This window comes from Lytechinus variegatus, chromosome 6 (assembly GCF_018143015.1).
Source record: "Lytechinus variegatus isolate NC3 chromosome 6, Lvar_3.0, whole genome shotgun sequence".
NCBI lineage: Eukaryota > Metazoa > Echinodermata > Echinoidea > Temnopleuroida > Toxopneustidae > Lytechinus > Lytechinus variegatus.
Genome location: NC_054745.1, coordinates 4895289 through 4967377, shown reverse-complemented (window position 1 = coordinate 4967377; position 72089 = coordinate 4895289). Strand labels below are relative to the sequence as shown.

The 72089-nt window shown below is 35.6% G+C and overlaps 2 protein-coding genes and 2 long non-coding RNA genes across 5 annotated transcripts; 1 reads left to right on the top strand and 3 right to left on the bottom strand.

Annotated features, from left to right (window-relative positions):
• Positions 1-25295: 25295 nt before the first annotated feature.
• LOC121416895 (zinc finger protein 501-like) lies at positions 25296-27669 on the bottom strand. Its single transcript, XM_041610423.1, has one exon. It carries the CDS (start codon positions 27222-27224, stop codon positions 26058-26060), a length of 1167 nt encoding a protein of 388 aa, XP_041466357.1. The 5' UTR covers positions 27225-27669; the 3' UTR covers positions 25296-26057.
• A 6-nt stretch (positions 27670-27675) lies between these two features.
• LOC121416896 lies at positions 27676-29534 on the bottom strand. Its single transcript, XR_005970266.1, has 2 exons — positions 29383-29534; positions 27676-27792 (listed from the first exon to the last, which is right to left on the bottom strand). It is a non-coding gene; the product is annotated as an uncharacterized LOC121416896 (long non-coding RNA).
• Positions 29535-43928: 14394 nt separating this feature from the next.
• On the top strand, positions 43929-66475 carry LOC121416893 (uncharacterized protein PB18E9.04c-like). 2 transcript variants are annotated; one of them, XM_041610421.1, is made up of 6 exons: positions 43929-44171; positions 54727-54967; positions 56453-56512; positions 57980-58129; positions 58181-58672; positions 65382-66475. In XM_041610421.1, exons 2-6 carry the CDS (start codon positions 54746-54748, stop codon positions 65412-65414), a joined length of 957 nt encoding a protein of 318 aa, XP_041466355.1. In that variant the 5' UTR covers positions 43929-44171; positions 54727-54745; the 3' UTR covers positions 65415-66475. The 2 variants fall into 2 exon arrangements, with proteins under 2 accessions (XP_041466355.1, XP_041466354.1); XM_041610420.1 differs by having other exon boundaries at positions 43930-44171; positions 57980-58672.
• On the bottom strand, positions 52325-53261 carry LOC121416894. The gene is made up of 2 exons (XR_005970265.1): positions 53125-53261; positions 52325-52699 (listed from the first exon to the last, which is right to left on the bottom strand). It is a non-coding gene; the product is annotated as an uncharacterized LOC121416894 (long non-coding RNA).
• Positions 66476-72089: the final 5614 nt, after the last annotated feature.

Below are 72089 nucleotides of genomic sequence, written 5' to 3'. Positions count from 1 at the left end.
GTAAAAAGGAAGATTCATTCTGTCATTGAATTTGTAAATTTTAAAAATGCGACGTAGGTGAAACTCTTGATCTAAAACATGCCACAAAATAATCATTTTCACTTGACAAAAGCTGTTATTTTTTATTTCTGTTCGAGCAAATATGATTCATGAATCACGATAAAAGGCTGAAGATCTAAGCTTTAATTGAATATAATATTGGATATAAGAAGGGGTGTTAGGGTACGGTCAGCATCCTATTGGAGAGTCAAGTCTATTTTGCAGCTTACAAGCAAGAATGCTGCACTCTGATTGGTCAAAGAGACAACACACAACCCAAAATTCAAAATGTTTCCACTCCGGGGCTATTGTGCTATGCAGACCCGTTGAATCAGCTATGTACACACACTGCAAATTTTCAGCTCGCGCTTCGCGCTCGCGTGATCAGTGAGATGCATATCCATTTAATTACACTGTGCTTAAAATGTCTCTATTAGGTCAGTATATATGGCAGCTTCGCGCGCTCATTAAGTGACGAAAAAAGTTTGCCGGTGCCCCCCTGAAGTCGTGACACATAGTACGCCACTGGATCGAAGGCCGTATATATTTGATTTATATCCGTCATCGGAATTAAATGCATCAGAAAGGAATCTAATTATCACTGAATGAATAGCAATCTTTGAGGGAGAATTCATCAGTTCTTTTTATTAGCTTTGGTGATGTCCTTGGCTTGATCACATACGTGCATTGTATAAGTGCACATGGGACATGAGCTTGGGTTTGACGTCACGGCTCGGGGTACTATTCCCAGGTTGTGACGTCAGACGTCGGGATTCATGGCAACTTCGTGACATTGGTTGGAACGCTCTTTGGTCACATTCATGACGAGATTTAGAACAATCATCTGTCTAGATTATTATTATGACGGATAATGAAGTTGCTACGTTTAATTGTTGTTTTATCGTAATTTTCGGATTTCCCTAAATTTCCATGAACGTTTTAATTTCCCGAAAACTATCTGAAAATGATCCGGAAATGTGTTTTAAGGTAGAATTACGGAGGGAGAGGGGGAGGGGTCTACGAATAATGATCCATATTTGCTCTCTCTCTCTCTCTCTCAATTTAGTTAAAATCATCATTATCACCATTGCTATTATAAGATATCATTATTATCTAACAGAAATACATTGCAATAAAAAATATGTGCATGCCATTCATTTTGTTCGAGGTAAAAAAACTTATTTTTCATGTAATACAAAAGCAGGTTAGTTCCTATTGGTCATGGAGAACCGAAGCGATGACGTCAGTAGCCATGGTGTCATGGTTCTAGTCTGCAGGCACAGACCCTGATTGAAACTTTGATCAACATGTGTGTCTCCACGCAAAGACTAGCACATACAAATCTTGCCCGAGCGAGAGGGCCTTCAGTACACAAGACGTGAGTAGGCTGCAATTCAGACCTTTTACTCGAGCGAAGGGTTTGCACAGCAGACGAGCCTGGTTCTAAACAAAATGAACCCGTTGGCCGTTTCATAAAGCTATTTATCAGTTAGTAGCTACTTTAAGAGCGACTGGCAATTCTCTTTTATGTGCTAGCTAAGCCATCGCCAATTATATCATTTACCAAAAGAAAGGATCACAAGTCATTCTTGAAGTCGCTCTTAAAGAAGAATGAAACCATTGGAACAAGTCTTAGATAGCTTGTGTTAGAACAGAAAAATCAAAGAATCAGATCAACAAAAGTTTTTATAATAATGAGAAAGTTATGAGCATTTGAATATTGCGATCACTAATGCTATGGAGATAGAAAATTGGTAATGCGACAAAGATGTGTGATGTCACTTGTGAACAACAGTCTCCCCATTATTTTAGTATATATTTCACTTGAATTGCCTCTTTTATCACATCTATCCATAGATCTTGTGTTCTTTCTACATGAGGGCATGTAATACATATTTTTTTAAGAATACATCATGGATCATAATGGATAAAGAGTTTGTATCATCATAAGAAAAAGCAAAAAGAGACATAAAATTTTGAGGGTATTTTATAGTCCACCAAAGGGAAAGTTGTTCATCAGTGACATCACACATCCTTGTCATGCTTGTCGCATTGCCAATGTGAGGATTTCCATAGCATTAGTGATTGCAATATTCAAATGCTCATAACTTTCTCATTATTTGTCCGATTTTTCTCAAACTTTCTTTCTTCTTATTCTTTGATTTTTCTGTTTTTACACAAGCCTATTTGTTCCAAAGGTTTCATTCCCCTTTAACTTACGAACAGCTTAATGAACCGGCGCCTGTTAGGACTCCCAGAACGATGGTAACAGTCGGGCACAAATAAGCATCAGCATTTTTGCAAAAACAAATGTGTATAGACGATCGTGAAGCTGAGACTAAGTTTAGACCCAGCCGGTTCGTTGTCATGACATCATGACGTCACACTTCGGTATGACAGTACACGAACAACGCGAAGTAAGTACAGACAGAAAAATATGTAATCGATTATATAGCAGACTTAAAGCTTTTCAACTTTTTTTTATTTTATCCACACACCAATTTTTGGAAAGTAGTTATATAGGCATTTATTGATTTTACTATCTAATTTTATTTAAATAAAATATATATGAAACTTTGCACTAAACACATATAAAAAAAACATTTTACAAACTAGAATAAGTTTTACTTAATGTTTTATATGGATAGTCACGGCCTTGACTGGTTGAATTTGATCAAAACATATGTTCAAATTTTGGAGGACCAGAGACTAAGATATCAATGGTCTGTTGTACTAATAATTGACTTGCTCTTCATAACTTTGATGTGACTTTTATTTCTTAAAGAAAAGAAGGATTTTTTTTTACAATTCCAGGAAACCTGAAAATTATTTAGATCACCCACCTTGTTGCAACGTCACCCAAACAAACTCTGTTTACGAGTAATCCATATTTGTACCCCCCCCCCCTTTATTCTTCTAGATGTTATAGTTTCCATAGCATTTACAGTTATTTACACCTTTATTCATTTCCTTTCAAATTCTGTGGGACAATGTCATTTATTAAGTTGTTTGTTGTGTTTGTCAATTATTTTGCTGGGGGCCATAATCATTATTATCAATATTATTACATTATTATTATTATTATTATCATTGATTATTACATTTTATATTAAAGTATTATCTCTGGGTTATTTCTGCAAACACACAACAGAAAATAAAGATAGCAAATATTATGTGATCGATTATGTGATTTAGCGATCGTTTCCATATAAAAAATATCCAAACACCAACTTAAAAAAAGTTAATTAAATGTTATGGATTTTTTTACAAAACTGACATGTAAAAAAATTCTTTAAGAAAAATTGCCCTGTTAGATATAGATAAATATAAATACATAGACTTACAATCCTTAAACTAAAAAATAATTTACAAATAAAAGTTACTAATAAGCGATTGCCATTAATTCAGTTATAACAATGAAGAATTTAATTTAAATTTCAACTTTTGGCAGACCAAAGATTTACATCTTTCTTGGTCTAATAAGTTAACCCATGCTTGTAATCTTTCAACTGGCGAATTCCCGCAGTATGTTCTATCAAGGAAGCCCCTTGGTTCTATTTTCACTGACATATACGTACTATCCCGTGTGTACATGCCCAGCCAAGTGTCCGCTCAAAACCGAGAACCTGTACTCCGAGGAATTCCTATTGATATAAAAACGACATTTGAAGGTTGTCCAACTCAGAAATAGGTAGTTATTATAATCACTAGCATGAAAAAGATGGAAAGGGTCTCATATTTTCTCAACTATATGAAAATATTCATTTAAGGCATTATTCAAACTACTGTACATTCATGTAACTTGGTTACTTTGTGTAAAATGAGGTTCGTAAGTCCGAAAACGAAATGATTAACGAACCTTATTTTGTTTTCGGATTAACGAACCATCGGAACATCGAACCTTATTTCGTTTTCGCAGAATAAAACAACAAAACATATGTTCAAATTTTGGAGGACCAGAGACTAAGGTATCAATGGTCTGTTGTACGAATAATTGACTTGCTCTTCATAACTTTCATGTGACTTTTATTTCTTAAAGAAAAGAAGGAATTTTTTTTACAATTCCAGGAAACCTGAAAATTATTTAGATCACCCACCTTGTTGCAACGTCACCCAAACAAACTCTGTTTACGAGTAATCCATATTTGTACCCCCCCCCCCCTCTTTATTCTTCTAGATGTTATAGTTTCCATAGCATTTACAGTTATTTACACCTTTATTCATTTCCTTTCAAATTCTGTGGGACAATGTCATTTATTAAGTTGTTTGTTGTGTTTGTCAATTATTTTGCTGGGGGCCATAATCATTATTATCAATATTATTACATTATTATTATTATTGTTGTTGTTGTTATTATTATTATTATCATTGATTATTACATTTTATATTAAAGTATTATCTCTGGGTTATTACTGCAAACACACAACAGAAAATAAAGATAGCAAATATTATGTGATCGATTATGTGATTTAGCGATCGTTTCCATATAAAAATATCCAAACACCAACTTAAAAAAAGTTAATTAAATGTTATGGATTTTTTTTACAAAACTGACATGTAAAAAAATTTTTTAAGAAAAATTGCCCTGTTAGATATAGATAAATATAAATACATAGACTTACAATCCTTAAACTAAAAAATAATTTACAAATAAATATTACTAATAGGCGATTGCCCTTTGTGCAGTTATAACAATCAAGATTTTAATTTAAATTTCAACTTTTGGCAGACCAAAGATTTACATCTTTCTTGGTCTAATAAATTAACCCATGCTTGTAATCTTTCAACTGGCGAATTCCCGCAGTATGTTCTATCAAGGAAGCCCCTTGGTTCTATTTTCACTGACATATACGTACTTTCCCGTGTGTACATTCCCAGCCAAGTGTCCGCTCAAAACCGAGAACCTGTACTCCGAGGAATTCCTATTGATATAAAAACGACATTTGAAGGTTGTCCAACTCAGAAATAGGTAGTTATTATAATCACTAGCATGAAAAAGATGGAAAGGGTCTCATATTTTCTCAACTATATGAAAATATTCATTTAAGGCATTATTCAAACTACTGTACATTCATGTAACTTGGTTACTTTGTGTAAAATGAGGTTCGTAAGTCCGAAAACGAAATGATTAACGAACCTTATTTTGTTTTCGGATTAACGAACCATCAGAACATCGAACCTTATTTCGTTTTCGCAGAATAAAACAACAAAACATATGTTCAAATTTTGGAGGACCAGAGACTAAGGTATCAATGGTCTGTTGTACGAATAATTGACTTGCTCTTCATAACTTTCATGTGACTTTTATTTCTTAAAGAAAAGAAGGATTTTTTTTACAATTCCAGGAAACCTGAAAATTATCTAGATCACCCACCTTGTTGCAACGTCACCCAAACAAACTCTGTTTACGAGTAATCCATATTTGTACCCCGCCCCCCCCCCCCCCTCTTTATTCTTCTAGATGTTATAGTTTCCATAGCATTTACAGTTATTTACACCTTTATTCATTTCCTTTCAAATTCTGTGGGACAATGGGTGCGTTTATTCGACACTTTTTTACCCTAGAATCATGATCAGAATCATGATTCAAATCACGATTCTGCAGAATCACGATTGCGTTTAGTCGAAATTGAATATAATCATGATTAGAATCACAAACATGAAACACGAAAAAAGGGGCGTTTGGAAAGACGTTTCTGTAGAATCACGAACGAAAAAGGTCGTATAAGGCTGCGTTTATGCGACCTCGACCCAGAATCATGATTTGAATCATGATTTGAATCATGATTCAAAACAGCAGCATGAATCACGATCCGACAGAATCAGCGTTTATACGACCATCTTTCTAAAGCTGTTTCTCCCTGAATTCGGGCCGATCCAGTGCGCATCACAGTGCGCAGTTTGACCCAGGAAGTATAGGTCAACATTTTCGCACGTGTTTCTAACTTCACGTCGGCTGCTAGATTTTTGCTGCCGCCGGAGCTAACGCGCGATCGTTTGTGCAAGTGCAACTCGGCTTACTCGGCTTCCGAAAAATAAATCTTTTACTTCCAGAATTCCGTGTATTGTACCTCGTATTGTTTTTGATCGGGAACCAGAAGGGGTCATCATCCTCCCTCCCACCTTCCGATCGATTTTTCTTGTCTATGATGGTCCTGTACTGGGCACGAATTCTGTTAATTTTGTCTCGACAGGCGGTGCCACATCTCCGTTGAAATCCCTCCCTCGCAAGCGCCGCTAAAAGGGATCGTCTTATTTCTGTGAAACCCGGTAAGGGATGCTTGTGCTTCAGGCTGAGCCCAAAGCACAATCAGAGCCTAGTCTACAAATGTAGACCCACATCTGCAGTGTGTGTGTACCTCAGCTGATTCAACGAGTCTGCATAGCAGACTAGGTCTACTGAAAATGGCTCGCTTCGCTCACCCTTTCAGGCTGGTTTGCTTCGCAAACCAGTAGCAGATCCCACCTCACGAGCCATTCAGAGTCTGCATAGCAGACTAAGCAGAGCCCTGAGTTCATCGTCAGTCCAGTTTGTGCCTTTGGAACTTGACGAAATGATTGATGAAAACAATGAAATATAGAAATGACGCTACAGTACAACCCCGGGGGTACAATACACAGATGATAATCCTAAATGCTGGCAATACTGCTACACGAAAATTAACCTGCACGAAACACAGCGCGCGCCTTTGAGTCGAACCCGGAAGAAGCACGACACAATGACGTCATAGAATCATGATTCAAATCACGATATCGTTTATACGACCATTTTCGTTCGTGATTCTACAGAAACGTCTTTCCAAACGCCCCTTTTTTCGTGTTTCATGTTTGTGATTCTAATCATGATTATATTCAATTTCGACTAAACGCAATCGTGATTCTGCAGAATCGTGATTTGAATCATGATTCTGATCATGATTCTAGGGTAAAAAAGTGTCGAATAAACGCACCCTATACGATATCGTGATTTGAATCATGATTCTATGACGTCATTGTGTCGTGCTTCTTCCGGGTTCGACTCAAAGGCGCGCGCTGTGTTTCGTGCAGGTTAATTTTCGTGTAGCAGTTTTGCCAGCATTTAGGAATTATCATTCTGTGTATTGTACCCCCGGGGTGTCCTGTAGCGTCATTTGTATATTTCATTGTTTTCATCAATCATTTCTTCAAGTTTCAAAGGCACAAATCGGACTGACGATGAACTCAGGGCTCACTGCTTGTGCTTTGGGCTCAGCCTGAAGCACAAGCTTCCCTTACCGGGATGCGCGGTTCCGTTTTACACCCTGGCGAAGGCATTCTCCGCAAAAATAGCTAAAAAGCGACTAGGGAAGAGTCTACGTTTGTTTACATTATCAGCTGGGCGCGCGATGCAAAAGCCCGCACCGAAGATAACAACAGAACATGTTCCAATCATAGAGCTCTATGTTCAAATGCAGCTGTATTCAGGTTCAACACGAATGTTTGTCTTGATCATTTGCCTTTGCTGAATTGCAGGTAATTTGCACCCGATGGACCTATTTTTTGCCCCCTCACTATCATGGAAGAACATGATATTCACCGTTGTATGACACTGCATTCTATGAGTAGGATGTAAAATAGACCTATTCAAGTTTTTTTTTTTTTTGAAAAACAATCATTATAGCCTATAGGGTATGCGTATGACAATGTTTGTTGATCACTGCATTATTAATGTAAGATTAAGATTCATACAAGCTTGATGAATACAATATGTTCAAACAATTTATTCATATATTATCTATTCACTTGTTGGCAAGAAATTTTTATGTTATTTGTTTTTTTAAACTTTATTGTAAAGTATTGTATACTTTGTACCTTAATTTGACGATGGTATTTGGGGCCATGTATTAGTGATAAAAGACATATAAAAGCTAAATAAATAGAGTAAAATTCGCAGAGCAAAACAGTGCTGGAAAAATTGATCAACATCGGATAACATTAAATAACGAAGTTATTGAATTCTAAAGATTTGCATCATTCCTGTGAAACAATTCTAGGCATGTCTTCATGAATATTCATTAGATTGGCTGATGATGTCATATTTTGTATTTTATTTCATGAAATTAGGTTTATTCAATTGTTTTTTCTACCAAGAACTAAAACAATTGAATTGATCAAGTGCATTATTTATTTATTGCCGCAACTTATTTCATCATAATGGAGACAAATCATTTACAGATTTATGAAAAAATGAAGAAAAAAAAATTAATTTCATGTATAATAACATAAGTAAAAGGAAAGTGGGGATGTGACATCATCAGCCCACCTTGATGATGTGCATATAACTGTTTTCACAAAAAAATAATACACTTTAAAAACTTGTCCGATTCTGATAAAATTGTCAGCATTTTGCTCTGTGAATTTTACTCTACTTATTAAGATTTTCAGCCTGGACGATTCCTTTAAGGGGAAACTAACTGGACAAATTATACTTTGTTGATTATAAATTGCTACAAGTAGTTTTTACTTTGTTTTCCAAATTATAACTATAATTAGTTGTAGTAGTAATATTAGTAGTTGCCGCATCCGAGTCGTCGTAGTAGTATTAATAGTGGTACATTTAGTAGTTAATGTAGTTATACATTTATTATTGCTAAATGATAAATTATTATTATCATATTTTTATCATGGTTAGTAGTAGTAGTAGAAGTATAGCATACTTTATTTTCATTAGCATCATTTTGAAACTGTTATTATAAATTGTATAGTCTGTTGTCAATATTATCATCATTATCATCACTATTATTATTATTATCATTATTATTATATTGTTTGCGTCATTGTTATGAACAGTATTAGTAGTTATACTGTTATTAATTATTTAATTATTACCGTTCGTCTTGTTCTAGCTTCTTCTCCTACGGCCTTCTTCTCAGTCTTCTTCTCAGTTTTTTTCCCTTCTTCTTCCTCTTACTTCTCAGTCTTCTTCTTCATCTTGTTTTCTTCTTTTTCTTATCATCATCACTATTGTATCATTATGTATTATTATTATTATAATTATTATTATCATAATTATTATTATTAGTAGTAGTAGTACGTAGTAGTAGTAGTACGTAGGCCTATATAGTAGTAGTTGTAGTAGTAGTAGTAGTAGTACGTATAGTAGTAGTAGTAGTAGTAGTAGTAGTAGTAGTAGTAGTAGTAGTAGTAGTAGTACGTAGTAGTAGTAGTAGTAGTAGAGTTGTAGTAGTACGTAGTAGAAGTAGTAGTAGTAGACTAGTAGTGTAGTAGCAGCAGCAGTAGTAGTAGCTCAGTAGTAGTAGTAGTATCGGTGGTAATATTTTAATTCATCGTAACTTATAGAATCATTTTCAAACAATTATAGTTCGAAACAACTGGACTTCTTTCTACATGCTGTAGATTCTCTTTCGTTTGGTACTCTTGTTGCTACTCTTGTCTTATCATTATTCTGCTTACTAAATTAATTTTGGCTATCGCCCGAATTCTAAGTTTCTCACCTCCCTGAGTACACAAACGGCACTGCAAGCTGCTCAGATTTAATTCATATGAAAGCTCTGTGTACATATGAAGTTATGTGGCCGTGTAGCCACTGAGATTGCATGCGGTTGTGTGTGGGGAAACTCGCCAGTGTCGGACTGACTCTCAATAACCAGCGACGGGTATAGACTCTTTACTAGTCGCTTTTTAGCTATATTTGCGGAAAATACCTTCGCCAGGGTGTAAAACGGAAACGCGCATGCGGGACGTACTAAGTATGAGCAATACGCTGGCATACGTCGAAAAATTTTGTGCTTGCAAAAAAATTTTCGACGACCTCGCCGTATGACGACGTACGCCAGCGTGTTTTAGCGTATTCTTAACGTATGCAAAACTTACCCGTAACGTATGCAAAACTTGCCCGTAACGTATTCGACGTACGCCAGCGTATTCGCCAAATTCCTCATACGTCCGGCATACGCTGTCTAAAACGCCAAGGTGTGACAGCGCCATAGTGTGTTTAAATCTGCATTGTTATTGATTATGTATAATCTGTAAGTTTTGTTAGTATTTTCATTCCCAGGGCAATCTTCCAAATCAGTTTACGAAACTGAAAGGACTGCCCTGAGAACACAAAACTGACATGAATAAATGTATCAAATACATAGAATGCGTATTCAACGATAACATTGAAAGGCCGTTCCATTGAGTGATTACCCCGCTAACCTTTGAAGCTACGGAACCAACGTGTGATTGTCTTCGAACGATGGTTAAACTGTTTCCATATCTCTCTCTCTCTCCCCAAGTTTGGGAAATCCCCGGATTTTTTTTTTAACTTTCAGCTTTGAGAATTAAGAAAACGTGCCGGAAACAAGGGGGAATCCGAAAATAAAAAATTTCAACAAGGATATTTCACACTTCAGTTTTAATTACGTTCTTGCTCTCAGAAAATGCATGCCGTGGAGTAATCAGGCATGCAGTCAAAATTAATATTTCCAATTCATTTTTAAAATAAACTAAATCACTCCTCAACGGGAGAAAATTGATTTATCAACCCATTTTGTTTAATATAGTCTCGTTAGTGAGACGTCGATTTCTATTACGCATCAAACACAACCCATGTGAATATTTGATAATCATGTTTTTGGAATATTAAGTTAAACATAATATTGTTAATGATAAAAAAGACGGTCAAGTACTACGGAGAATAATAAATAAAAAAAAAATCTGCACATTTTTAAGCCATTTAAACCAATTATGATCAACCTATAATCGATTGTAAGAGACTAATGTATTCCAAATTTTTAACAGTAAATTATCGGATTTAACGAGGTGTTTATTTTTCTTCTTTAAATCTATGCCCTCAGTACAATGAAACACGAATTAGAAATTGCTCTCAAAATACATTTTTACTGCAGGTTAAATATTATCGTTGAAAACGATGTGAAGATTACATACTTACTATTGTATATATTTTATTTGGTGTTGCTCTGACAACGGTTCCGTTTCATAAATGCAGAATTTCTATAGAAAATATTACCACAAGCCAATTAGAAAGAAGGATTGCAATTCGTTACTTCAATAAGATTTAAGAAACAAATCCCGTGTTTTGGGTTTTTTTTTAGATAGAATGAAATGGACCCCTATTGACAACTAACGATCTTACACACGACTGATAGTGATCCTTTAATTGCGCTAAATGATACATTCCTAGCATGCCTACGTAATTGTCTTAGCACTAAAGAATGATTTGATTTGATTTGATTTGATTTTATTTGTCAGGTAACTGTGAACAAGTACATGAAAAATATGAACAGTAGTGTATACCTTGATAGGATTGCCCATGAAAGCCGAGATGGCTTATTTCCAATGGGGTCCTTACATCAGTAATTGACAACAATGTACATATATGAAAAACACCTATAGAAATCTACAAACTACATCAATTAAGTCTAGACCACTGAAATTACACGAAGAATTGTAAAACTTAATATATGAAAAGACAAAAACAAATAAGTTTGCCATGAAAACCATTTACGCAAAATATGATTAAAATAATTGTAAAACAGGTTGAGTAAACGATCATTACTTCTAGGTTACATATGAAAATTATACTATAATCAGTTTTTAAATAGCGCTAAATGCATCGTAACTAATACAAAATTCATAAATCGTAAAACCTAAGATATGAAAAATTACAAATAAGTTTGGCATCAAACTTTCACGCAAACAACAAAAGATGATGATAAACTGTAAAAAAGTTGATTATTAAAATAAATCATAACTAAATAGTTATATATAAGACTACATGATACACATGAAATTAGAAAGAATATTTAACATTACAGAGTGGGGACATTTTTGAAGTGTTGTTTCAATACTCTTTTAAATTGTGTAAAAGTCTTAACCGATTTAACATGATTAGGGAGGGAATTTCGGATTCCCCCTTGTTTCCGGCACGTTTTCTTAAAGGGGAATCCAACCCAAATAAAAACTTGTTTTTATAAGGAAAAGAAAAATCAGACAAGTTGATAGGTGAAAGTTTGAACAATATTGGACAAACAACAAGAAAGTTATGAATTTTTAAAAGTTGTAAATATTGGTAACCACTATACCCATGGCGACTTCAAATTGACCGCATATGTGATGTCATAGTGATGTAAGGCAAGGACTACTCTTCCATGTACTCCAATACATATTATGGCTAAACTGTCATTTTTCCCAAAAGTTTTATTTCAAATTATATTTTTCTTTCATGAGGACATACTACAATATACTACCTGGGCTATATTTAGATTACTGCCCCAGGGTAATGGGTACTTAGGAGAAAACCACAAATCCCTGATAATAAAGTACATGGCCTATGGGAAAGTTGTCCTTGCCCCTTGTCATAATTTACTGACACAGTTGCCAATTTGAAATCTACATAGTTTTAGTGATCTCAACTTTAAAGCAGCTATATTAACTTTCTCATTGCTTGTCCGATTTCTTTCAAACTTTCACCATTCTGTTTAATTTATTTTTCTCCTTCCCAACATAACATTTTATGGCCAAGGCTGGATTCCCCTTTAACTCTAAAAGCTGAAATTTTAATAAAAAAAATCCGGGGAATTCCCAAATTTGGGGAGAGAGAGAGAGATATGGAAACAGTTTAACCATCGTTCGAAGACAATCACACGTTGGTTCCGTAGCTTCAAAGGTTAGCGGGGTAATCACTCAATGGATTTGTACATGCAGTATTTTATTTTTATTTGTATTTATTTAATAGTGGGTATGCAAATGAGGACACTGATGACATCACTAATTCACTATTTATTTTGTACTCTATTATATGGAATATTCAAATTTTCTCCATGTTGTCGTAAGAAACAACAATTAATTCCTCCCGGAACATGTGCAATTAGCATTGTTTAATACTATATGGTTCAATCAAGTTTGTCCTTATGGTCAAATCTGTAAAAAATGAAATATCGTATAATTGAAACAATAAAAAACAAAAGAAATAGTGAGTGGGGGACATCATCGACTGTCTTATTTGAATGTCAATGATTTGTGCATATCACTTTTTTTCAGCGAAACTTTAAAATGTCATAACGTTCTTATTTTACATCCGATTTTGATGAAATTGTCAGCATAATGCTTGTTTGATTTGTCTCTAATAGACCTTTAACGATTTACTTAACTAATGTGTTTAAATCTGCATTGTTATTGATTATATATAATCCGTAAGTTTTTGTTAGTATTTATCATTCCTAGGGCAATCTTCCAAATCAGTTTACGAAACTGAAAGGACTGCCCTGAGAACACAAAACTGAAATGAATAAATTCATCAAATATATAGAATACGTATTCAACGATAACATTGAAAGGCCGTTCCATTGAGTGATTACCCCGCTAACCTTTGAAGCTACGGAACCAACGTGTGATTGTCTTCGAACGATGGTTAAACTGTTTCCATATCTCTCTCTCTCTCCCCAAATTTGGGAATTCCCCGGATTTTTTTTATTAAAATTTCAGCTTTGAGAGTTTAAGAAAACGTGCCGGAAACAAGGGGGAATCCGAAAAACCCAAATCTCAACAAGATAATTTCACACTGTAGTACTATTCTTGCTCACAGAAAATGCATGCCGTGGAGTAATTCAGGCAAGCAGTCAAAAAATGTTTTTTTAAGTATTTTTTAAATTAAAGGTTGCTATGCATAGTATGGGAGAAAAATTTATTTATAAACCAATTTTGTTTAATATAGTCTCGTTGGTGGAACGTCGATTTCTATTACGCATCAAACACAATACGTGTAAAATATTTGATAATCATGTTTTTGGAATATTAAGTTAAACATAATATTGTTAATGATAAAAGAGATGGTCAAGTACTACGGAGAATGATAAATAAAAAAAAACAATCTGCACATTTTTTAAGCCATTGAAACCAATTATGATACATCTATAATCGATTGTAAGAGACTAACGTATTCCAAATCTTTAACAGTAAATTATCGGATTTAACGAGGTGTTTATTTTTCTTCTTTAAATCTATGCCCTCAGTACAATGAAACACGAATTAGAAATTGATCTCAAAATACATTTTTACTGCAGGTTAAATATTATCGTTGAAAACGATGTGAAGATTACATACTTACTATTGTATATATTTTATTTGGGGTTGCTCTGACAACGGTTCCGTTTCATAAATGCAGAATTTCTATAAAAAATATTACCACAAGCCAATTAGAAAGAAGGATTGCAATTTGTTACTACAATAAGATTTAAGAAACAAATCCCGTGTTTTGGTTTTTTTTAGATATAATGAAATGGACCCCTATTGACAACTAACGATCTTACACACGACTGATAGTGATCATTTAATTGCGCTAAATGATACATTCCTAGCATGCCTACGTAATTGACTTAGCACCAAAGAATATGTTCCAGTCTTGTGTAAATTGATGAGTACATTTATAAACGGTGTTATGAAACGACTTCATAGGGACCAGCACGTACCGTCTCTTTTCTATCAAACATGAAGAATTTAATTTTAATTTTTATTAATTTAAAAAGTATTTATTGAAAAACTAAAATTTCTCAGGCGGAGTTTTGTAGGTTCGGCTTGTTGGTTAGACTTTATGTTTGGCTTAAAGGGATGGTCCGGGCTGAAAATATTTAAATCTTAATACATAGAGCATGATTTACTGAGCAAAATGCCAAAAATTTCATCAAAATCGGATAAAAAATAATAAAGTTATTGAAGTTTAAAGTTTAGCAATATTTTGTGAAAACAGCCGTCATGGATATTCATTAGGTGGGCTGATGATGTCACATTTCCACTTACCGTTTTCTTTTGTTATTACATAAAATCATAATTTGTTCATTATTTCATTCTTGTGTGAATAATATGTCTCCCTTATATAGGTTGCAGCAATAAATATCCAATGCACTAAATCAGTTGACTGTCCATTTTTTGTAGTTCTTGGAGGAAAAAAATTGAATAAACCTAATGTCATATAATAAAATACAAAAGAACAAGTGGAGATGTGACATCATCAGCCCACCTAATTAATATTCATGACGACTGTTTTCACAAATATTGCTAAACTCTAAAATTCTATAACTGTGTTATTTATTATCAAATATTGATGAAATTTTCGGCATTATGCTCAGTGAATTCTACTCTATTTATTAAGCTATACATACCTTCAGCCCGGACCATCCCTTTATTAATTAGTTTTTTTGCGAATAGAAATATAACATTATGTTAAAAGAAAAATGCTCAATGAGTATGACCTGAAATATATACATTTTTTCACTGCAGGCGTCATCACATGTTATTTTTTAAAAGATTGTAAATTAATTTCTCACTTAGATATTGTCAATCAATATTTTGCTTATCATGCTCATGGTCGGAGAGCTAAAGTTGATACGCCTTTGAATGCCTTTTTATGATTATAATCAACTATTGTAAACGTACCTACCTAGTTACGAAGAATGTGTATAGCATTTTGACTTACTTGATAGCAAGATAAGAGCATTGCCAATGAAACACTTTGCTCATGGGGCTAGATGCACCGGCCGGGGATCGAACGCCGGACTAGCCTGGTACAGCCAGGCATCTTAGATATCTTCTTTCTTTTTTTTTACTTTTGTAATCGATTTCCATTGAACAAAAACGCAAATGTAAGAATGGCAAGATTACAGAGTGAATTAGTGTATTTTGACAACGTCTTTTTTCTGTTAATATTTTCATTTTGATGAGTTGCTAAAAATGAATACTTTAAAATACGTTAAATAGGATTGTTTTTATTTAGTAACTAACATTATTAACAGTAAATTATACATATAGGTATACATTTCATCTTTATTGACCAGTTTTACAAAACTCGTTGAAATTGTAATTTTGTCAGCGAGTAACTTTATGACGGACACTCGCTAATCTGCCGATTCATTATAAGACTGTGATGAGCCGTAGACAACTTGTACAGTGTGTCATACTATGCCGTGGCGATCGATGGAGAGAGGTTGTATAAACCTTCTTCGAGATCAATGTGCCAATATAAAGAAAGGTTTTTCGGAAACCTTTCCGTATCTGATGTAAATAAGGAGAAAGAAAAAACACTTTAATTTGGTCTTTACAAGGAAAATCTAACGGAATACCATTTGGTCAGATGGTGGATTTTGTTAAAGGACAAGTCCACCCCAACAAAAACTTGATTTGAATAAAAAGAGAAAAATTCAACAAGCATAACACTGAAAATTTCATCTAAATCGGATGTAAAATAAGAATGTTATGACATTTCAAAGTTTCGCTTCATTTCACAAAAACAGTTATATGAACGAGCCAGCTACATCCAAATGAGAGTCGATGATGTCATTCACTCAATTTTTCTTTTTTTTTATTACATGAAATATTTTTATTTTCTCGTCATTGTCATGTGAAATGAAGTTTCATTCCTCCCTGAACACGTGGAATTCCATTATTTTAACATTTTGTGCTTCAGGCAAGGTCCTAATCGTCAAATTCGTAAAAATTGAAAAATTGTATAATTCAAATAATAAAAAACAAAAGAAATAGTAAGCGACATCATCAACTCTTTCATTTTGGATGTAACTGGCTCGTTCATATATAACTATTTTGTTAAAAATAAGCGAAACTTTGAAATGTCATAACTTTCTTATTTTACATCCGATTTTGATGAAATCTTCAGCATTGTGCTTGTTTGATTTTTCTCTATTGATTCAAATCAACGTTTTTCTGAGGTGGAATTGACCTTTAAAGGAGAATGAAACCTTTGAAACAAGATAGCTTGTGTGAAAATAGAAAAATCAAAGAAACAGATCAACGAAAGTTTGAGAAAAATCAGACACATAATGAGAAAGTTGCCAGCATTTGAATATTGTGATCACTAATGCTATGGAGATCATCAAATTGGCAATGCGACAAAGATGTGTGATGTCAATCGTGAACAAGTCTCCCCATTACTTTAGTATATATTGCACTAGAATTGCCTCTTTTATCACATCTATCCATAAATCATGTGTTCTGTTTACATGAGGGCATGTAATACATATTTTTAAGAATACATAATGGATAACGAGTTTGTATCATCATAAGAAAAAGCAAAAAGAGACATTTTGAGGGTATTTTATAGTCCCCCACAGGGAACGTTGTTCACACGTGACATCACACATCCTTGTCGCATTGCCAATGGCAGGATCTCCATAGCATTAGTGATCGTAATATTCAAATGCTCATAACTTTCTCTCATTATCTGTCCGATTTTCTCAAACTGTCTTTGATATTATTCTTTGATTTTTCTCTTTCCACACAAACCATCTTGTTTCAAATATTTCATTCCCATTTAACACCAAACATGACGTCAACACTGAACTTGAAATCACTCGGCAATAAAAAAAAATTGCATCAAACTATCAAAATTCCTTCCAATTAACATTTATTTCAAATGATTCTGACAGTAATATACTGTACATAATAACAAAACAGCACCCATAAACAATAATTCTACCAAACAACAACAAACGATAAAACATCCAATATCTAAAATAATCTAAATATGATGGCACAACATTAGCTCAGGACATCTCAGATGGTGTCTGGTTAGAGTTAGAATTGTTATGGAGTTTTCGGTCCAAAATAATGTACAGCATCAAGGTTTATTTCGTTTTGTAGTTTCGGCTTGTAAGTTAGACTTTGTGTTTGGCTTAAAGGGATGGTCCGGGCTGAAAATATTTATATCTTAATACATAGAGTAGAATTCACTGAGCAAAATGCCAAAAATTTCATCAAAATCGGATAACAAATAATAAAGTTATTGAAGTTTAAAGTTTAGCAATATTTTGTGAAAACAGCCGTCATGGATATTCATTAGGTGGGGTGATGATGTCACATCTCCACTTTCCGTTTTCTTCTGTTATTACATTTTGCTATTATTTCATACTTGTATGAATAATATGTCTCCCTTATAATAAAATAAGTTGCAGCAATAGGTATCTAATGCACTAAATCAGTTGCCAATCAAATTTTTCTAGTTCTTGGAGGAAAAAAAATGAATAAACCTAATTTCATACAATGAAATACAAAAGAACAAGTGGGGATATATGGTAAAGCCTATAAGGTTGCATATGTTTAAGGCCTGGTCACACCACCTGAGTGTTGTTGGAGCGGTAGGGAGAGGGTCGAATTTCGCTCACAAAATTAGGAGAAAAATAAAAAAAAAAAAATCGAAATCGAAAATGGTGAACGGTAGCAAGCGATGATGATTTTTATTCTTTCCGCTCCACGACCGCTCCAACAACGCTCGGGCGGTGTGACCAGGCCTTTAAAGGCATGGTCACACCGGCCGAGCGTTGTTGGAGGGGAGAGAAAAAAATCATCACTGCTCGCTACCGTTTACCATTTTTTATTTCGATTGTTTTTTTTTCGATTTTTCCCCAAATTTTGTGAGCGAAATTCGACCCTCTTTCCCTACAGCTCCACGACCGCTCAAACAACGCTCGGCAGGTGTGACCATGCCTTAAACTTTACAGGAAGAAGACTATGCAATCGTTTGCTTATTGAATTCAAGCAAACTTTGAAGTAATTACAATAAAAACAACTCACAATAGGACTTATTTTCTCATCACAAATTGAACAGTCTAAAAGTTTTATCAAACAATACTTGGCAAAGATATTCAGGACATATTCAAAATAAGGCTTTGGTAATTTTGTCCTGTGCTTAATATTATCATTGCTTTGTTTTCAAATTGAATGGAAAATATTTCCCTTAGAAAAACAATCCGTTTTTTTCACACAACACCAGCAGCATCGCAGATCACCGTCAAAGGCTGAAGTTCACCCGTTGCATTTTGAACTTCTTTAGAAACGGTAAGTTGTCAATTCACCTTTCATGACTCCATTCTTTAAAGTACTTAAATTAATGACATCACAATAAGCCAGTGCGGTGTTTCCATTCTGCGCATGATCAGAAGAAGGTCATTGGTACCAAAGTGACATTAATATTCAATGAGATAAGCACCAACCGTGATGTCTTGATTATTCATACACAGCAAAAACTGTGGTGTTAACCGGTGTACATAGAGGACCACACCAGTTATTTTACACCGGTGTTAAATTGGTGGTGTTAGTTTTAGGTTAGTTATACATGTAGGTGTTATTACAACACCTATGGTTGTTTTTACACTCCTTGGTGTTATGTTCAATCTCTAGGGTGTTATTTTAACACCTCAGGGTGTGGTCCTCCATTAACAACAGTTGGTGTCAGTTTTAACATCACAGTTTTTTACAGTGTATATTCTTTTTAATTCTGTTTTTCATCACATCCACAAAAAGCAAAAATGCGTCTACACTAGCGACTGGTATTTCACAGTTGGCCAAGTACATCATTATAACAACATTCTAATGCATTCAAAGTAGGAATGCAACAAATACCTTCATGTAGTAGTCCAGTCAATATAGGGTTTGACCCACCACTAATTGCAACACTGGATATTCCACTGCAATGCTTTCCAGGAAGGTCCCCTGAACAACATACTAAAAGTCCCAAAAAATCCAAGCACTGGAAATTTATGAAATTTGCATATTATGCAAATTAGCCATAAAAAGTTAGAAAAATACGGAAAATAGTCCAAAAATTACAAATTAAGTGTCCAAAACAATTTTATTTGAGCGAAAATTCATGATGAATAACTTTAATCAATGTTTTTAATCAAAAGTGCAAAAAAATCTACCTCATTTGCATAATATGCAAATAAGCATCCTTATATGGAAAATTGTCAAGATATTGTGAGTTTTCTCTCATTGACTGCTTGAAAATTTCAATAATGTTGAAATTTACATGCTGCTATCACTAAGGACGTTGAATAGATTTATATTAAGCTTAGTTTCTGTAGTGTCATTTGCATATTATGCAAATAAGTATGTAATAAATATTCAAGAAAACACACTGGTGATACATTCCTAAAAAAATGCAAGTAGATTATCTATTGAAATTTGAATATGGCAATGCCTTAAGTTACAGGAAGTTAACACCATATTAAAAGCCATTAAATAGACAAGCATAGGAAAATCACAAAATTTGCATTTTATGCAAATTAGCCATAAAAATTTATAATTTATAAAATAATCCCAAATTTGGAAATCAAGTGCGGAAAACAATATAAATTGAATGGAAGTTCATGATAATCTTTACAAATTTAATAATTCTTCAAATAAAAAAAATGTAAATAAATCTACATCATTTGCATATATCATTATGAGCATCCTTGTATGAAAAAAACAACCCAGAAATTTGTATTTTTCTCATACAAACAGTTGAACCCTCATTCCAAAGAGACCAAGAGCTCTGAAAGACTGCTGTAAGACCATAAAACTTGCTTGATCTTTCAACGAACTTTTAAAGATCTCTGATGTCTTTCACGATTCCTGATAGATCTTTCAATGGTCTTTGTGGTCCTCGTGAGTCCAAAACTTTTTGAAACGGTTCAAAACAGTCTTTCAGCGGTCTTACAGGAAAATTGTTTTTGCTGGCCTTTCAGTGGTCTTTCAATGAACTTTCAAAGTTCTTATTAGTCTTTCTATGATCTTTCGGCAGTCTCTCGAGATTTTTTCAGAGATTACTGTAAGACTCATGAGAGATCATTGAAAAATCATCAAAAGATAATTGAAAGACCAGGCAAAGTCTATGGAAAGAATTCTGAAGGATCACTTGATGCATAGACATCTCTGAAAGACCATTGAAAGATCTCTATAGGACAGGTGTCTTTCAGAGTTCTTCGAGGGGTCTTTCTGAGCCATTCCACAGAGATGACAAAATTCAGTGATCTTGGAGACTGCTGTATAAGACCTTGCCAATTTTTGGTCTTTGAAAGGCCCTTCAAAGGTCTCCCCTCTGTGAATCTAGATCAATATATGACTACTAAGAATGCCTAGTACATTAATTATCAGCTTAATATCTGAAGTGGAATGTACATATTATGCAAATAAGCATCCGGCATGTTATAAATAATCAAGAAAACTTGTGATATTTTCCTCTAAAATTCCACGTAGATTATATATATGTAACCTTGATGACCTTGCTTGGTTGATATTGACTTTTTTTCATGAGCAGTTATCACCGGAGCAGATATCCCACTCATATTGTGCAATGATGAGTCAGTTCTACATGGGTCTTACTGTTTGAATGCTTCATATTTCTACCCAAGTCCTGCTCTCTCCTTGACTTGGTAGAGTCTTTGCGTTTCTTGCTAGTATAGTCCACGCTAGCATGCTCCTTGATTGTCAAGTGATCAGTACAAGATGTCACACCCAGTACAAATAAAAGCTCGTTAGCTTTGAATATTTGGTCCTTGTAGCACACCACTTGTCTTTGTGGTGAATATGAGTAACTTCCTTGGATCATGAGATCCCTGGGCATGGTTTATAAATACCAATGAGCTTTTGCCCATACGAGCGACATGAAAGCCATTCATAAAGTCATGATAAAGGCTTAAAGTGTATATAGACATCTTTTCAGATACAGGAATCATGATTAGACGTCCTTGCTGAATCCAGTTGCTGCTTCAGGATGAAGCATCCGTTTTTTGTTCTTTCCTCTTTGATGAATCTCCTAAGGATGGCAACTATCTCCATATATTGTAGCTATAGTTTCTAAGCAAATCGTATGCAAATAATATCAATTTCCTGATATTTATGGCAAATGGAAATTCCTCAGTGAGACAATGAACAACCGAGTAGACGTTAACAGATGAAGGACTAAGCCAGATTATTGCCTTTCCAACAAGAGGATACAACATAACGGAACACCTTTAACATCACTATCAAATACAATCCAACATTGATTAAACAGTGTGTACCCATTCCAGGATTCGTTTGCCACTTTGTGTTACTCATTGGTATACCGTGAGGGTATACAGAGGACTAAACCTTTCAGAAATTATGGTACGACTAAGGATGTCTTCTGGAGGAATGCTGAATTTCATAGTGTCATGCAGATGTACTTTGGACAATCATACAACTCTCTGTACTGAAATCCGACAAGTCGAGCATAGGAGATTGAATGTCAATCAAGAGGACTTTGACAAGAACCAAACCATTACCCTTGTCTTCTTCCGACACAAGTTGCCTCAATGAGACACTGGACATAAATCATGTAAATTGTGTCGGAAGAAAAGTTTTATAGGAAGGCTTGCGCATGTTGAGCATCAGTAAGGTGAAGCTCAGAATAGCTACAATGCATGAAGGAGGACCATAGAATGGTTTGTAGACAAGCCTATAGTACATAATTTGTTGACCGGATTGGCAATGATCCAGGCTGTAACAACTAGCATGTTGGAAGCCCTTAATATCATGCGCTATGACTACATTGGAAGACAACAGATTTTTTAGTCTTAGTATTTACCACTGATCATGATGATGATGACGCTGCTCTGCAAGTCCTGGAACCCTGTTGTGACCCAGACATGGCCAGAGTCAAGCGGGTGTAGCCAAACTACTGAAGAAATTGTTAAAGAAAACAATCTGCATGAAGCTACTAGGCCAGATGGAATCTCTGTTACACTAATGAGACTACTCATCAGATCTCACCTGCCATAAGTTTGCTTTTCTTGGCCTCCCTTCTGTCGTTCTCATCCATATAAGAAAGGGATGTCAGCTCTAACAAACTACTCACCAATTTCAAATAATGTGCTTTGTTCTTGCCAATCGCATCATCTTGTCAGACTAACAACATGGCTTTAGGACGTGAAGAGCACATTTCCAGTATTTCCCTTAAATACAAATTATATTAGGATAAATATGCATGCTTAGTGATAGCAGCATAATGATTTGAACAACAGTCAATGTGAGAAAATCAAAATATCTTGACATTTTCCATATATGGATACCTATTTGCATAATATGCAAATGAGGCAGATTTGCTAGCTTTTTAAAAGAAAAACATTGTACTTATTTATTCATCATTAAAATTTTGTTCAAATTAATTGCTTTTGACATTTGATAATATAATCTTTGGATTATTTTCCTTATTTCCTATTTTTAATGGCTAATTTGCATAATATGCAAATTAATTTTCAGGCATTGTGATGAATTCTCATGCTAAGTGATAGTAGCATATAAATGTCTACATAAATCAAATGTTTTCAAGCAGTCTATATGAGAACAATTACAATATCTTGAAATATTTCCATATAAGGATGCTTATTTGCATAATATGCAAATTAGGTAGATTTGTTTGCGCTTTTGAATAAAAACATTGAATACAGTTATTTATCATTACTTTTCGCTCAAATTAAATTGTTTTGGACGCTTAATTTGTAATCTTTGGACTATTTTCCTTATTTTTCTAACTTTTTATGGCTAATTTGCATAATATGCAAATTTCATAAATTTCCACTGCTTGGATTTTTTGGGACTTTTAGTATGTTGTTAAGGGGACCTTCCTGGAAAGCATTGCAGTTGAAAATCAAGTGTTGCAATTAGTGGCGGGTCACCCCCCTATTCTGGCTAGATTGACTGGACTATAGTGTTCATTGGTGTGCTTCGTGTATTGCAGTCACCTGGTCTATTCAATTTCTTCATCCAGCTATGTAAGGCAAGCTTACGTAATATCTTGCTTTGAAATCTGCCTATCATAATGAAAGAAATGAAAGGGAAATTGACCCAAAATGCTCATTAGGTAACTTCGAACTGTTCTATTGAAACCTTAAAACTGCAATTTTCATATTTAACAACTGAATTAAAATATCAATGCCCCTAATCAATAGTACTATATAATTTAAAGTACATGAAACAGAATAGTTGAGCAGTACTAGTAACATCACACAATCTGAAGTACTGACACACATACATGTATATGTAATAGTACTAAATAGTCAATTATTTTCTCTATGACATTGATAATAATGAATGGCAACCATGGTAATAATTAACAATAATAACAATAACAAAACATGATCATAATTACCTACCTACAGTCATTACAGTGATTGGTTAACATTGGTTTGACTTTTAAAACATCTGAGCTAGAAGGTCAAACTTGTCACCTGTGACTCCTGTCTCTGTGATATGTTACAAAAATGAAGCCCAGAAAAAATTGCGTTCGAAAATAATTATTCAGTGCTTCAAAAATTGAAATATAAAGTGACCGGAAACACCATCTTAATTTCATCCCATACACTTATGTGTACTATTTAGGTGTCTATAAGACGCCTATTTACAGAATCGGGGTTTGCCTTGTAGTTTTAGCTTTTCATTCTCAATAATGGTTGTTTTCAGGGTTTATGAGTTCTAATACATGCACTTGTACACATGTTTCATCTTGGTTTGAGAATTTTTTAAATCAGCTGCTCACAAATTTAAACAATACCTTTAATCACTTATTCCATGATGAGCTATGTAATCTGCACCAAAAAACAGGCTTTTCCCTTTTTTCATGATTTATTTTTTAATAATACTACAGGGTTTGCAAACAAGATTCATTTCATCCAAAAAATATGGCATTTCTGAGTTACAAAGCATATACGAACCAGAAGGCTCGAACAGCAGCACCTCCAGTTCTCAACTGCTTAAGTCTGGCCTGGTTTCCAACCCACAATGCTACATGCTCACTAGTGTGGTAAATTGCCAATTTGTCCACTCACCACATGGTCTACCTTCATTTACTCTAATACCATTCTGTCCATCTACATTTCGTCTAACAACTATTTGGTCTAATAACCATTTGGTCCAATCATCACTTGGTCTATTAAATCACCAATTCGTCTATGACCATTTCGTCTCATAACCAGTTGGTCTCGTATCTAATTTATTTTCAATCATTTTTACCGGAACTTAGTCCAATTAGACCACATAGTATAGGACTAACTGGTTATTGGACCAACTGGTTATTAGATGAAATGATGAGTGGACGAAATGGGACTTAGACCATGTGGATGGTAAATGAACTGATGGTAGACCAAATGATAGTAGTCGAGTTGGCAATTGGACCGAATGAAAATAAACCGTCTTGGTATGTATGTTTCTGTAAATGATAACACACTGATTTGGTACACAATGAATTCATATCGCAAAAATAAATTACTGACCTATCTTACCGGTTACACTTCATAATTCCGAAGATTCATAATTCCAAAGGTTCTTTATTCTGAAACACGTAAATTGCCTATACTCGATGTTCGTTAATCCGAAAACGTAAAAGGGTTCGTTACTCCGAACATTCGTGGCGTTATTCTGAAGGTTCGATAATCTGAAAATGAAATAAGGTTCGATGTTCCAAAGATTCGTTAATCCGAAAACGAAATAAGGTTCGTTAATCATTTTCATTTTCGGACTAACGAACCTTCGGAATTACAAACCTCATTTCGTTTCTGGACTAACAAACCCTCGGAAAAATGAACCTTCGGAATATCCAACCAAGCTTTGGAATTACGAATGTATGCGATGTTATCAAGCAGTTAAAAAGAAAGCATTATCCCTCTCAACATTTCTTAGTTGCTTTCAATGGGTAAAACTTCTTCCCTGTAGATGTATAGTACAGTTGTGCTCAAAAGTGAAGCCCACTAGATAACGCACTCCTTCATGATGAGAGTTGAGTGTAGGCAACAACACTACCATTTTCGGTGAGCCCACAGGAACAACTATATTGAATGTAACATTTTATCACCTGACTCCAAAATTAAATATCTAAAACGAGGCACAACTTGAACACAACTTGTGCTAATTTTCTGGTGGGAGGGGGTGGCTGGGGTGACTTTGTCTCAGTCACCATTTTTACATATACATGTATATAGATCTCAGTTGGTATTACTTTTATTTTTAAGGTTGACTAAAAAATCAACTATTTTCTGAACAGAGATTGTCATTGTTGAAAATGGATTGCACTCCACGGGACCCATTTCATAATACTTGTAAGAATAACAAATATGGGAGGATGTCCACTTTATTAGGGATGTCAACACTTAAATGTTCAAAACTTTATTATTTGTTTTTTTTTCCTCACACTTTTCAACTTGTTCCCAGGGTTTTATTCTCCTTTAGAACATACTATATAAACATTACCATCAAACTCCATCACATTGGAATTTCCTATGTTTTGTGAGCGCACTGGTTTTGATGAAGCCTTTTCCACATCCACTGCACAAGAATGGTCTCTCGCCACTGTGTATACGCTTGTGAACCACCCGATCGCTGCTAGTACGGAAAGCTTTCCCGCAGACGTCACAGGCATACGGTTTGCTGCCAGTATGCAGCCGGACGTGTTGCTTGAGGCGAGTGCTGGAGTTGAACGTCTTCATGCAGTAGTTACAGGCGAAGGGGCGCTCCCCAGTGTGCAGACGTCGGTGCTGGATGAGAGATGCGCGATGCTGGAGCTCCTTCCCGCATATGTCGCAGGTGAACTTTAACCCAAGGTGGAGGCGTTCGTGGGCACGGAGGTTGGACTTGACGTTGAAGCGCATCCCGCACTGCTCGCACTGGAAAGGTTTCTCTTTCGTGTGGATGATGGCGTGGCGTTTCAGGTGCGTATCTTGGAGGAACGTCTTCCCGCATTCCTTGCAGTGGTATGGACGGAGGCCTGTGTGGATTAGCTGGTGCCGAATCAGAATCGGTCGTCTCGTGAACGACTTGTTACAGACGGAGCACGTGAAAGGTCGTTCCCCGGTATGGACGCGCATGTGCGCCTTCAGATCTGCATTCTGCGTGAAGGACTTGCCGCACTGCTCGCACTTAAAAGGACGGTAACCCGTGTGAAAGCGCTCGTGGGCACACACGTGGGACCTATGCCGGAAAGTCCTCGGGCAATACTTGCATGCATAAGGTCGGGAATTGGAATGAATCCTCTCGTGGTTTGCCAGCCCTTCCTTGCGGGAAAATGTTTTCCCGCACTCGTCGCATTCAAACGGCTTCAGTCCCGCATGGCCGTTTTCGTGTCTTGTCCTGTTGGCCTCGTTGGCAAATTTCTTCTGGCATTGCTGACAAGGGAATGGCTTCTCGCCTGTATGGACTCTCTTATGCCTCTTCAGGTTAGTGTGAATAGAAAAATCCACCCCACAAACATTGCAATGAGAAGATTTCTTCTTAACTTTTCTAACAACCTTTGGCTTTTTTGGAGTGACCTTCACGTCAGGTTCGCGACAGCAAGGGCAAACGGACTTGTGGATGGACTTCCGCTTTACCCTAGAAGTTCCTGTGACTGTTAATTGGGTATTGCTACTACGCGTTATAATCATGATTGACCCGTAATGCAAAATGTATGTACTTCCTTCAAAATGGTAAACAGCTGTTGTCAAACAAAACAATGTCAAAATTTATAAAAGACACAATAAAATCAATATTCAATGGCAATTGATAGTACTATAACTAAATAAGCAGATTATTCTCAATAGTACGATATTACAAGTAAACAAGCAGTATAAATGCAAATTGACAATACCATAGTACTGAACGTTTCACTTTTCCTTGTGAATTGCTACATTCTTCAAATCAAAATGAATATTTCATACAGAATTGTAGTCTTAAATATGCAAGCTGTCGTTGGTTGATATTATTCAAAATTCTGCAGCAGCAGTGTCGCATGGATGCCCGGCTCACTCCCTAGATCAACACAATACCTTTTGCAGATTCGCATTTGGCAAAGGTGGAAATTCTTGTCTTGAGATTTCTGCGATCTGTTGGAGTGCATTGGCTGGAATGTTGCAGAGAGGTTACCATGGATAAGTTTGCTGATAGTAATGATCATCAAAAGCAGTCATAACAGGACAAGATGAACCTTTAGTTCAGCTGCAATCAGATTCCCATCTGCAGAAAAGACAAACAGAATACACAATGTGTGTCAATATCTTGACAGCTTCACCTACAACTGTTTATTTTAGTAATCTTATTTCATGTAATCTTTACTATTATAACGTTCATTTCCAGGACATAACTGTTTGTGTCGCATTGGGTGGTCAACACGGACATGGTGATCATGATGTTTTGTGTGCTACGGCTACACTTCATCAGGTGATACAGAAAACATTGCAAGTGGTGGTATACACCCTGCGGATGAGTCAACGTGCCAGGCAACCTCCACGAGCACTGTATCACCTGAATGAAATGTAGCAGTAGCACAGAAAAGGTTGTGATCACCATATCCATTCCAAGTATCATTATCCTCAATAAATATCTTTAGCCTGGTTAATAAAATCATAATAGCACAGATTAGTCCGACAGTAGATACAAAATGCAAAAAAATGAGATCTACAGGGAAAAAACGGTGCCCTGCAAAAAACATTGTCCGTAGACAAAATGCTTTATCAATATAATGCAACATTATAGGAATTTCTTTGGAAAACAAAATATATTCCTAATGTCTAAGCTTTTGGCATCATTTCGAATCCTGATATTAGGACAGAAAAGTTTTTAAATATCCCAAGGGAATAATATTTGAGTATTTGTGTCAATGATACTATCCATTCCAATATTTGGAACCAATTCACTTAGAATTTGGTAGAAATTGATGCAGCAGAGGAATTAACAGAACCTACCTTATATCAAGTTTACAAATTCATCTTTTCTATAAAGCAAAACAAGGGCATTAGCACAGCACACCAATAATAATAATAATAATAATAAAGGTATATTTACCCAGGGTAGCCACTTCAGTTCCGAAAACTGTTCTCCCAGCGTGCCCTGCTATTATTACCCGGCTAAGCTAGGCTACCTTCTCGGTGCACACAGCTTTTTGAGGAATTACTTCCTGCCGGTACCCATTTACCTCACCTGGGTCGAGTGCAGCACAATGTGGATAAATTTCTTGCTGAAGGAAATTACGCCATGGCTGGGATTCGAACCCACGACCCTCTGTTTCAAAGTCTGAAGACTAATCCACTGGGCCACAACGCTCCACCAATAATTAGAAATGCCCCGAATACTGACAAAATTATATTACCTACATCTCTAGATATGGGAGATTGTGAGATCTTATCCATTTTTTCCAAAGAGATAAAATTGATATCGAAAACCGCCCTGGTACAGCAAAGGTTAAAAAGTATGATAAAAAATCACCATAACCAGATGCGTGTTTCATGAAGCTATTCATTACAAATGACTTTAAGCTAAACTGGTGACCATTTCTTGAGCTATGTGATAGATGTAGTTGACTTCCTACCCAAGAACATGTTCCAGTCTTATGTCATGCATAACTTTAAGAACAGCTTATGAAACACCCACCAAGGCCCCAGAAGAAAAAGATCAGCGATTAATCGCTAAATGAAACGGCTTATCAAGAACATCCTTGCATGCACATTTTGCTCAGCTGAATGACTAGGAACCAATCAGAATTGTTATTACCGGTATTAATTGCTAACCTTTGTGTTTTGGGGCCAGGTCTATTGAAGAAGTACTTACCAAGGTCTAACAAACACTACTGGGTGGACAATGCACACATGTAGAACAGCAGGAAGGCCTCGGTGGAAGAACTGTAGTTCACTGCAAGCCAAGTTCATTCCACACATATTAGTCTCTAAACTGATGCATCTTACAAAATCTATTGTTCAAGAGATTTCAGCAAAAAGGTAAAGAAGAAATGAAAATTGATAAATGACTGGTCAAGTTGATCAGCTCTGAGATGTATTACAATGGGAAGATGAGGGGGGTACAAAGCTACTTTGAAACAATTTAAAAAAAAACAATAAAAAATATGACAGTTTGAATATTAGAACTTGTCTCATCGCCCTTTCACCTGGTAAAAAATCGCAATTCATGGTTAGAAAGTGGTAACATGGACGTGATTTACTGGTGCGTTCATACATTTTTGTCTCAATATTAGCCTAGGCCCTCCTACCCATTCTCACCAAACCCGTAGTCAATTTGATTTTAACATACATGTACATGTATGCCTTCCGTTAAAAAAAACACTATGTATTCAGGTCCCAAGTTATGGAAATCCCTTCCCTCTACACTTAAAACCAGTTTATCCCTTATGGTAATAGTTTTCAACTTTAGTACAAAGAAATTCTGTTCACCTTGTTCCCACTCAATATTCAATAACTAAGTAACTGCAACATGACTATAATGTCTATATTTGCCTTCCTCTTCATGTATTCTCACTAATTTCACCAGTCAATTTTCTGTAACTCTCCACACATGTTAGTCCTCAACCTTCTTTCAATCATTTTTTCTAGAAAGGTTCCCAAACACTTCATTTCCACTTATTTTTTCAAATGTAAGTTTGTTTGTTTTTTTTGTCTTTGTATGTTCTATTTTGCAGACCAGCCTTCTATTTCTTTCTTTACTGGGCTGGAACTTCTAAGATCCAAAAGGTCTTTAATGCCAGTTCACATTCGAAGCCTGTTTTGTACATTATTTTACGGTATTATCATTTTTGTTACTTTGTATTGTTCTTTCTTGCCATTATGTAATTTCTTATTTACCTGTATAGGCCTACAAGTCTTTATTTTCATTGAGTGTTATAAAATAGGTGTATTATTTCTAGCATAGCGATTGGCCAATACGCATCACATGACATCCAACTTTTTTGTGCATGCACGGCAGTGCAAAAGGTGCGCAACGAAAATTGACATTGCACGCTAAGGCAGACCAGTGCGGTAAAAGTCCTGGGAGAAGTCCAACAAAACTGTACTGTAACTTTTTAAGAATTTGTTTCTGTGCTGCTATTTTATAAACAAATAATGCACTTGCTCTGTCGTGCGTAAAGAAAAGTCAATGCAGAGAAAAATTGGTTTCTTCAGATGGTGCACACTGGGCACTCGCCGCCAGTGGCTTGTGCACAGCTTAACACCTATCTAAAGAAACCCTGCATGCTCTGCATTTCCACTAAAGCACTCGGCTGCATGAATTATTTGTATAAAAATAGATGAATTTAGAAAAAAGGTCCTCCAAGTCCACGCAGTCTCCCTTGTCTGCGCACATGCGTATCTGCGCCATTCTAGACAGAGATGCACAATGAACACAAATTTTACACTGCAATATATAGACTCACAACACAGTGGAAGGGGAGGCAGCATAGCTCAGTCGTTCAGAGTGCATGTTTCGGATAAGGTCGTAGATCTCAATGTGAGGGGTCGAGACATGCTCATTCCGAAATGCGTCTAACAAAAAAAATCTGACGCTCTGCGTTGTGTGTTTACGTGCCTTACCACTGTATCCAGTGCAGGTGTGAATGCAGTTGGAAAACACTCTGTCCATCGGAAAGGATGCAAATGTTGGTCCCGTGTATAGGAGAGTCACAACCTACGCACGTTAAAACCAATACACTATTCGTCAAAGAGTAGGGTGTTCACCTGGTGTATTGCACCTGCACTGCTGCAGGTCCTGGCAAAATTCAGGTCGAGTCAATTTTGACGTTCGTACGCCATAATCAACATAATGATTGTGGACATTAATGGAAAGACAAGACAAGACTGAATGGTGAAATTGAAAAAACAATGAATTTCACTTCAGGCAATTCGACGCCGGCCTAAACACAAATCCCAGAATCGTGTGTGAAGTTCACGGGTGCACAGACATGATGAGGCACCATTGTTTTTCAATCATCATGATCATGGCAATCTGAAAACATGACTGGCCGAGTTTTTCGAAGAAAATCAAAGGCCAGGGTCTTATTTGTAAAATGTTAATTATCTGACTATACTATACCATAATCTCAACATTAGATTTTCTGCCCTCAAACTATACTTATCAATATCATCAATTCATGTCAATTGTTATTGTCATCAAAACTATCTAACGTTAGGCATGTTAGGATTCCAGCCTACCTTCTGAAATAAAATCATGTTCAATCTTAACTTAGAAGGTTGGGTGCACAGACATGGGACCCCCTTTCAATGTAGCATATGTTGGGGAACAATTAACCCAGGCCAGGGAGCTCCGGCCCGCAAAGCGGACCGGAGCTCCCTGATCCCTGGCCTGGGTACTTAGAAATGTGTGGTTCCCATACATAGATTTTCGTGTTGGTACTTCAAACTACGATCATCATAACGTTAGGTTGTACGGTAGATTATCAGAGTACCGTTCGCATTTTCTTTTTTTTTTCAATATGGAATTTTTGCCTAGAGTTCGACTCACCTTAAGAATACAGCCATCCGATTAGAACCTTCTACATTTCTTCTCTTTCCTTATTATGTCGAGGCGTGTTTCGCATGACATTGTCGGCTCGCGTTTTCGTCCATACAATGCATGACAGCTGCGCTAGTGCTAGATAGCCAGCTGGGGCCAGGGCCAGGGGTGAAGGGGGGGGGGGTGCACATGGGGTGGGGTGATCCCCGGAGAGAGAGGCCTGGAGAGGTGTTAAAGCTTGGAGTAATGATAGTCTATCTCACCTTTCACAGAATCTTCAAGGATATGGATCAATCGAGGTGGATAAATTAAAGCTTTTATCATGGAAGCTAGCTCCTTGATTTTGTACCTCTGGGATCGATAGACCTATTGATTTCCCGGGGGGGGGGGGGTCAGCACTTATTGATAAATTGTCACAATATTAAACTTGCATTCTTAATTCGCACTGCCCCAATTGTATTTAGCTGAAAAAATCAGTCTCCCTAGTTTGAAATTTGGAATGCCAAGGCTTCTGTTTTGTTTTATAAATTGCGCATCTTTTCACATCGACGTGATGACTAGTTCTCTCGACCTCCTAGTGTGAATCTCCGAAACTTCTGATTTTCGTGTAACGATCGATAGGCCAAGATAAATTGAGATTCTTAATGATAATTCAGTAATGAAAGTCCAATATGTATATTTTTTCTTTGTAAAAGCTTAATATTGGAAACAAACTTTGAAAATATGATAAAAAAATAAGGAAAAATAGACGCATTTATGATTATTATTTTAATGTATTTTGTTTCACACATTTCCTTTGTATTCTTTTTTTTTGCTTATTCAAATTTAACTAGTTATTGAACCTTCATCTTTTTTTTAAGTCAACGGTTTTATGTTTTTATCCTAACCATTAAGTTCAGTAAGAATTTGATAACAGCACATCAAAAGGAATATATACACACAATATATAGGCCTATACATATATACATATATATTATATAAATAGTGTACAATCTATTGTACAATATACTGGATTATGTGTACGACAAATATAAAATTATCCCGAGTGCAGGTTTATTTCTCCGAGGCCGAAGGCCGAGGTGAAATAGGCTTGCACGAGGGATAATTTTATATTTGGAGTTCATATAGTCCAGTAATGTTGTATGATAGAACGTTCACTATTTATTATAGTAAATAGACCCCTCAATCTAAGCCCCCATCATGGATTTTGCCATCCAAAAATCGAAAGTTATATTGTACATATGTACAATATAACTTTTTGAAGGGAGGTCACGTGGTACAAATCCAGCCAATCACAGCTCGTATTTTACTACCACTATTTACTATATATATATATATATAATGAGATATAGGCGTGGACATATGTACCAATCGCTTTGATCATTGTTTATAATATGTGTGACGAGTAGCTAGAGTAGAATCAAGGATGAAGCAAAGTATACCCTAGTGTATACTTTGCTGCTTCCTTGATTCTACTCCACTCTTCACATACACATATTTATTAAGAACAGCATAAAAAGGAATATATACACAAAAATACATTATACTGTGAACCATGGTCATATCATAGGGTATCATTTTAAAGACGATTAACTGATCTTTTGAATGATATCAAATATCCATTGCGTAAAATTAGGAGTTGGGAGAAAAGTTTGGAAATCCGAGTTTGGCCTATAATTTCTCCCAACTCCTATTTTTACGCAATGAATATTTGATATCATTCAAAAGATCAGTTAATTGTCTTTAAAATGATATTCTACATGATATGATTATGGTTCACATGGAGGTGCAGGCCCTTGAAATGTGGGGCAAGGTTAAAATTCAAAAGTTACAAAATGACACAATATATTGAAGGTCACTGTTCCTTATTTTCCGTGGTCATGAGTGAGTTTCTCAGCGGTTTCTTTTGTTTTCATGCCATTAACATGGAATCCAACACATTGCATAAAACATCCATGGGTATTTCAAACCATGACTCAAAACATGCTGTCTCACGTTCTCCATGTTAATAATAATAATAATAATGACAACAATTTTATATACCGCAAAATCGCATAATTGCCTCTAAGCGGTTAAGAGAGAGGAAAATGAAGTATAATAAATAGAAATAGAAATACTTTGCACAACAAAATGTATCAAAACTAATGTTGATGTTAAGGTGCATGCCAAGAAACCGCTGAGAAACTCATTTATCAACACACACAAAAGATTTCACTTTTGACGTGTTTGATGTTGCTGCGTATAAAAATTGTACATTTCATGATGACATTGACATAAGGGGCGGATCGAATATTTTCCAAAGAAGGGGGGCACATTTTTTCAGAGGAAGAAAAATGACACACAAAAAAGTCTTCACTTTTAAAAGGGGCGTCACACTTTTGTTTTAACGGATTTTTTACATTACAAATCTTAATTTTGCTTCTCAAGGGGGGACGCACTGGCGGGCTGTGCCCCCCCCCCCCCCATCTCCTGGATCCGCCAGTGATATGACGCCCACTACTCGTAGACACCATGACATGAAATTGATTCCGCCCTCTTATCATGATTGTGTAGGAGCAAGAAATCTATGATCTTTCATTTCAATTGTGGGCTAGAAAAAGTCAAGTCCACCTCAGAAAAAAGATGATTTGAATCAATAGATAAAAATCGGACAAGCACAATGCTGAAAATTTCATCAAAATCGGACGTAAAATAAGAAAGTTATGACATTTCAGAGTTTCGCTTATTTTTTACAAAATAGTTATATGAACGAGCCAGTTACATCCAAATGAGAGTCGATGATGTCACTCACTCACTCTTTATTTCTTTTGTTGTTTGAATTATACAATATTTCAATTTTTACGAATTTGATGATTAGGACCTCCTTGCCCGACGCACAAAATGTTAAAATAATGGAATTCCATGCAGGGAGGAATGAAACTTCATTTCACATGACAATGACGAGAAAGTCAAAATATTTCATATTTCAAACAATAAAAAACAAAAGAAATAGTGAGTGAGTGACATCATCAACTCTCATTTGGATGTAACTGGCTCGTTCCTATAACTGTTTTGTTAAAAATAAGCGAAATTTAACATGTCATAATTTTCTGATTTTGATGAAATTTTGAGTGTTATGCTTGTTGAATTTTTCTCTTTTTATTCAAATCAAGTTTTTGCTGGCGTGGACTTGTCCTTTAAAGCTTTTATGAGGGGTCATTAGCAAGTTTTCGCAGCAGAATTGATTCTACATGCAATATCATAAATCTATTGAAAATGCCTGTCAAATCACATTGAACAACAATAACGTATATTGGTAAACTGGGCAGTTGATCGTCGGATGTTTCGGAGCTGACGGAACAGTGCTAAATATTTTTTTCCAGAGTCAAGGACGACATTGCTGTTTTGATTTACGGTTATTCGACAAAGACTTCATTATCAAAAGAATATTGACAATGGGATTTTCTACGTTCGGGCATATTTCCCCATACTCTTTTGCTCTATACAAATTACTGCGATTTCCCTCCTTTATGATCTGGAAGATTTGTGTCACACATGTATGCTTGACATTGGCGGCGGAAGCCAATAAATTTAGGGGGTGTCCACCTGAAATTTTTGGATGGACACATGTAAAAAATAGGACAAGCGCCCCAAAAATTTTTGAGAAGCAAAAAAAAAAAAAAAAAAAAAAAAAAAAAAGGTCATCAACCCAAATTTAAGGGGGGGACAACACACGTGTCAAGGGGGTCCACGTGAATTTAGGGGGGGACGCAGAAAAAAAAATGACAAGAAAAAAAAAAAAAAAAAAAAAAAAAAGGTTATCAAAACAAAATTTAGGGGGGGGGCCGTCCCCCCCACCTAAAATTTAGGGGGGACACGTCCCCCCCGCCTCCGCCGCCTATGATGCTTGACATAAAAAAAGAACAAAAATTAGCATAAATATAGAGGGACACAGTTTAGGGGGGAGAATCGCAGAAAAACAAGTGTTAAGGGGTACTGGCCTTAACTGTCTAAATAAATGAAGTAGATTTCATTAAGAGAAATGCTGAAAAGTTATTGGTAATTTAAGTTCAGCAATATTTTTTTAAGTTACCACTGGCGGATCCATGGGGGGGGCACATCTGGCTATGTCCCCCCCTCCCTTGAGATGCATAATCTACATTTGTAATGTAAATATGCGGTAAGCAATGAATTCCAATGCCCGGAGTTAGAAATGAATATTCATTACGAATGACGTATTCTGTAGCGCGCGTAATTTGATAGCGTTGTAGCTAGCTAACTACAGCGACGTGACGTACCGTACGCTGCCCAATCGTCGCTCAGTTTACGTATGTTCCTTTATATTTCATTCAAATAGCTACGATATCCCTACTTCTATATGTCATCTGAAAGAAAAAATGCTGGAAAATCGTTTCATATGATAATAATTATATGTCTTCAAAGCACCGCTGTGTAATTGGCCGTTTTCGGCACCCTTGCGCCTGCCCCATTGCCGCTCACCACTGCCCTAACCCCGCTCACTTAGCGCGCGCATTCATACATGTATATTAGGCCTGACTTCTTTTTTCTACCTTTTTTAAGAACTTTTTTACTTGCACTTCTGAGTGAAAAAGTGTGTAATTTTGTTGTGATTGAATATATTGTTGATAAGTTTTATAGTACAATACACTATATAAAATGTTCCTTTCACCAAGTGCAATTATTTTTAGGGTTTTTGTTGCTTTTGTTACTGATCTACGCCTATATCATTTTTTTTATCCTTCAAACTATATTCCGTATTTTTTTATAAAATATATTTAAAAAAACGTTTCCCGACAAATTTTTCACCTATTTTTATTGTCTAATTATATGAATATGATTCTTACCGTCATGAATTTTATGAGTGTATAATTATTATCTATCTATTTATTTCGGAAATGAAAAGTATAGGCCTATGAAATTCAGTGGAACATGATTGTAGGCTACAGCATATCAGAGTATAGATTGAGCACCCACTGGACTGATAGGATCAAATAAATTACTGTAGTCATTAAAGACTATTTGACCCTGTACATAAAATCGGAAGCGGATAAAAAGAGTCAGCATAAACAAAAAACTTTAAAGAACAATATATATAATAGAATATAGTCAAGTTAACTTTACTTAAAATATCATTATTGATAATTTACATCTTATAAATAAAACGCTATAAAGTTCTTTTAGCACATTCACCATTCAAAGAAATCAACTTGAGTCCCCCCCTTCCCATTTCGTCCCTTCCGTTCATTGCCCCTGATGCTATTTACCATTGATTTCCATTATTATATTTTACTATTAGAAATAATTATTATTTGCATTCTCCTTCGGTTTCTAATTCCAATTTGTTGCTTTTACACTGTCTATTGACTCATCATGATTATTTACAAGTATGTATTCGTGTATCCCCCTTTTTTGTTTACTTTTCGTTTACTCTTTTTTATAATTATTTCCCTACTTTTTTTTGTGGTATTGATATTTTATGGGACTCTCACTGCATATTCTCAATTTGGAGCCTTCAACCAACAAGCTTTGCTTTTACGTTTATCTCCCTCATATCCACAACTCTCATTTTCTTTCCTTTTCATTATTTTAGAACCAATTACAAGAATACATTTAGTACTTTTTTATATTGTTGTATTATATATTTTTTTACGATATTTTGCTTATCTATGAAAACTTTTATTGTATAATATTATTGTTTGTATTGAATTGTTGATTTTTTTGAAAATGTGAAATGTTTATGTGAATAAACCTTGAACACTGAAGTCCGATAATAAATATATATATATATATATATATATATATATATATATATATATATATATATATATATATGTGTGTGATATTTTTTTTTTGGGGGGGGAATTCCCTAATACTGACTTTCATTAAAAAAAACTCATCTGGAAAAACAACAATAAATATTTAATCAACTCGCTGGTTTAAGTTCACATTCGAACTCCCGTCAATGTACATAGTCGGAGAGAGAAAAAGACACTCTAGAAAATTCGATTTGTTCAAAATATATTGGTCAATTTAAATTTTAAAAAAGGAAATCTCCAGAAATATGACAAAGTTTCATCTATTCAAATCAATCAGGAAACTACTAACCGAGTTGGCTTCTATAGGCCTATTAGCGGGAAACTTTTTCTTATATTCATTTAAATTCTTTATTTCATTTATATGAATCAAATAGGCCTACAGATAATGGGCATATACGTATCAGTGGGCTCATAAGCTATCACAAAGGCCTAATTGCACATCTATTTGATGTCACCTGTATCAAATCCTTGTTTAATTCCAATTAAATTATCCCTAAATTTCATACTCAGAGTAAGTAATCATAATCATCAAAATATGAATAGGCCACATAAAAACAGCATAACGATCGATAATATAGCCTTTATAGACTTGCAGGGGCCGCGGAACCAGGGAGGGGCTTCATCCCGAACAAAACAAAACTATCCCTATCAATGTCTCTAACTTGTTTGTACGTCGGTATGCAGTCTTAAATAAGAGTTGAAATTGATATACATCGAAGTCTCATTTTTTTAGCATTGATTACCCTACGATGATTCGTTATAGAGCAAGATTTTTGTAAAACCTTTTCCAAAACACTTTGGGCCCGGGCAATGATTATATACCTCTGGTGAACAGTGTTGAAATAATTGACAAATTCTTTTGATTATCTTTCAAAATTTCTGTAAACGTCAGCTTATCTGCATGCTCCATGATAAAACGTTGACGACCGAGGGGCTTTTATTTGCCGTCACCATCAGCTAAAGGAAAAGCGGAAGAGAGAGGGGGAGAAAAAAATTGAAGGAGAAGTGAGAGAGGAAAATGTAAGAGTATTAAAAATGGCCGCGTGGCAAAAAATACAACAACGGAAGGGATATCAATCGAGGCCGGAATAGGAAAATAATAAAAATGAAAATAAAAATAATAGGAAGTAAAATAAAAGGAAGAAGACAAGACGAAAATGAAAGTTGGGGGCCGACAAATACATTTCATTTAGAACAAAATATCTATTCAGCTCGCGCTTCGCGCCTGCATTGCCCGTTTGTTTCATTATTCATGTCTTGTTTTCAAGTCATTCTCGGTTTGCAAGTTAAAACATCATTACAAAAGTGCTTAAAATGTCTCGTTTTTTCTCTGAATACAATACTCTCGTTGTGAATTTTGTTCATAATTGAATTTATATAAAACTCGATCTCTTTTTTTAAGACTTACTTTATTATTCACGTATTATAATCTGCCCTTGCTAGGCCGAAACTGAATTATGACCTGAAATAAATTCAGACATTCCTACATTCATCTCATAATAGATTCACGAGTTGAATTAGTAGAGTAATCAGGTGTTACCATGGTAACTTACCATTACCATGCATTCAAATGAACTTATATCCATGCAGAACACTCTCTGTTGTGTTCGAAATTTAATTTAAATGAGTTGGTCGAATGTAGATTTTGGCATTTTCCACCATTCATCTTTTCCCACTATAACGTTCATTTATGATGACAATTCAATAAATGCCCCCAACGTACAGGGCCAAAGTTCATTGACCTTAAATTACCTTTGACCGTGGCATGACCGGAACTCGATCACTATAGGATTTTCACTGACTCCCTTATTTCTAAGTTTCATGATAGCTTATAGAAATCAATAGGCCTACTACAAACTTATGAATTTGAAAACCTTATCCTGTTTTGAGATTTCAATGTTTACGACGCCGCCCTCGCGTCGACGTCGGAAAAAGCGGCGCCCTGTCTCTGCAGACAATTGCATTTTTCTGCGAGAAAGATAAGCCGTTACCATGGCAATGGATCTTTTGCAACTAATACTTTGATGACTTGATAGGCATATATCTAGAAATTGATTTTGGAAGGCTAAGAATGATGATTGACCATTTAAATATTGACAGGGGAATATACCATATAGGCTCAATATGTTATTTTTCTAAACATATTAATCCGTTGCCATGGCAACGGCGGAAGGAGGAATGTATAAAACTGGCAACAAGCGGATTGGTTCAACACCCTCAAAGTAAAGGAAATGACACAAAAATATCAGATTCTATAAAGAAATGTCTACGCTAGGAAAATTACGTGTTTAGGGTCGAATATGCGGGCATGATGAAACAAAATTAAAATATGTTTTATAAAGGATGTCCTTTTTGCCCCAAAACTTTGTGTTTAGAGTCCGATTTGTTCGAGGTGTAAAAAAAATCAAATCAAATCAAATAAGGTAAATCAAATAAGGTAAAGCCGACGACCGAAGGACCTGTAACAAAACATTCCTGTACTTGTTTAGGGATTCATTTCAGGGAATATTACCGATAAGAGTATTGTTTTGTTTCCTTGCAATACTTGTTAAGGGTAGGCTTTCACACGGCAATACTTGTTAAGGGGTGTATTTTCAGAAAATGGAAATATACGTGTTTAGGGTGCTTTTCGAGACCCCCATGGTCGCGCATGGTATCCACTCGTGAATGGAAGTGGCCCCCCCCCCCTGTCAAGGTCTCAGGTAACGCGTGTGGTTACCCGTTAACCCTGTTACCTCCCCTCCCCAGGCCACTACACTGCACATCCACAGGCTTAGGAAGATTTTTAACATTAGGTGGGGTACAAATTTGCAAAGTAAGCAAAGCAAACGGCTCACCCCCCCCCCCCACGGCCGGTGGTCCAGGGGCAAAACTTGCACCAGTTGGAGTCAAGGATTTGCCAGAGGGCTTCTACACTCTTTGAAAGAGAGGCCATTGCCGGGGGTAAAATCCTTTTTTTAAATACCCATTGGCATTGACTAGTGGGTCCAGTGGTAAAGCCCTGATCCCCCCCCAAAAAAAATAAGGTTTTACTGCATTTACTTTTTTGTGGGGTATGCCTATATGAAAGCCTGGCGGTGGAGTTAGAGGGAGCCCCACCCCCTCCCCACATGCTAGATAGCAGGGTTTTTACAGCATAAGGGAGCCTTGAGGCTCCATTGGGTCGATGGGGATAAACCCAACGAAGCTTTAGGTTTACTGTGTAGTGGGGTTATATAATAGGGCCTATGGGTCCACAACTTGTTATGGGTCATTGAACCCTGGGGGAGGGGGCACCGTGAGCGCCTAACTAGGGTCGAATACATCACTTTTATATGGGATTAGCCTATATAAAAACCTAGGGGTGGAGCCACCTCCCCTCCACCCCCAAGCCATCCGGGTTTCAAAATATTTGTGGTAACAGCCCCCACCCCCCCTCCCTTCCTATAGCCAGTGCACCTGATCAACTTGAAGTCTAGTGGTACATAGTCTCAGCTCAGGCTCCGATACCTAAGGCTAAGACTAGTTCTGGCTCAGTAGCCTACTAAGTAGGTCTAGCTGCTATTTAGGCCTATCTCTCAAACTTGACCCTCAGCTCAAGGGTTTACCCACTCATTCAATGAACAAGGTTATAATATAACCTTGTTCTCGGTTAATCTCCATGTGTGGCAAAATAAGGGTGGCAATGTTTGGCTTATTTTCTCTTTTTCTTTGGGGCAAATGCTTAATTTTCTTACACTGGCAGTTTTCATTACACCTATTATTCATACTACTTGGCTCTTTATTTTCAATTTGATTCTTTAAATCATTTTTTTCTTAATTAAAAATAGAGATAAAAAAATGAAAAGACGGCCCGTATTTTACCCTTTTAGTCAGTTCCTTAGACCCCCATTTCAGAGTTTCGTGAGGCACACCCCATCAAAAAATAATTTGAGTGCCCCCCCCCCCCGGCCTACCGAGATCGAGAAGACTGAAATTAAAATAATTGTGGTAACCAACATAAGTTCTCTACACCGTACCGTTCTCTAAAAAACGAGTTCTCTTTGGCACCACATAATCACGTCTCTCTACGTAACGCGTACAACGCTTTCAAATTACGCGCGCTACAGAATACGTCATTCATAATGAATATTCATTTCTAACTCCGGGCATTGGAATTCATTGCTTACCATATTCGTCCTAACACAAGTGCCCCCCCCCCCTTACATAGCGAGGACCATTTTTTCTTTTTTTTGCTTGTTTGTCGAATTTTCCCTAGACGAAATGACCTAAAGATTTAGGAAAAGCTTTTTTTCTTTCTTTTTGCTTGTCAAATTTTCCCTGAGGTCTACATGTATGTCTTTTTTCTCTACGCACAGCATGTATTATCTAATTCATTAAATCAGTAGTCTTCCCTGTATTTTCCTTTCTTCTGTACCAGTAGTCAGCTAGCTGGGAGCAACTGATCTGGCAATCTCTGATATTCACATTTCTGACATATTGTTTTGTCAGAAATAACTCTGTGCGAGTAACATATGACTAGAAAATAGTCCAATATGACTAGAATAACAGTTCCACCAAGCTGACCCTATTAACCTGCCATTTTTGACTGATTTGTTTTTAGAGTGTAATGGTATTAACGATAATGATAATAATAACAAAAATCATAATAATAATAATGATACTTATCTTTACTAATATTAATATTATCAATGATGTTGTTTATTGTGTACAAAATATAGGTGGGAATATGACATCATGATCAGCTTGCTCGTTGCATATTCAAGAGGATATATAGAAAGAACTTTCAAGAAATAGTGCAAAATTTTGAAACGTCATAACTTTGTTTTTCGATTGTATGATTTTACTTTATCTTTTCAAATCATGCTATTTTCAGCCCGGAGTACCCCTCTTAGAGGATGATATCCACTGTAGAATTGTTTTTATGAAATACATTTCAGCGATCGAATATTAAAGGTCAAGTCCACCTCAGAAAAATGTTGATATGAATCAATAGAGAAAAATCAGACAAGCACAATGCTGAAAATTTCATCAAAATCGGAAGTAAAATAAGAAAGTTATGACATTTCAAACTTTCGCTTATTTTCAACAAAATAGTTATATGAACGAGCCAGTTACATGCAAATGAGAGAGTCGATGATGTCACTCACTCACTATTTCTTTTGTTTTTTATTGTTTGAATTATACAAAATTCCAATTTTTACGAATTTGACGATTAGGACCTCCTTGCCTGAAGCACAAAATGTTAAAATAATGGAATTCCACATGTTCAGGGAGGAATGAAACGTCATTTCACATGACAATGACGAGAAAATAAAAATATTTCATATTTCATATAATAAAATACAAAAGAAATAGTGAGTGAGTGATGTCATCAACTCTCTCATTTGGATGTAACTGGCTCGATCATATAACTATTTTGTTGAAAATATGCGAAACTTTAAAATTCCATAACTTTCTTATTTTACATCCGATTTTGATGAAATTTTCAGTGTTTAGGCTTGTTGAATTTTTCTCTTTTTATTCAAATCAAATTTTTGTTGGGGTGGACTTGTCCTTTAAGCATTAAAATAAGGTAAAAATATGTCTAAACATAAATTGCCTAAGTTCTATATAGGAATCAATATAGGTGAGACATGGATCGGAGAGTGACGTAATGAAAAAAAGTACCTTGAAATATTTGCCTTCAATTTTTTTGCGGCCAATCCCTCCTTAACCCAAAAATAATCTCCTTGAAAAAGCACGTTTCATTGAAATGATGAAGTATAGGGTGCGGTGTTTTCACAGTATTGGTATGTAGCCCTATATAGGTCTTTGTGGCGTCACAATGGCAAATTGAACGCGGTTGAGCGGAGCTAAATGCACATTGGATAAAAGTAATATACACACATTTATCCCCGATGTAGTTGTGTGTATGTGTTGGATGAGTATAATATGTGTGTCATACTTTGTGTGTGTGTGTTTAGAACACGGCTGGGTGGGAAATAACAAAGACTGTCGGCTGACGAGATTTTTTTTTCTTTCTAAATCAGAACAGAGGGGAGGAAAAAGGGGACGAATTAAATCTGCGGCATTTGTGTATGTGTGTATGCCGATAGAGAAAGGCCTATAATCTCGCGTAGTACACCGGCTTCACAGAATTTCCCTTCTCTCACTTTCATGTTCTCCGGATGTGAGTTGCAAACTTTCGGAAACCCATGATTCATAAATATTTCAAAGATTGATAATCACAACGTCACGGATAGGTATTAGGACATAGGCCTATCAAAGCCACTCTTGTCAACTCCGCTGTGGATATCAGACTTTTTGACCACGGGTTAATTGGTAAGTTATAATCATGGTATTCCTTTGTTAATGTTCTTTTAATGGCACTGTGCACTGTGAGACGTATGTCTATACTTGTATCAATAACTTTAAATTGTGCAATTACAATTTCCATGAAAAACTTTTTAATGGAATAGACAATTAGGCTAGGGCTATTAGTTAAGCAGTAAAAAATATACAACGCTGTTTACTATATGAATTTTACAGTAATTGTTTAAACGGTTTAAACAAGTGTTCTAAATCTTAAGCAACAAAGTTTAATTTTCAATATCTAATCTTCAATAAATTAAACATGATTGCTCAAACGGTTAAACAAATACGCATAAGGTTCATATAGTAAACAGCGTTGTATAAAGTCTTAAACAGCCTTTTTACTGTGTATATCGGGGTATTATCAAACTGAAGGCTGCTACACTTGCGAAGGCTGCTACACTTGCACAGGTTGTTATATTGGTCATGATATTGGTCATGATAAATCCCTTCATGTGCCTGCGTTCTTGCAGTGTTTTCTCTTCTGTTATAAATTTCATGTTCCTCTTTATATGTTTGTCATTTTGCTTCCGAAGAAGATTCTGCTAGGATCGAAAGCTTAGGCCCCTTTTGACTCTATAATTTTCAAGAGACAGAATATAGGTTATATTGTGGAAGAGTTCCTAACGCCACGGTTATTTCCTCCGTTAAAATTGAAACAAATATGCTTGAATACGAATTTATGTACGACAATACAATAGTCGGTAAACTAGATCTTTATCGGAAGAGGAGGAATATATCATTAAAGGTGTAAGAATGGGAAAATGTAGTTTTGAGGACTCCATGATGATGTTTGTTATATTTTGACATATATCCATAATGAAGAAATATATGTCAAAATATTTTTTAAAACGTCATCATGAATTCCTCAAGACTAGGAAAATGCTTTTAATCATTTGTATTTATAGGCCTTCATTGTTATGTGCGTCTACTTCACTATTGTTTCTGCACCACTGGGCGATTGTGGCGCCGTGTGCCTGTAATCCAAACTTAAGCTATAGGGAAATTACACATGCATATAGTGATGCAGAGATTCGAGGTTCGAGCCATGGTCACGTCTTTTGGATGGTGACGTTAAGTCGGTCCCAGACGTAATAATAATCATATCTGATAGATATGACAGTCTGACAAATGCCTATATGTATATATACACACACACACACACACACATATATATGTATATTATATACATACATACATACATATATATATATATATATATATATAACTTTACACACACACACACATATATATAATCATAAATGGTATAGTAATTGCCGTAGAAATAAAATCTATGATTTTATTTCTACGGTATTTACTATACCATTTACGATTATTTTATTCCATATGCCGAAGCAGACTATTTCTATTATATATTATATATATATGTATATGATATATATATATATATATATATATATATATATATATATATATATATATATATATATATATATATATATATATATATATATATATATATATATATATATATATATATATATATATATATATAAATGTATACATAGCGTGGCCGTATGATATTCGTCGTAATTCTTATCACAATCAAGTCGCCGCTGTCCTTACCCCCACCACCACCATCATCATCACCATCATAATCACCATAAATGATTATTATAAGGTGTCATCATCATCGTCATAATTGCTCCACATCATCATCCCATTATCACCACCGTTATCATCATCATCACCATCATCATCATTATCATCACAATCATAATCACCACCACAACAGCTACCACTATCATCATCATCGCCATTATCATGAACATAACCATCATTGTCATCACAATTTCACCACCATGCAGTCATCAACATTGCCACCACCACCATCATCATCATCTTCTTTATCACCATTATCATCATTATCATCATCATCATCATCATCACCACCACCATCATAATCATCACGTCCAACATCATTGTCACAACTACCACAGTCATCAACATTGTCATCATTTTCTTCATCTTCCACATTACCGCCAATCATCAACAACGTTAACATCATCATCAGTATAATCATCGTCGTCGTCGGCGTCATCATCATCATGATAATTACAGGAACCCTCATCAATATCCTCATCACAACATCAACCTAAAAACATGGCGCAGCTACAGCATTGTAATCAGTATTTAGGGACCCAAGAGGGGGGGGGGGGCAAATCTGGCCAGTACCCCGTCACCTTGAGAGGCATAAAAAGAAAATTTCTAGTTGAAATCTTCGCACACACGCAAGGAAAAACTTCTCTTTTTGCTGGTCAGATTTTTCCCAACAAAATTGCCCCCTCCCCCTTGCAAACAGTCTGCCCACAATTCGCATCATCATCGTCATCATGAGCAATCAATAGTTTTGCAATCATCATTGTCATCATCTCATCATTAAAACAGTATTTTTTTTTTTATAGATTTCTTCTTCGTCCCATTATTTACTGTACGTAGTACAGTTGCTAAAAAGAATTCACTCTTGTTGGAATATCACCTCTGTATTTATTTTAATGTATCATAATTTTTGCACGAATTGTTGCTTTTATAGGGTCAGTGAAATGGAAAGAAAAAAACATGATTTCAAAACAGTCATCACCTCATTAAAACAGTATTTTTTCTTTATAGGTTTCCATAGCTGCCAAGTAGTACTGATTTTCAGTATTTAGTACTGCAAAATGAGAAGAATACTGATGTTTTCATACAAAATACTGATTTCTAAAGTTCAGTTTCATGTTTTGTCATATGGCATATCTTTGAAAATACTGATTTCCTTGCCAAAATACTGATTTTCAGCTTTTAAATAACTGAAATGTACTTGTTCAGGTTGGCAGCTCTGGGTTTCTTCTTCGTCCCATTATTTACTGTATTTTTCCACTTAAAGGTGGTCTCTAAAATCCCAAAGAGAATTATCACCCAACGTTTCTAAAAAGAATTCACTCTTGTTGGAATATTGCCACTGTATTTCTTGCACGAATCGTTGCTTTAAAAGGGTCAGTGAAAAGGACAGAAAAAATAACGATTTCAAAAAAGGGGGATCAATAGAGTTGAATCGTCAGAGGGGTCTTGAGATGTAGAAATGGGGGACAGCCAAAGAAGACAGATCTGAAAGGGGACGAAGCAGAGTTGAAATATTCCCTGAGAAAAACCATGGTCTAAAGTTGAATTAACTTCGGGATGCTTAATGTGGCAACAATCTCTAGAATTCAAGTCTTCAATTCATTATATCGCACTAAGGAGTATTTAAGCCCGTCCTGTACCAAAAACCTTTCGGGGTATGATCTTGCACCCCATGTGGAAAAAGCTGCCTATATGTACGTTTTTATCATTATTAATTGCACCGAGAAATGCTTGTTTGCACCCTAAAAGGTTCAACCTTACACCTTCAACTTTACGCATTTTAAGGTGCATAATACGTGATATTTTTTAAAAAGTTCGTACTATTCGAACCTTTATTGCATGGTTCACCTCTGCACCCTATATGCTGCTTAATGCAGCTACACTTTACCCTTATAAGGGCACATTTGATCTTAATTGCATCCAGCCCTCTTTGGGGGTGCTACTATCATGACTGTTGTACCGACCCTTATAGGGTTCAAATTTAGACCTTTGTTTCTTAGCATGCATACGGCATTTGCGTGTAATTCATTAGGCCTACCATAATGGAGGTAAAAATAAACTCCTTGGGCCTACAAAAATATCAATGACCAATACAAAAGTATTTTTTTTAAATCATGGATGGAATCCAGTTAATACAAGAAGTATTAGAGTTTAGATTCTTGTAAATCACTTCTCCTCATAATTTCATCCCAGACAATATAGACTATGTCCTACTTCAGTTAAACCCTGCAGACTCCAGATTTCATTGAATGAAATCGCATTCACAAACTGTTCATTCTGTAAAAGAGACCCTGAAACAATTGTACATATATTTTGTGATTGTCCGGTGGTTAACATTGTATGGGACGATCTTTTATCTGTAATAAACCAAAAACAACATTCGAATATTATCCTTTCCCCCTATCCCCATATCACCTTGAATACCCAAGATTTTGGGTATTCAAGGTGATATTTTTTTTAACATTCATTTCATTGCTTTCAAACACTATGTTCACTTTTGTAAATTTGATAACAAAACCCCAAATATTGTGGAATTCAAAGCTCGTATCAAAGGTATTAAGGATATTGAATATGTTTTGGCGAATAAAAATGGTAAATTACCTGTACATTTTAGAAAGTGGAGATTTGATATCTAATTTGTTCTATGTATCGGTCTTGACAAGTATATACCTACATGTAAGTGCTGCTCTGTTTAATCATGTAAATAGCTTGTTGATTTGTTTGATTTATATTGTGATTTATTTTTTGATCAATAAAGATTGAAAGAAAAAAAAAGAAATCGCATTCACAAAAAAAAAATGTCTGTTCATATCAACAAATTCACCAGTTGTTTCTTTGACTGGTTATGCGGTTATGTCAATTTTTCTGTAATCTTTGCTTGTAGATCTATGATACACACATGGAATTTTAAATGAAATCACCAGAGGAAAAAAGCACATGCAGTGGCCTTGTGGATTCCATTGGTTATTGTACCGTATTAAGGGAAACCAATCGCTTTCTATTCCTTAGAAATATATAAAGGAAGTGCTATAGATCAGTGAATATTCTCCAAATCGTAAAAAAGGACATCAAAAGATCGATTTTGATAGGCAAAAATACATGTAGAAGAAAATAACGTGGTTTTTTTAGCGCTTGAATGTCTGAATAAATCTTTATATGGGTCTCTCACTTTTTTAAAGGGATGGTCCAGGTTGGAGGTGTTTATATCTCAAATAGAGTAAAATTTACAAAGCAAAATGCTGAACATTATTTTGATCAAAATAAAATAACAAATAACGAAGTAATCAAATTTTAAAGATTTGCATTATTCCGGTGAAACATTTCTAGTCATGTCTTCGTGAATATTCATATAGTTGGGCTGATGATGTCATACCCCACTTTTTATTTTGTATTTTATTATATGAAATAAGGTTTATTAAAAATCTTTCTACCAAGAACTAAAACAATTGGATTGACTTATTTCATCATTATAGAGACACATCATTTACTCATGTATGAAAAATGAAACAAGTATGATTTCATGTAATAACATAAGAAAAAGAGAAGTGGGGATATGACATCAGCCAACCTAATAAATATTCATGACGATGTGCATGTAACTGTTTTCCCCTCTTTCTTGAACCACAAAATGTTATACAGTTTTAATCACACATTTTCATGTAGGATTCAAACTTCGTCTCATATGACAGTAAGGAGAAAATTGCAATATTTCATATTCCATGTAATGAAATACAAAATAAATAGTGAGTGGATGATGTCATCAGTTTCCTCATTTGCAGACCGACCAGGATGTGAATATAACTATTTTGTGAAATTAGGCGAAACTGAATTTATTTCACATCCGATTGTAATGAAATTCTCGGGTTGTATTTGTTTGATGTTTCTCTTTTTATTCAAACCAACTTTTTTGATGGGGTGGACTTGTCCTTTAATCTTATCAACGAATTTCGTTATGCAATTGGCACACTGATAGGGCAGTTTTCGAACTGAAGAGGCTACCCTGGATAAATAAAACGTAAATTATTATCGCTTTATTTTTATTTATTAATAGGGCATACATATTTTAACAATTGCATTATCTGCACGATGAAACACCGTTCTTCTAGCCAAAATTTATTAACTGTACCAACATCTGAAACATGTTCGTTCGGTCATCGTGCCTTTCAGTATAAGCGTCACCTGTACTGTGGAATAAACTGCCAAATAATCTGAGGGCCATCACATGTACTTCCACCTTTCTCAAATCTTTAAAAACGTACTTGTTCTCATGATTATTTGGTTTAGGATAGGTATGTTACAATGTATTGTTAACCTTTCATTTAGTATTTATGTATTTTATTCTAAGTATACCTGTATTAGACTTAATTTCCTCTTTTGTAAAGCGCATAGAGATTCTGTAGAATATTATGCGCTATATAAGCATCTACTATTACTCTTTTTACGATAATATTATCTGCCTGTTTGATAAATCTTAGTAAACATACTTGCCCTTTAAGTTGTATGTCGTTGGTTATCAATAAACATTAGTGCGTCAAGGAGAACTCAAATATATTTGCTTGAATCATTGGAAGTGTATTATTGCAGAGTAAATATGATCAGCGAAAACAAGAAAAGGTTACAAGAAATACCATACACCGATGACATTTTGAACTGCTTAGTTCAACCATGTCAACACAATATGCTCTCTTCACATTTGAAATGCATTTAGTGAGGAAAGCTGGAAATTACACACAAAAATGTCAATTATTGATTCTTGGTACAGGTGCACGCCAGACAAATAATAATGATAATAATAATAAGTGTTTGCTCCCGCAAAATCGTGAAATAGCCTTAAAAACGGACATAAGGCTATTTTGAATTAGAAAAGGCGTTAAAGTAGAAAAATCTTCATTCAAATTAGAACACGAGGAAACAAATAAAACTGAAGAAATAATAAACAAAATTGATCAATAACAGAACGTGAAATATTTAGCCTTGTAGGGGTTAGATGTGCATGCGACTGTGGGTGAGTGAGGGTTTGTGTGTGTTTAGAGGAAGGGTTAATATCTTAAAGACCAAATATTACTACATCTTTTCTAGTTTTATCTTTCATTTTTATCTTTTGTTAATTGCATACAAGGCACTAATTGGCGAAGCCCCCAGTAATATTTGTGAGCAAAATATACAGAAACATCAACAACATCCACAGTTCTCAATTTTAATTTGCTGCTCAAATTCCCCACCTGCAAAACAAAGATTATTTTAGGAGTTCGTGTCTTCGCCTTGGAAGCCACAACATTTTTTAATTACTTGCCACATGAAATCAAATCTTCTCCATCTGTAGAAACGTTTAAACTTAGATTAAAGACGCATCTTCTTCGCCAATTTCCATACATTTCCTTTATCTTTTGAAATTTGGGTTTCCAAGCATTTCAGGAGCTCTTACTGCCCAGACGAATGTATGCACAGCAATTTTGCGCAGTATATTTCTTATCATCAGTATTATAATGATTATTATTACTAATTGTTGTTATAATTATGATCATTATTAGTATTATCATTGGTATTATTATTATAACTATTATTATTGTTGTTCACGGTTGCTGTTGTTGTTATTATCATTATTATAAATAGTTATTTAAAGTGCACTCTCGGTGAAGTCACATAAGCAATAATGTGTAATGATTCTGAGATCTGAAATCTACCAGAACACAAGATATAATAATTCGCCATGGTTCATTTTATTCCCAGGGATATTCAACAAACGTACAATATGTGTAACCATGGGCTGGCGATCAATCTGTATATCAACTGCAATGATCCGTGCGTTATTCGTATTATTTATCATGTTGATGGGCAATTCACTTTGATACAGTCCATATCACAACAATGCCCTTTCTGCAATAATGACTCAGTTTGAAGTCACGTTAAGAAATCAGATCAAGTGCGCGAATAAATACCGAGAACAAATAATGTTATTGAAACGTTTCCACCGTCTTGGCTTTCGAAGTGTTGATCCATGTTCGTTGATTACTTTGTGCATTTACATGTGATGTGTTTAACTGGTATACCCTTTAGTTGAAGAAAAAAATACTGGAATTCAGGAAATGGACAGATAGTTTATAAAACAGTGTAAGATTAAATCTGTTTAAAGATTTAGAATTAAAATCCCTAAAAAGTAATCAAATGAAGGATACCATGAACTATCATTATATATGTCACGAGCGAAACTGCTCTAATTAACTTATTAATCTACAGGCTACTTAACCACCCTGAATAAAAGACCAAAGGATATTCAAGATATAAATGAAGTGATCAATTTAATGTCACAAAATATAATAAGTCGTTTACATTGAATCGTTGAGAACATAAGTATAATTGCAAACAGATATTCAATAAATCATTTCATATAGAGAAGGAGTATAATCATCATTGACTGTTAGTCCCAAGATTATGAGAGAAAATTGATCTGAAAATAGGCCTTCAAAATTATGTTACCGAAAGTCTTGGAAAGTTTATCGATTGCTTGATCAAACCTTCAATCGGGTAAATGCGGAGTTCGAAAACAGAAGAGATCGACAAACCACGACGACTACGAAGATTGGACGATTATGACGAGGAACAAGTATGCCGATGATCGACGACGACGACGAAGAACACGACTGACGTCATCAGCAAAGACACGTGTCCTTGAAGAACGAAGAACAAGAGTTGAGTTGAAGCTCTAACTTGGAAGAATTACGGTCGAGTCCGACGAACAGTAGCTTCGGCTGACTGAAGTGAGTCATTCCCCTCGAATGACATTGTGACTCATGACCTGGACATAGAGGGTAGGTGCTACCCTGACCTACATTGACTCCACATTGACTCTGGGCTGACCCTAGGTTGACAGCCGTCTAAAATAGGAATAGACCAAATACTTAACAGCAAAGGCCCTAACAATATTCTATTCACAAAGATATCAGCTTATCAAAATTAGCTTTCATATTTATTATCAAAGTAAATGAATAACAAGCTTCTATTAGCATGAGCTTTCTGATAGTCAAGAAAATACATAACAGTTGAGAAATCTAATATAATTATTTCTCTGAATCGTAGATCAATTATATAATTGACTTTAACAGACTTCAAAAATACAACTTTGTTCATTTTAGTAAGGATAATTATATTCACATTGAAGACTGGAGTAAGATGTCATTTGGTGACAAAATGAGCAGAATATAAATATATGTAAATCTGTCTTTCTTTCTGAAAACAGACATGCCATATTAAGCATAAGAATTGTATTAATATTAAAACGTATGAACCAAACATTACTTACAATTCGGCATCGAGTAGAAAGGAACCTCCCCGCACTGGGTAGGGTGGCACACGCCCTTTTCCTTGGTTAGGAAACACCCCAAATTGGACCTTCTCCGAAATCAAAAGTGAGAGTGAGCTGGCTTGGCTTTTCTTGCCAGCACACCAAACTACCAAACAGAAATATGAAACACAAAGAGTCTGTAATCCTATACACCTGTTAAACCATAGTCTACTTATTATGACAACCCAGCCTGTTAAAATACCTGGCAACCTATCATGCCTACAGTTTAGTTACTAAGGTATGCAGTCCACATCTGTACATGGAGTTTAACAAAAGAGTTTAACAAAACATGGACTTTAACAAAAGGGTTATCTAATTTTGAATAAGATCCTACAATATATTTCAATGTCAGATAATAATGTTGCTGTTTATCATCTCAAATATATTGATTTCATTGTGAAAAAATTGATTTTTAGTATATACATGTATCACGCCCTCTCTGTATTTTTTACTTTCCTTTGAATGGGCGAAGGGAAAATTGCCCCTTCTCAATCACAATACGTATAAAATCATATATCTCGAAATATATGTCATTGTGTTCTTAGTATTCATCAACGATTCCTCCTTGTTAGTGCCTCCATTTCGCGCTCACGGTGGTCAGCAATGCATGTTCATTCGTTCACAAAACAACTGTCGAAGAAATACTGGTGTTAATACCCGTCCTTGTGGATCACTTTGATATTTTATTCAAAGTTGTGGTAGTGGATGTATTATATGCTGCTGGTTGTAGTAAATGTAAAGGAACAAGGAGCAGTGGTGGTGGTAGTAGTGGTAGTGGTAGTAGTAGTAGTAGTAGTAGTAGTAGTAGTAGTAGTAGTAGTAAGAGTAGTAGTAGTAGTAGTAGTAGTAGTAGTAGTAGTAGTAGTAGTAGTAGTAAGAGTAGTAGTAGTAGTAAGAGAAGTAGTAGTAGTAGTAGTAGTAGTAGTAGTAGTAAGAGTAGTAGTAGTAGTAGTAGTAAGAGTAGTAGTAGCAGTAAGAGTAGTAGTAGTAGTAGTAGTAAGAGTAGTAGTAGTAGAAGTAGTAGTTGTAGTAGTAGTAGTAGTAGTAGTAGTAATTAGCTGTAGTAGATAGCAGCAGCAGCAGCAGTAGTAGTAGTAGTATCAATTCCAACAGTAGATTTATTTCCCTTTTCAGCCACACTCTTTAGTCATCATGTGGAAGTCTTGAAGGTGATGTAGCTTCGTTTGGCATAAAGGTTGGCATAGTTAAAGGGTCAAGTTCACGTTCAATTGTATTTTCTCAACAATATAAAAAACAATATACAATATGTACAAGAATGAAAATTATATCAGAAAAAGACGGAAACTACTGAAAAGTTCATAAGAATTTGTGAGTTGTAGCTCCCAGTAAAAAGGGAAGGGTGAAGAGCAGTGGGAACAAAAAGTGTAGAAGAAGAAGGAGGAGAAGAAGATGAAGTAGTAGTGGTAGTGGTGGTGGTGGCGGCGGTAGTAGTAGTACATGTAGTAGTAATAATAGTAGAAGTATTGTCAACAACAGCAGAAGTAATTATTATTCTGCTGTTGTTACTAATTCTGTGGTACGCCTTTCCATTCTCTTCAGGCATAAACCTTTCTCCACCATGTGCAAGTGCTGCAAATGCTGCAGCTTCGATTCGCTAGGATGCAGACTTCGGACCCTCAAGGCCTTTGGCGCCATCCTCTTCGTCTTTGGGACGTTGTTCGCCCTTGCCGGAATCGCCATCGGGTTTCTCTCCGACCTATACTTCAACGTCATCTCTCTACCCGATGTCTTCCCTGAATACATCCTCTATTCTTACCTGGTGGTGTCTACAGGGGTTGTGGTAAGTTTCCCTAGGTCCTGTAAGAAGCTGTTTTCGCCGCCCTTGTCGGCACTAACTGCCTTTGGCAGTGACCCCAAGCTGGAATAAAATTGTTTCTGTTTATGGTAACTCCTGTAAGAACTCGGCAGGGCAGTATGTTGCTGGTTAACGCCAAGCTGGTCTATAACCAATTACCTAGGAAACATTTTACGTATAGGTTAATCAGTCATAGTGGCTGACGTTATAGACGACAGATATTACTCTCGGGCCTTTTTATGAAAGTGGAGACAATGGCAGAGTGGGGATTCGAACGCGCAACCTTGCGATTATGAGTCCAATGTTCTAACCACAGGACCAGTAGTAGTCACTGAAGCAGCTCTTCCAAGCTAAACTGGGATTGGATGTGGTGTGACGGTGATTTGGATGTGATATGGTGTTGATTTTGTTTGGTTTTTTATTTAGAATAAAAATGGTGAAGTGCAAGTAAAATCTCTTACGAAGCTGGCAGGTCCATGGTGTAATAGCATGTGGGAAAGTGATGTGTGACCTCTGCAATATTGAGGTTACAATTGATGTGCCATCAGGTTTTTTTTACAGAATTGTTCGTACTCATTACATATTATTGGATACGAGGAACCACATTAATTGATTAACTTTACAAGACATGCATCCTTTGATCAAGTGTCCATTGACACTTAACTCGCTTAACAGCACCACACGCAAGAAGTCTTCCCAAATAATTCAACCAAAAACGTCATAACCTAAGCATTCGAAAAAAGTCAAAAATATTTTCTTAAAGGGGAAGTTCACCCTGAAAAAAAATTTATAGTGAAAATAGCAGAAAAATAAAAAATTATATTGCCGAATGTTCGAGAAAAATATAATCAAAAGTTATTAGATTATAATTAATTATTTCATTTGTGACGTCATATGCGAGCAGCATTCCTACGTACCAAATTGTAAAAAATCAATGAAATGTCATTTTCTCATAAAATTGAAAATGGTTTTTACTACACCTTTTTTATATCATTATAAAAGTATTTCACACCCGATGATTTCCCGATCATGAATAGAGAGCAAAAATAAGTCATCGGAAACCATAAAAAAAAGAAGTTCAAGCATTTTTATATCAAATAACATGTGGGTCAGCTGCTCGTTTATGACGTCACAAATCGAAAACTTTAAATTCCAAAAACTTTCTTAATCTTTACGGGATATTCCTCGAACCTTACCAATATATAACAGTGTATAACTCGTGTTTCTGAAACAGACGTGTTTTTCACGACTGTTTTCAGAAACGGATTTTGAATTCTCTTTTTTTTGTCACATCATGGGCACTCACAAAGAGTGAGACTTTACCTTTCATTTTTGAGAGCTTGCTCCTTTTACAATCTATGATTTTATTTCTACGGCATTTACTAAACCATTTATGATTATATATATATATTTGCTATTTTTACAAGTTTTCTTCAGGGTGAATTTCCCCTTTAATCATTTTTATTTCAGGCAGTGGGTACCGGAGTCGTTGCTATATACATCGCCAAGACAATGACTGACGATGACTGGGTAAGTACAGTATTTCCTCAGCTTTTATTTTCTTAACTCCGTATTCTGAAGTCAGGTTTAACTTAGACCGCGGTAACTCAGTGCTAAAATTATGGGGGCTAAAAGCCCCAAAATTATGTTTATTTTGTATATTTCTTTGTTTACTTTTTTGTGTCTTTTTGCTTTCATAATGAAAATATTTCAGTTTTTATTCCCAGACAATTATGAACAATTTGGGTGTCATATGAGCTAATAAATTGAATGTGTACAGTAAGGGGTTGTGCTCCAATTGGCTCTCCATAGTTAAACCATTTAAACCCGAGATCAGCATACGGGCATTCGTATATTTTGCCTCTTATACATTGTAGCAGGGGCAGCAGAACCGTGGGGGCTAAGGGGTCTTCGGCCCCTGACTTGTTTTTCAATTAAAAAGTAAACCGTTGACATCTTATTGTGATTTTTAAGCATTGTCAACTCCCCATATTTCTTCTTTTTGTTAAATCATACATTTTTATTGTTTCAAATCGAATGAAATCACAAAATAATTGGCGGTCTTTTGAAAAAAGAAGTGACAATACCCAATTCAAGTACTAATACACACAATCAATAATATACATAGTAAGTAAGTAAGTAAGTAAGCTTATGCCACATCTTGGCCAGGCCTAATGGTACTCAATACCCTTCTGTGTTTTATAATAGTGTCGGTTCTTAATATTTCACCGTACTCGTTCTCCAAAGTACTTTAATTTCACTCCTTTGCCTATATCCCGCTCTTTATTTAGTTCATTTTGGAGAAACTTAAATGTCTGTCAGACTTGATGGTATATTAGCCAACGACGTACAATCCGTTTCGGAATCCCATTTATTGATATCAAGCATCAGTGGCGCTTGCCCCCCCCCCTCCCCCAACCTTCTTCCATTTTCAGTTTCACGACCAAGAAAAGAAAAGGAAATAAAAAAGGGTGAAATATGTTATTCTGTGAAAATCTATCACAAAATTAGCTTATTTTTTATAAATGGGTCGATATTTTCGCTCCTTTACAGCTTTCATAAGTTTTAACCGATACGCAAGATCTCGCCCCTCAATTTTTTTGGCCCAATAGGATGCTGTCAAGAATTACATTTTCTCAAGAACACAAATTATTCTTATACAATAGACTTTTAATTTTTGATATTATTATTTCAGGCGAACAAATAGGTAATGCTATCAATAATAGAATGATTGGTTACAACAGTAATCTTCATTATAAACATGTTTTTCATTAATTCTCATATTGCATTGCATTCATACTATATTTTGGCTCTAATCTAACCATATAAAATTGGTATAGAATTCTCTTTCAGTATGCCTGCATTTACATTATCTCTTTTTCATTATTATTTATAGGTGTAAATTTTTTGTGTGCTCACACAATCGGAGTAATGTGATCTTTGGACATTTAAAATATTGAAACTTTGACAAAAACGATTTTCGAAATTTCTTTACAGAGTACTCGCGGCCTGGGTGTCTTGGCACTTCTCACCATCGTGTGCTCATTGGCTAGCGTTGGAGTCCCAGCATGGCCACTCTACGTAAACGGCTATTTCTTTGGCATTCCACCGCAGACATCGACAAATATGACGCCCTCTACGGACATGACAACTCCATTGGCTGTGACAACGGTACCGATGACTACGGTACCGATTACTACAACTCCATTGGCTGTGACAACGGTACCGATGACTACGGTCGAAACTGACACGACGACCAATGCGACCGTCACAAATGGGACTGCAGATAACTCGACAGCATCAGGTGGTGTCAACATGACGTCACCCAATGTGACGGCAGAAAATATGACGACACCGAATGTGACGGCGCCAAATGTGACGTCGCCAAATGTGACGTCGCCAAATGCGACGGCGCCAAATGTGACGTCACCAAATGTGACTTCCTCAAATATGACATCAGACAATAGCAGTTCATCAGGGATGATGACAACACCGGAAGTTACGTCAGGAACTGTGATGGATACCACGGGAAATTCGACCGTTCTTCCAACCACTCGGGAACCGATTGACTTTGACGAGTGGTTATTGCTGATAGCTCCCTTTGGGATAGTTAGTCTCTTCGCCTTTATATTTATTCTTCTCAGTCTATTCATATGCTGTATAGCCTGCTGTTGTCCGGAGCGATCAGAGGTAAGATTTTTAAAGAAATGGTCCAGGCTGGAGATATTTGTATCTCAATAAATAGAGTAAAATTTACAGCTAGCTGAAAATTTGATCAAAATCGGATATCAAATAACGGAGGTATTGAATTTTAAAGATGTGCATCATTCTGGTGAAACAGTTCAAGGCATGTCTTTATGAATATTCATTAGGTGGGCTGATGATCTCATATCCCCACTTGTTCTGTTGTATTCTATTATATGAAATTAGGTTTATTCAAAATTGTGCTACCAAGAACTAAAACATTTGGATTGATAACTGATTAAGTGCATATTAGTTATTTATTGCCGCAACTTATTTCATCATTAGGGAGACATCATTTTACACATGTATGAAAAAATGAAACATTTATGATTTCATGTAATGACATAGGAAAAAGGAAAGTGGGGATGTGACATCATCAGCCAACCTTATGAATATTCATGGCGATGTGCATGCAACTGTTTCCCCCATGCAAATATTTGATAAACTTTAAAATTCAATAACTTCGTTATTTGTTATCCGATTTTTATGAAATTTCCAGCATTTTACTCTGTGAACTGTACTCTATTTATTTACATATAACTTTTGTCAGCCCGGACCAACACTTTAAGAAAAATCCTTTATATATCTATCTCTCCCTTTCTTTTATTGGCTTTTTCATTTAGATTTCTGGTGACACAACATCTGCTCCTGCGACAAGTGCTCTGGAACTTAATTTTGCCTAAGATGTTAGTGTTAGGGTTGCAATCGGGTTTTATATTAGGTTTAGGGTAGGGTAAACCCAGCGTAAAAATTGGTCATTCGATTAGTGCATGAAATCTATTGTAGTCGGAGCAAATGTCATTGTGAAACCAGATTTCAAGCCCGCCACGCCGGCCGCCTGGATCTGTCACTGCCCGAAAAGACAATCTTTTCTTTCCTCAAGGATTCTTTCCTCAACACAAACCTGGGGCCCGTATTACGTAGAACCCTTTTCTGCGATTGATTCCATTAATGTACAATCACTCGTAGAAATAAAGCGTACGATTAATTGCTAACCTTTGTGTTACGGGCCCTGATGACTGCTATTTTGAATAATTAAAGATAACTAAAGATCCATTAAACCGAAATGTCATTTGGGCCTGTAACTTTCATGTTGTCACAATTGGACGACTGTTTCCCTTGTTTCTCAAGTATTTTATTGTTCCACAACCGGTTTTATATTGTCCACAGAATAGTTTTTCATTAGATTGTGTCATGACCATGACCCGACTTTCCAGTAAAGACCACACCTTATTTTGGGGGGTCGATCATTAGCATTTCTTAGCCTCATATTTCATGCACTGTTTGTGCGTTGATAATGTCCTATTGGACAAAAGCATATGTAGTTTGATTCTGTCTGATGACTTTCAATCTACACTGAAAAATATTCATTGGTGTCCATAGTGGGCCACACCGGGCCACGCCCTTGGGGATGATGTTAAGCCTACACCCTAGAGATTGGACATAACACCAACGAGTGTAAAATATAGAAACCAAAGGTGCTGAAATAACACCCACAGTTGTTGGGAGTAATGCCAACAATTTATAGGAAAATGAAACCTTTGGAACAAGATAGCTTGTGCAAAACAGACAAATCTAAGAAAGAGATCAACGAAAGTTTGAGAAAATTGAATAAATACTAAGATTTATTAGAAGTTTAGATCATTATTGTAATATTGGCAATATGTGACAGATCTTCTAAGAATACATTATGTATGAAGAGTTTGTATCACCATAAGAAAGAGCAGAAAGAGACTTTTTGGAGGTATTTCATCAAAGGGAAGGTTGTTCACATGTGACATCAAACATCTTTGTTGCATTGCCAGTGAGGAGATCTCCATAGCATTATAACGCCCGTGTGGAAACGGTATATCAAAGAATAACTTTCTTTCATGTTATTCTTTGATCTTTCCGTTTCCACACAAGCTCTTATTCCCCTTTATGTATGTGTGTGTGGTGTTGTCTGCTACCACACCTTTTACTGCGAATTCGAAACTTGTGAATATTCTCTACCTCACGGTTATTTGATCATATTAATTATTGGTTATTTATAATATCATTATCATTATATTTATAATATATCTGTAAAGCGCTTAAAGACATCGCGTCGTTCCGATGTGTTGAGCGCTATATAAATGCGGAATATTATTAATGTTTTTTTTCACAAAGTGTAACTTTTTTTCCTATATCAAAACTACTTGTAGTTTCCATCGGACGAGGAATGGGTAAGACAATGTTCACTAATCAAGCTATTAAATGCTTTTTAATGCCAGTGCATCAAATTACGAATGAGCAAATTAATCTATTCATCTGGGGCCCGTTGCAGAAAGAGTTGCGTTTAAACGCAAGTTAAAAAATCAAACGCAAGTCCCAAATGCGCGCTGTTGATTGGTTGAAAATCAAGTTGCGCATGATTTTTAGAGTTGCGATTGATTGCAACTCTTTCTGCAACGGGCCACTGGACAGTTAAGAATGATCGGGGAGCAGTTTCACATCAGGGCCTCGTCTTACAAAGAGTTACGATCGATCCAATCAATCGTAACTCTACGGAATTCCATCAGTGTCATAATTTTTCCCACAGGAAGTTTCCAAAATGCCCTTTGTACACAGTGAAAACGTTGTTTAAGATTTTATACAACGCTGTTTACTCTATGAACCTTACATTATTTCTTAACCGTTTGAACAATCAGATTTGTTTATTGAAGATTAGATATTGAAAATTAAACTTTGTTGCTTAAGATTTAAACACTTGTTTTAAACTGTTTAAAGAATAAATTGTAAGGTTCATATAGTAAACAGCGTTGTATAATTTGTTTACTGTGTAAACAAAGGAGATCGCACCACATTGTCAAGAAATCAATGAATTAATGGATATACATTCATATATAGATTTTTTTTTTAAGAAACATGCATTTTATATGTTGACGTTGCTGGCCGTCCATAGTTTCAATTGATTGGATCAATCGCAACCCTTTGTAAGATGGGGCACGGTTCCGGGACGCTTCTTCAGCTCGTCTGATTTTCCGTTTCAATAATACTTACTCCCGGCCCCCGTTTCATAAAAAACTTGATAGAATAACAAATTTGCAGTAACGGTTAAAAGCTACTGTAATCTTTCAATCTGATTAGTCAATAGTGAACGTGTTACAGAAATTGTGCATCTGTTATCACAACAAGTCTTTGTGACACGAGACCCTGAGGTCCGAACACAAAGAATATAGTGATCAATCACCAAATGAACTGACTGACCAATCAATAATAACGTTACACGCGCATTAGGTTTCAGATACTGATCACGAACCAATCAGAAGTGTCCTTTCATATTTTGTTATTCATCGCTGTATCTAAAGCTTTGTTTTACGGGACCCAGATATATAGATTTATTTTCTCTTTTGGTAATTTGACTTCCTTCCAGGATGAATCAAAACGTACATCAGTTTAATGCTAGTGCATGTTACCATGGTTACTTTTCATGGTCCTGGGATGCAGGGGGGGGGGGGTGTTTCATCAAAGTTGTCAGCACTGACTAATACCTTGGTCACATTTGCTCTACGGCGGCCATATGGCGAGTCGGGAACAGCCGTTTATTAATTTTAATTCAAATCAGTTATATGCAGCTGGTACAAAAAATAATTTTTCGACTCGCCGTAGAGCAAATGTGACCAAGGAATAAATGGTCATTGCTGGCTAATTCACTGAAATCCTTGGTTTTGATTGGCTAAGAAGCACTGGCCTCTGACTGTTGCTATGGTAACTGTCGGAGAAAGACAACTTGAGTCAGTGCTGACAACTTTCATGAAACGGTCCCCTGGGGTTGTTGCATGTATTATTCTCCATAGGCAGCACCCCCTGGAATTCTGATAGGTGCTGAAAAATGAAGAAATGTCCAGAAAATGACCCCTTTTAGTGACCCCCCCCCCTTTCTTTATGGATAAGGGGCTAGTAGACTTTTTTTCAAATTCAAAGAAAGCCCAGCGGTCAAGCCATTGCACGATGAGGTACAATCCTTGTAATCAGGCCCTTCATATTAATACCCAATTTTGTTGGCTAATAAAGGAATTTTACACTAGTTTGAAGTAAACCCCATAATTCGTGTTAATAAATGATGCTAACTGTCAAGAATACTTTTCGTTTGGCGAATGTTACGACTATCGTGAAGAAAAAAAAGTACATGTAGTGTTGTCAATTACTGTTCAAGTTTTTTTTTTTTGTATATTTTTGCTAAAGGCTTCAGAAGCCTTTAGCAAAAACATAACTATCGAGGGGTTATCTTATCACGTTGAACTACAAACGATCATTTTGTGATGTCATTTTTTTGTTAAAGCAACAATTGCGAATGTTGGGCATGTTTCTATTCTCGTATCCTTGACAAATGATAATAATACATGTGATTTTACAAAGCGCGAAGTCCACTTTGTATAGGAGTGCGTATAAGGCGCATAAAGAAATGGGAAAGTGAATAGAAAGGTTTAGCAACATTTTGAAAGACTCAACAGAGATAGAAATCGTCTTGTGTCCTTTGAAAACCGTACTCTTCTGATTTTTCCCTTTATTTCAAATTGAACGCATTCGGTAATTAGTCTTTTTACAGAACCTCATGATTTGGCGATGTTAATTTTGCCATGAGAGGTCGGGAAACGCGATGGTTTAACTCGGCCCCTCTCCAGAGGGTGATATATTTGCATGGGGATATTTTTTTATTCCTTAAACCCCCATTCCACAGAGAGCAATACCTCTGAAAGACTGCTGCAAGACCATGAAACTTGATTGATCTTTCAAGGGTTTTTCAACGAACTTTCAAAGATCTCCAAGGTCTTTCACGATTCCTGATGATCTTCGTGGTCCTCGTGAGTCCCAAAACTTTGAAACGGTTCAAACAGTCTTTCAGTGGTCTTACATGAAAATTGTCTTTTGATGGTCTTTCAGCAGTCTTTCAGTGATCTTTCAATGAACTTTCAAAGTTCTAAGTCTTTCATGATCTTTCGGCAGTCTCTCAAAGAGTTTTACGGAGGTTACTGTAAGACTCATGAGAGAAAATTGAAAGATCATCGAAATATTGAAAGACCTTACCAGGCAAAGTCCATGGAAAGAATTCTGAAAGATCACTTGTTGCATAAAAGATCTCTGAAAGATCTCTATAGGAAATATCCATCAGTCTTTCGGAGTTCTTTGAGGGGTCTTTCTGAGCCATTCCATAGAGATGTCAATTTTTTGGTCTTTGGAAGGTCCTTCATACCTATTAGAATTTTCAAGAAGCAAACATGTCTTCCAAGTGTTATATTTCCCTTCATTGGGCATTGCATAAAACTTGCAATCACTTGCATGTAAGTTTGGGTGAATATGGAATAAAATTAAGCTTTGGCTCTGGCAATAGTTGATTGCGATTTGCACTTGCTTGGCTGGTCCTTACAACAGGCAGTAGAAATAGATTTTCTCTAGTTACAATTGATATATCAATTGTAAATTTGCATCACAAATTGAAATTGATTCCAAATATTTTCTTGCAACACCGCTTGAGTTTTATGCTATGGGTATATAGGTTTTTGTTTAGTTTTTGTATAATTTGGTTTGGTTTTGCACGTGCCTTCCGTGACGTTGCTTTAGTATTATTAAAGACGATACTTAAAATAATTATATATATATATATATATATATATATTTGGAGTATTAAGATTGCTCAACGTAGTTTTTTGGAGACGGCATGATGGGGCAAAAATTGGTAGCATATTTCAAAATGATTTATTTAAAGGTAAAGATAACCCCAAGACGACTGGTATAAAACTAAAAATGAAATAAACATAAAAGTTTCACTGAAGTGGGAAATGATATTTGAAAAAGTTTCCTTACATCTGAAGCCTTGAAATAAGTTAACGGATTTGTCTTTTTTTTAAGATATCATGGTGAATAAAGGTAGTAGTATCTCGTCAACACTTTTTTAATATCAATTCAACCCCAACAACAAACAAAAATGAAACAAACGTTTAAATAAAAGATTAGCTGAAATGGAAAGTGAAATCGTATGATTAGAGAGTACTAATAATGATTACATATTCATTTCTCTTGTGTTCTTTTACTTTGAATGTTTAATTTGTTAGATATGATAGCAAAAAAATATTATTACAATGTTTACCATAGGTTAGAAGTAAACATGATAATGTAGATTCCAGCTGATTGATTCATTTGAAAATTCAAATTATCTCACATTTCACATAAAATACTAAGCGAATAATGCGCGTGTTATTTAGTTCCCTCTTTGTTTCTGTTTGTGGTAAGTCCAATATGAACTCGGCAGGACAGCATATTGCTGGTAAACGCCAGGCTGGTATATAAACAATTATACCTGTATCGGAAACATTGTACATCTAGGTTAATCAGTCATCATGGCTGACCTTATAGAGGATAGATATCACTCTCGGGCCTTTTTATCAAAGTGGAGACAATGGCAGATTATGAGTCCAATGCTCTAACTGGACCACAGTTTATTTGATCATATCAAATGGGGTGGATTTGGCCCTTAAAAGAACACAAACGTTTGTGCCGATGTATGTAGTGTAATATGTTTATCATTCTCAATAGGATCACTCTTGTTTTGCCGTTGTATCGTTTCTCTTTATTTCATGCCTACTTACCACTCCCCTTTCATTTCATTCGGTTTTTTTTATATCCGTTTTAACAGATCGTGGATGACATGGAATTGTATAAGACTTAGAATGGTGATTTGGAGCAGATGTTTACTCAAACGTGGAGTCTGGATGCTAGACTACTTAGTCTTACCAACAGTAACTATATGACGTCATTCTTTGGTCTCCCTCCGCCGATACCAGCAAGTGACTATAAAATAAAAATCAACCTTCCTTCTTTAAACAAAATGTTCGTTTCCTTTACTATAAAAACTGGGGTATCAAACCAGCCTCAATTGGTGTCGGACCACATCTGAAGGTGTTAAAGTTACACCGTAGATATTGAACATAACACCAAAGAGTATCAACCAAACTAAAGGTGTCGTAAATAAGACCAATGCATGTTAAATCAACGCTGTAAATTTACTCCACATGGTTTGCTTTTTAGCAGTATCGTTCTATGCCCCCTTTTGGATCTAACTGCTGTATATTTTCTTCTTTAGCACCCAAGCCAAAGTATTACTGTTTTACACTTATTTTACTTCCCTGTAAATATATCAAAAGCATTGAACATTGTAGAAACATTATGTAATCCGATAGCCATTCAAAAAATGACATTGGTCGCATATCGTAATGATGGAGCTCCAACATGATATCATTACGAGCAATGAAAATGTGCAAAATTAAAATGTCCCGGTTTTCGGTATTGGGGTTATTTTCAGTGATTTCAATTCGTATTTTGAGTTATTTTACTACAATCCCTTGATCCCTGCATGTAATGATAATAATATAGGGTATTTATATTGCGCAAATATCCACCTTGTAAGGTGCTCAAGGCGCTCCTATATTACCCGGCTAAGCTAGGCGTTCATAGCGCACACAGCTTTTTAAGGAATTCCTACCGGAAGTATATATCTGCATATCTGAAATTGCAATTTTAAATTTTATGAATTGAATCAGCAATAATAAGTGATTTTAATATGATTAGATACTGCAGGATACAGGGTATATAGTGCGTCCTCAGTTGAAAAATGTGTGATGCGCAGGTTAATTAATTGTTATGCCATTCACTGTGACGTCAGCTGAAAACACGTTTCATAGATTCACTATTTTGGTATACTAATCAATATTTATGCTGCATACGACAAGAGGTGTGGGCTATATTGATCGTAATATGTAATTTTCTGCAAGCGGTCGAGGCGGCGATGGATCGGAAGTTCAAGTGCACCAATTTTGAATCATTGCAAGCTTTAGTTTGGAGTGAACGCCAAATTTGTTTCAAATTGTAGCCAATCGTACGATTGCTATGACGTCATTACGACTAGATATTGAATTCGCTTTTATTCCGATAATATGGAGGCTTAAAAGTGCCACCGAGAAGTTGAGATAATTATCTTGGGAAGTCGACATCATAATAGCAAAAGATCAGATGACGAGATCCCGGATCTCGTCATGTCGACATCCTTTAGAAGAGATGATCAGATGACAAGATTTTGGATCTCATCATGTCGACATTTTTTAGAAGAGATGATCAGATGACAAGATTCTGGATCTCATCATGTCGACATCCTTTAGAAGAGATGATGAGATGACAAGATTTTGGATCTCATCATGTCGACATCTTTTAGAAGAGATGATCAGATGACAAGATCCCGGATCTCGTCATGTCGAATCTTTTAGAAGAGATGATCAGATGACAAGATCTTCGATCCATGATCATGTCATCTGATCATCTCTTCTGCAAGATGTCGACATGACGAGATCCGGGATCTTGTCATCTGATCATCTCTTCTAAAAGATGTCGACATGACGAGATCCGGGATCTTGTCATCTGATCATCTCTTCTAAAAGATGTGGACATGATGAGATCCGGGATCTCGTCATCTGATCTTTTGCTATCATGATGTCGACTTCCCAAGATAATTATCTCAACATCTCGGTGGCACTTTTAAGCTTCCATACGATAAGGATGAGAGCATGGTCACAGATTTGAGTATAGGTATTGGAACGATGGTCTAGAACATTGCGCAGTCAGATATTCCATGTTTCATTATTAGCATCAAATTCCAATGCGTTTTTTAGTCCAAAATCGATTCGCAGAGCAGTTGTAAGGTGCACAGCGGTCATTAAACATAACTTAATTAATTCAATGATGATTTGCATGGTTAATCTTTATATCGTTATCTACATCAACAGCTTATAAATGGCAAGGAAATTAAAGCTCTCATAGTTAATGAACTGTGCAATGGCAGGAAAATATGAATAGACAGAGTCATGATTATTGTGTTAAATATTTTTTTGCATATGCTTTTATCTCAAATTGCGGGTTTTTTTTTATTTGTTTATGAGTATTGCATATTAGTAATCACGAATTTTAAGGATGGACTTTATGCCATATTGATACCTTATATTTTACAGAGATATTCTTTAATTGATATTTTCGTATATAATTCATAATTAATTGTTTTTTCATTTATTTCTTTTATTTTTGTGATAGTAAGGAATGTGTTTTTCTCATAAGCTGAGTCCAGAGTAGACCTATGTAAATGCGAATTTAAATTGAATTTAATGTCGGAAAGCTTACGGCAAATTGTATTACTTTTCATGATTAATACATTACAATTTTCTTTTCAGGGTTTTTAAGAAAGAACTTGATCGTATTCATTAAAAATACATGTCGGCATTTCTTCAAACAGTAACGTCGTTTAATTAATGACAGTAAGTAATATGAGTCGAAATAATGGAAAATCCAAACTTCGCGCAGCTCAGTTAATGAACTGGACAGTATACCAAATTTGAACATCCAATCGATGACCAACTGATCACGTGATTGATTAATGATATATAAAGCACCAACTGTAAAAGAAAACATTATGAAAGCGGCATTCTTTGTTTATATCATATTTCCTTTAGGCCAGAATTGCAATAATTAATCAATTGGACATTCATAGCACTATGCCGACACTCTTCTTAAATCTTGATTAATCATGTTTTGACATTATATATGGGTGCCCGGTTTACGCGATTTTTATGTGGTAAAAGGGAAAGAAAAACGAAATGGGCGAAGGTTTTTTTTATTTCAATGAGCACTGATACGAGCTATTCAGCCACAAGATGTAATAATGATTTCCTAATTCAATTCTTGAGAAAAACACTTTTATTCTATTCAATATTGATGTTCTAAGTATTATTCATATTATGGCTGTAAATCGATTGCTTTACAGCCCATGGAAAGGGGTAGTTATGATATCCATGTAGTTGAGAGTAAATCCAGTAACTTCTTGTGTCAAAAAGAATTGATTGTTCAGACAGAAAATGTTAAAATGTTTAAATATTAAAAGGGACAGGGTATTCAGACCTTTCTCCCTAGAAAGTTATTTGTACTTACGAAAATGCCTTTGCATTTCAACAAATTAGGAACAACTTTATTCAAACCTTTCGTTCACCTTATTATTTTGATCTATAAAATGTCTGAATGTCTTTTCAACATTTTTTTATACCAATCAATAAGAATGAGTAAGGAAATGTATTTCATTAGCGTGGTCATTAAAACGGGTTTAGGGGCTTATTTTTAAATGTTTTTGAAATTCGGATATTGATTATATTGTGTGGTGCTATCATCCTGTATTATCTTTACTAGTAATTCATCTCAGCTTATTAACCAGGTTTGGTGATTTTTTTATATTCATTTTTATTTTTTATGTATAAGAAGACAAAATAATATGTTTTTTTTTAATAATTATCAATCACGGTGTTACATCTATTTCATTTGGGCTTATAAAGCCAAGATGACATAACTTAAAGCCCCCATCACACTTATTCCGAATCAAGCAGAATTGGCCGGAATGAAAGGACTATTGTTTGACCACCAGTTGGTCATTTAAATCTACTTCGAACACCGTTCGAAATTACCCCTCGAATGTTTTGAACATGACCAAAACCTTCGGGACGGCCAAAAGAAATGACAAAAATATTTCGAATGCACTCAGAATGCAGTCAGAATATTTAGAATGCGCCGAGAATGTCCAAGAATGTAGCACGAATTATCAATCTGACTCCATTGCGGTTCATTTTGACTAGTGTATGATGATTCGCCTGGTCAATTTACTGAATTTCAACTCCAGTTTGGTGTATAAATAAGTTCCTCTCAAAAATTTCTAGATTTTTTGAATATTTGTTTCGTTCCAGCTTCTGCTTGATTCCTGCTGATTCCGAATAAGTGTGATGGAGGCTTTAGTTAGAACTCTCTCATTTTGTAGACATATTATTATGATGATGTGAAAATGACGAGGCGAAATCAAGAGAAAGGAAGAACTGTACTGTGATCTTTTATTTCACAGTGAATTCACATATGTTATTCACATTGCTGTGAAGGTGATTCTGCAGACTACATTTCATTGCCGGTCATTAATGCAAAAAATTATTTCATGATAAGGAATTAAGATATGTAAAGAATTTGAGTTATTTTATACACTGTTAAAAAAACCCTGATTTTACAGAAAAATAAAAGAAGATTTTGCAGAAAGCAATACCAGAATCATTCTTTAAATTCATGAAACAGGAATTTTTCTGCAATTTAACAGAACAGGTCTGTTAGAAAAAGGGGAAAAGAGTGTTTTATTTAAGGAAATTTGTAAGATTACACACACCAAGTACCAATTTCCTGTAAGATTACGCAATCTGGTAAGATTGCAGGTGTTCTCGAGACTCTGCTGCAGGAACTTCTTTTATTTTAAGGATAAATTTTCTAACAGTGTAGGCCTATTGATAATGAAATAAGATTGAAAAAAAAAATGGGAGTCATAATATTATACCTACGTCAGCATAATATACTTTCTGAAGCGTTCATGTGTGAAGGCGCTTTTTTAATTTTTATTTTTGTTGCTTAAAGTTATGTTCATATGGCTAAATAATGAACCTTTGGGGTGATTCCCGACGAGTCAGGTCTGACTAAAATATCGGACTTTTTACACCATGTTGTATATAAAACGCATCATCGCATTGGTCAAATCATGCTTAAAGGATGCGCGCGATTAAAATAACATGACTGTAATGGGGTGTTGTAAAAACCTGCGAGCAATTGCAAGTCTTCTTTTGTAAATGCTATGATTGATTGCTGAAGCGCTTCTTGCAAGACGAAGTGTAATCTGGGGCCGGTCTTACAAAGAGTTACGATTGCTCCAATCAATCGCACCTCTGTGGAAATCCATCAGTATCGTGATTTTTTCAAAAGGAAATTTGCAAAATGTCATTTGAAAAAAAGGAGAACACATCAACGATTTTGTTGAACTTTGGTTCACAACAAAAAAAAAAAACAGAAAATAACGAAGAGTTACCTCGAAATTTTCGGCTGCTACCTGCAACCTTCGTCTTGCAGCATTGTGTCCCGATTTGACCTTAGAGACGTAATTTCGAGGTAACTCTTATTTTCTTTTATTTGTGTTATGAACCAAAGTTCAACAAAATCGTTATCTTTTACCAACATAGATGAACTTTCATAATCGAGAACACATCAAATTGTCAAGAAATCGATAAATTCACGAATTTGCATCATACCTAGAAAAACTTTGGATTTCCATAGTTGTAAGGCGGGCCCCAGATTTTGAACAGCTAAAATTTGCCTATTGATTATAGAATTGCAACATAACAGGCGTATTTGCAATTTATTTATTGCAAATATTTTCTTGCAACAGTGCACCCCCTAAGTCAACCTGAAATCTATGTTCGAAATGAAAGATATTATCAAGATATCTTTATGACTGAATAGACCAAGTGTCATTCATGAATTATGTATAAAATATGTACTATTTAAAGCAGTATTCTATGAAGGTTGGAATTTCATGTGTTTTTCTTTTTTAGGCGGTAATTAACTGTTGGATAAAACCAGACTTTTGGTGGAAAAAACCTCAGATAATTCCTTTCATTAAAAGATGATAGGTAAAACCGCTAGCGGATCTATGGGGGACACAGCTGGCCCATGCCCCCCCCCCCTCCTTGAGAGCCATTATCAATACTTGTACTGTAAATATACCGCTTCTACCCAAGTGTCCCCCCTTTGAAAGTGATGGCTTTTTATTCTTGCTAGTCAAATTTTCATCGGAAAAATCCCAGGGGGGGAATATGCCCCCTCCCCCCTGGAAAATCCTGGATCCGCCCCGGGGTAAAACGGAGCATGCTGAATATTTTCCCGTGCTTCTTCTCTCTGCCATATGCTGCCTTTTAAGTTACAAGTGGTAATGTTTTGAAGAAAAAAACCCTGATAAGCTTGAGGATTCTGCTATAGAGGCATATTATTTCTCATAATGAAACAAGCAGGTTAAAATGTGTATTCGATCCAATATACCTTTATCCGTCAGAAGTCTCGTTTTTTTACAACAGTTACTGTAGGAACCATCAGACTCGGTTGATTCCTAGCCAAAGGGCTGCCAGATAAAACAATTTTTCATCCGACAAGATGTTGATCAATAAAACGATTTATGAAATAATATTTGAGATCAGTCAGAACCGATGTGGAATTTTGCATTGGTCGCATATTTTGTCATTTCATGTTTATAGATTAAATGTTTTTAAAGAAATGTTTAAAAATTTATGACATGTCTCTATTTTTACAAAACAGAATCTATATTTAAGACGTCAAATATAAGTTCATTCCTCTGCTTTTGTCGAATGTCTTTCAACATATAAAGCAATGCATTTTAGAATCAACTTTGGTAGGATGTGATTTAGCATCTTAATTTAGGGCTTTCAAGAAATCAAATTGTATT

What these genes read in the sequence shown, in the direction of transcription:
- LOC121416893 (XM_041610420.1), top strand. Translation starts at nt 54,746, where the DNA reads ATGTGCAAGTGCTGCAAATGCTGCAGCTTCGATTCGCTAGGATGCAGA. An exon ending in TGGTGTCTACAGGGGTTGTG is followed by an intron (nt 54,968 to 56,452) that starts GTAAGTTTCCCT and finishes TTTTTATTTCAG; the next exon opens with GCAGTGGGTACCGGAGTCGT. An exon ending in CAATGACTGACGATGACTGG is followed by an intron (nt 56,513 to 57,979) that starts GTAAGTACAGTA and finishes ATTTCTTTACAG; the next exon opens with AGTACTCGCGGCCTGGGTGT.
- LOC121416895 (XM_041610423.1), bottom strand. Translation starts at nt 27,224, where the DNA reads ATGATTATAACGCGTAGTAGCAATACCCAATTAACAGTCACAGGAACT.